Source organism: Salvia hispanica, chromosome 4, assembly GCF_029641045.1.
Source record: "Salvia hispanica isolate PSC_SH4W2 chromosome 4, Shi_PSC_v1, whole genome shotgun sequence".
In the NCBI taxonomy this organism is placed as follows: Eukaryota; Viridiplantae; Streptophyta; class Magnoliopsida; order Lamiales; family Lamiaceae; genus Salvia; species Salvia hispanica.
This window is the reverse complement of record NC_142695.1, coordinates 28,130,058-28,202,146: the sequence shown is the minus strand read 5'-3', so window position 1 is coordinate 28,202,146 and position 72,089 is coordinate 28,130,058.

Sequence of the window (72,089 nt, the reverse complement as noted above, 5' to 3'; positions counted from 1 at the left end):
TTTACTAAACTCTCGTATCAAACTTTCTTCTTCCGTCAGGGAAGCTAGTTGCGAATGGTCTTTTCGGCTCAAAGCATCTGCCACCACATTTGCTTTGCCGGGGTGGTAACTGATACAACAATCGTAGTCCTTCACTAGTTCGAGTCATCTTCGTTGTCTCATCTTTAAGTCCTTCTGCTCGAAAAAGTATTTCAAGCTCTTGTGGTCCCGAAATTTGGTACCTTCATGGAAAGAGTTCCGGGTACAGTTCCATCATCTTATCCTCGAGCTCCCACGTGGTTTCCTCGTATTCGTGGTTTCTCCAAAGTACTTTCACGATAGCAATAGATTTGTTCCTCGAGATTTGAACTTTACGGTCCAAGATCATCTGAGGTCGCTCCTCGTAACTCAAATCTGGATTCAAAGCAACTTCCTCATAGTGAATCACGTGTTTTGGGTCGAACACGTACTTCCGCAACTGCGACACATGAAAGACGTTGTGTTCGTTCCCAAGGTTTGGCGGTAGCGCTAATCGATAGGCTACGGGTCCAACTTCTTCAAGAATTTCATAAGGACCGATAAAACGTGGTTTCAACTTTCCTTTAACACCAAAACGCGTTATCCCTTTCGACGGGGATACCTTGAGAAAAACCTTGTCGCCGGTTTGAAATTGCAAGTCGGTCCGTCGGACATCAGCGTAAGACTCTTGTCTGTCTTGGGCTTCTTTCATTCTCACACGGATTTGTCGAACAATTTCAATCATCTACTCGACTGCGTCGGGTCCAAGTACCCTTCGTTCGCCAACTTCATCCCAGTAGAGCGGTGATCTACACCTTCTTCCATATAAGGCTTCATACGGCGCCATGTTAATCGTTGCTTTGAAACTGTTGTTGTAAGCAAATTCAATTAGCGGTAGTGCTGTCTCCCAACTTCCGCCTCGGTCGAGCACTACGGCTCTTAGCATATCCTCGAGAGTTTGTATCTTCCTCTCGGATTGCCCATCGGACTGCGGGTGAAACGCCGTGCTAAAGTTCAATCGTGTTCCAAGCTCGCGCTGTAGACTAATCCAAAATTTTGAAGTGAACTTCGGGTCACGATCAGACGTAATCGTCACTGGGACTCCATGCAATCGCACGATTTCTTTCATGTAGATACGCGCTAGTCTGTCCGATCCATGAGTTATCGGAATCGGTAGGAAATGCGCACATTCGGTGAGTCGGTCTACAATCACCCAAATGGCGGTGTTTCCTTTGAGAGTCTTTGGCAAGGCCGTCACGAAATCCATGGTGATGTGATCCCACTTCCACTCTGGTACTTCCAACGGTTGTAATTTTCTGTACGGTCGTTGATGTAAGGCCTTCACCTGTTGGCAGGCTAAGCAATGCTCCGCAAATGCCACGATATCCCTCTTCATGCCATTCCACCAAAATGACTTCTTCAAGTCTTGGTACATCTTCGTGCTTCCAGGGTGAGCAGTGTATGGAGTCTCATAAGCTTCACTCATGATCTCGTTCTTGAGTTCCTCGTTGTCAGGCACGCATAGTCTTCCTTCAAACATGAGGGCATTATCGGACTCCTCACTAAAATTTCCCGATTTGCCCGTTCTCACTTCCACTCGAATCTCTTCGAGTTTCGCATCCATTCGTTGCACTGCAACGATTCTTGTTTTCAAATCTGGTTCCACCACTAAGGTGGCGATTCGTCCTTCCACCGTTTCAGGTGCCCTTATCACTTCTAATCGCAATTTACTAAACTCTCGTATCAAACTTTCTTCTTCCGTCAGGGAAGCTAGTTGCGAATGGTCTTTTCGGCTCAAAGCATCTGCCACCACATTTGCTTTGCCGGGGTGGTAACTGATACCACAATCGTAGTCCTTCACTAGTTCGAGTCATCTTTGTTGTCTCATCTTTAAGTCCTTCTGCACGAAAAAGTATTTCAAGCTCTTGTGGTCCAGAAATTTGGTACCTTCATGGAAAGAGTTCCGGGTACAGTTCCATCATCTTATCCTCGAGCTCCCACGTGGTTTCCTCGTATTCGTGGTTTCTCCAAAGTACTTTCACGCTAGCAATAGATTTGTTCCTCGAGATTTGAACTTTATGGTCCAAGATCATCTGAGGTCGCTCCTCGTAACTCAAATCTGGATTTAAAGCAACTTCCTCATAGTGAATCACGTGTTTTGGGTCGAACACGTACTTCCGCAACTGCGACACATGAAAGACGTTGTGTTCGTTCCCAAGGTTTGGCGGTAGCGCTAATCGATAGGCTACGGGTCCAACTTCTTCAAGAATTTCATAAGGACCGATAAAACGTGGTTTCAACTTTCCTTTAACACCAAAACGCGTTATCCCTTTCGACGGGGATACCTTGAGAAAAACCTTGTCGCCGGTTTGAAATTGCAAGTCGGTCCGTCGGACATCAGCGTAAGACTCTTGTCTGTCTTGGGCTTCTTTCATTCTCACACGGATTTGTCGAACAATTTCAATCATCTACTCGACTGCGTCGAGTCCAAGTACCCTTCGTTCGCCAACTTCATCCCAGTAGAGCTGTGATCTACACCTTCTTCCATATAAGGCTTCATACGGCGCCATGTTAATCGTTGCTTGGAAACTGTTGTTGTAAGCAAATTCAATTAGCGGTAGTGCGGTCTCCCAACTTCCGCCTCGGTCGAGCACTACGGCTCTTAGCATATCCTCGAGAGTTTGTATCGTCCTCTCGGATTGCCCATCGGACTGCGGGTGAAACGCCGTGCTAAAGTTCAATCGTGTTCCAAGCTCGCGCTGTAGACTAATCCAAAATTTTGAAGTGAACTTCGGGTCACGATCAGACGTAATCGTCACTGGGACTCCATGCAATCGCACGATTTCTTTCATGTAGATACGCGCTAGTCTGTCTGATCCATGAGTTATCGGAATCGGTAGGAAATGCGCACATTTAGTGAGTCGGTCTACAATCACCCAAATGGCGGTGTTTCCTTTGAGAGTCTTTGGCAAGGCCGTCACGAAATCCATGGTGATGTGATCCCACTTCCACTCTGGTACTTCCAACGGTTGAAATTTTCTGTACGGTCGTTGATGTAAGGCCTACACCTGTTGGCAGGCTAAACAATGCTCCGCAAATGCCACGATATCCCTCTTCATGCCATTCCACCAAAATGACTTCTTCAAGTCTTGATCTTCGTGCTTCCAGGGTGAGCAGTGTATGGAGTCTCATGAGCTTCACTCATGATCTCATTCTTGAGTTCCTCGTTGTCAGGCACGCATAGTCTTCCTTCAAACATGAGGGCATTATCGGACTCCTCACTAAAATTTCCCGATTTGCCCGTTCTCACTTCCACTCGAATCTCTTCGAGTTTCGCATCCATTCGTTGCGCTGCAACTATTCTTGTTTTCAAATCTGGTTCCACCACTAAGGTGGCGATTCGTCCTTCCACCGTTTCAGGTGCCCTTATCACTTCTAATCGCAATTTACTAAACTCTCGTATCAAACTTTCTTCTTCCGTCAGGGAAGCTAGTTGCGAATGGTCTTTTCGGCTCAAAGCATCTGCCACCACATTTGCTTTGCCGGGGTGGTAACTGATACAACAATCGTAGTCCTTCACTAGTTCGAGTCATCTTCGTTGTCTCATCTTTAAGTCCTTCTGCTCGAAAAAGTATTTCAAGCTCTTGTGGTCCCGAAATTTGGTACCTTCATGGAAAGAGTTCCGGGTACAGTTCCATCATCTTATCCTCGAGCTCCCACGTGGTTTCCTCGTATTCGTGGTTTCTCCAAAGTACTTTCACGCTAGCAATAGATTTGTTCCTCGAGATTTGAACTTTACGGTCCAAGATCATCTGAGGTCGCTCCTCGTAACTCAAATCTGGATTCAAAGCAACTTCCTCATAGTGAATCACGTGTTTTGGGTCGAACACGTACTTCCGCAACTGCGACACATGAAAGACGTTGTGTTCGTTCCCAAGGTTTGGCGGTAGCGCTAATCGATAGGCTACGGGTCCAACTTCTTCAAGAATTTCATAAGGACCGATAAAACGTGGTTTCAACTTTCCTTTAACACCAAAACGCGTTATCCCTTTCGACGGGGATACCTTGAGAAAAACCTTGTCGCCGGTTTGAAATTGCAAGTCGGTCCGTCGGACATCAGCGTAAGACTCTTGTCTGTCTTGGGCTTCTTTCATTCTCACACGGATTTGTCGAACAATTTCAATCATCTACTCGACTGCGTCGGGTCCAAGTACCCTTCGTTCGCCAACTTCATCCCAGTAGAGCGGTGATCTACACCTTCTTCCATATAAGGCTTCATACGGCGCCATGTTAATCGTTGCTTTGAAACTGTTGTTGTAAGCAAATTCAATTAGCGGTAGTGCTGTCTCCCAACTTCCGCCTCGGTCGAGCACTACGGCTCTTAGCATATCCTCGAGAGTTTGTATCTTCCTCTCGGATTGCCCATCGGACTGCGGGTGAAACGCCGTGCTAAAGTTCAATCGTGTTCCAAGCTCGCGCTGTAGACTAATCCAAAATTTTGAAGTGAACTTCGGGTCACGATCAGACGTAATCGTCACTGGGACTCCATGCAATCGCACGATTTCTTTCATGTAGATACGCGCTAGTCTGTCCGATCCATGAGTTATCGGAATCGGTAGGAAATGCGCACATTCGGTGAGTCGGTCTACAATCACCCAAATGGCGGTGTTTCCTTTGAGAGTCTTTGGCAAGGCCGTCACGAAATCCATGGTGATGTGATCCCACTTCCACTCTGGTACTTCCAACGGTTGTAATTTTCTGTACGGTCGTTGATGTAAGGCCTTCACCTGTTGGCAGGCTAAGCAATGCTCCGCAAATGCCACGATATCCCTCTTCATGCCATTCCACCAAAATGACTTCTTCAAGTCTTGGTACATCTTCGTGCTTCCAGGGTGAGCAGTGTATGGAGTCTCATAAGCTTCACTCATGATCTCGTTCTTGAGTTCCTCGTTGTCAGGCACGCATAGTCTTCCTTCAAACATGAGGGCATTATCGGACTCCTCACTAAAATTTCCCGATTTGCCCGTTCTCACTTCCACTCGAATCTCTTCGAGTTTCGCATCCATTCGTTGCACTGCAACGATTCTTGTTTTCAAATCTGGTTCCACCACTAAGGTGGCGATTCGTCCTTCCACCGTTTCAGGTGCCCTTATCACTTCTAATCGCAATTTACTAAACTCTCGTATCAAACTTTCTTCTTCCGTCAGGGAAGCTAGTTGCGAATGGTCTTTTCGGCTCAAAGCATCTGCCACCACATTTGCTTTGCCGGGGTGGTAACTGATACCACAATCGTAGTCCTTCACTAGTTCGAGTCATCTTTGTTGTCTCATCTTTAAGTCCTTCTGCACGAAAAAGTATTTCAAGCTCTTGTGGTCCAGAAATTTGGTACCTTCATGGAAAGAGTTCCGGGTACAGTTCCATCATCTTATCCTCGAGCTCCCACGTGGTTTCCTCGTATTCGTGGTTTCTCCAAAGTACTTTCACGCTAGCAATAGATTTGTTCCTCGAGATTTGAACTTTATGGTCCAAGATCATCTGAGGTCGCTCCTCGTAACTCAAATCTGGATTTAAAGCAACTTCCTCATAGTGAATCACGTGTTTTGGGTCGAACACGTACTTCCGCAACTGCGACACATGAAAGACGTTGTGTTCGTTCCCAAGGTTTGGCGGTAGCGCTAATCGATAGGCTACGGGTCCAACTTCTTCAAGAATTTCATAAGGACCGATAAAACGTGGTTTCAACTTTCCTTTAACACCAAAACGCGTTATCCCTTTCGACGGGGATACCTTGAGAAAAACCTTGTCGCCGGTTTGAAATTGCAAGTCGGTCCGTCGGACATCAGCGTAAGACTCTTGTCTGTCTTGGGCTTCTTTCATTCTCACACGGATTTGTCGAACAATTTCAATCATCTACTCGACTGCGTCGAGTCCAAGTACCCTTCGTTCGCCAACTTCATCCCAGTAGAGCTGTGATCTACACCTTCTTCCATATAAGGCTTCATACGGCGCCATGTTAATCGTTGCTTGGAAACTGTTGTTGTAAGCAAATTCAATTAGCGGTAGTGCGGTCTCCCAACTTCCGCCTCGGTCGAGCACTACGGCTCTTAGCATATCCTCGAGAGTTTGTATCGTCCTCTCGGATTGCCCATCGGACTGCGGGTGAAACGCCGTGCTAAAGTTCAATCGTGTTCCAAGCTCGCGCTGTAGACTAATCCAAAATTTTGAAGTGAACTTCGGGTCACGATCAGACGTAATCGTCACTGGGACTCCATGCAATCGCACGATTTCTTTCATGTAGATACGCGCTAGTCTGTCTGATCCATGAGTTATCGGAATCGGTAGGAAATGCGCACATTTAGTGAGTCGGTCTACAATCACCCAAATGGCGGTGTTTCCTTTGAGAGTCTTTGGCAAGGCCGTCACGAAATCCATGGTGATGTGATCCCACTTCCACTCTGGTACTTCCAACGGTTGAAATTTTCTGTACGGTCGTTGATGTAAGGCCTACACCTGTTGGCAGGCTAAACAATGCTCCGCAAATGCCACGATATCCCTCTTCATGCCATTCCACCAAAATGACTTCTTCAAGTCTTGATCTTCGTGCTTCCAGGGTGAGCAGTGTATGGAGTCTCATGAGCTTCACTCATGATCTCATTCTTGAGTTCCTCGTTGTCAGGCACGCATAGTCTTCCTTCAAACATGAGGGCATTATCGGACTCCTCACTAAAATTTCCCGATTTGCCCGTTCTCACTTCCACTCGAATCTCTTCGAGTTTCGCATCCATTCGTTGCGCTGCAACTATTCTTGTTTTCAAATCTGGTTCCACCACTAAGGTGGCGATTCGTCCTTCCACCGTTTCAGGTGCCCTTATCACTTCTAATCGCAATTTACTAAACTCTCGTATCAAACTTTCTTCTTCCGTCAGGGAAGCTAGTTGCGAATGGTCTTTTCGGCTCAAAGCATCTGCCACCACATTTGCTTTGCCGGGGTGGTAACTGATACAACAATCGTAGTCCTTCACTAGTTCGAGTCATCTTCGTTGTCTCATCTTTAAGTCCTTCTGCTCGAAAAAGTATTTCAAGCTCTTGTGGTCCCGAAATTTGGTACCTTCATGGAAAGAGTTCCGGGTACAGTTCCATCATCTTATCCTCGAGCTCCCACGTGGTTTCCTCGTATTCGTGGTTTCTCCAAAGTACTTTCACGCTAGCAATAGATTTGTTCCTCGAGATTTGAACTTTACGGTCCAAGATCATCTGAGGTCGCTCCTCGTAACTCAAATCTGGATTCAAAGCAACTTCCTCATAGTGAATCACGTGTTTTGGGTCGAACACGTACTTCCGCAACTGCGACACATGAAAGACGTTGTGTTCGTTCCCAAGGTTTGGCGGTAGCGCTAATCGATAGGCTACGGGTCCAACTTCTTCAAGAATTTCATAAGGACCGATAAAACGTGGTTTCAACTTTCCTTTAACACCAAAACGCGTTATCCCTTTCGACGGGGATACCTTGAGAAAAACCTTGTCGCCGGTTTGAAATTGCAAGTCGGTCCGTCGGACATCAGCGTAAGACTCTTGTCTGTCTTGGGCTTCTTTCATTCTCACACGGATTTGTCGAACAATTTCAATCATCTACTCGACTGCGTCGGGTCCAAGTACCCTTCGTTCGCCAACTTCATCCCAGTAGAGCGGTGATCTACACCTTCTTCCATATAAGGCTTCATACGGCGCCATGTTAATCGTTGCTTTGAAACTGTTGTTGTAAGCAAATTCAATTAGCGGTAGTGCTGTCTCCCAACTTCCGCCTCGGTCGAGCACTACGGCTCTTAGCATATCCTCGAGAGTTTGTATCTTCCTCTCGGATTGCCCATCGGACTGCGGGTGAAACGCCGTGCTAAAGTTCAATCGTGTTCCAAGCTCGCGCTGTAGACTAATCCAAAATTTTGAAGTGAACTTCGGGTCACGATCAGACGTAATCGTCACTGGGACTCCATGCAATCGCACGATTTCTTTCATGTAGATACGCGCTAGTCTGTCCGATCCATGAGTTATCGGAATCGGTAGGAAATGCGCACATTCGGTGAGTCGGTCTACAATCACCCAAATGGCGGTGTTTCCTTTGAGAGTCTTTGGCAAGGCCGTCACGAAATCCATGGTGATGTGATCCCACTTCCACTCTGGTACTTCCAACGGTTGTAATTTTCTGTACGGTCGTTGATGTAAGGCCTTCACCTGTTGGCAGGCTAAGCAATGCTCCGCAAATGCCACGATATCCCTCTTCATGCCATTCCACCAAAATGACTTCTTCAAGTCTTGGTACATCTTCGTGCTTCCAGGGTGAGCAGTGTATGGAGTCTCATAAGCTTCACTCATGATCTCGTTCTTGAGTTCCTCGTTGTCAGGCACGCATAGTCTTCCTTCAAACATGAGGGCATTATCGGACTCCTCACTAAAATTTCCCGATTTGCCCGTTCTCACTTCCACTCGAATCTCTTCGAGTTTCGCATCCATTCGTTGCACTGCAACGATTCTTGTTTTCAAATCTGGTTCCACCACTAAGGTGGCGATTCGTCCTTCCACCGTTTCAGGTGCCCTTATCACTTCTAATCGCAATTTACTAAACTCTCGTATCAAACTTTCTTCTTCCGTCAGGGAAGCTAGTTGCGAATGGTCTTTTCGGCTCAAAGCATCTGCCACCACATTTGCTTTGCCGGGGTGGTAACTGATACCACAATCGTAGTCCTTCACTAGTTCGAGTCATCTTTGTTGTCTCATCTTTAAGTCCTTCTGCACGAAAAAGTATTTCAAGCTCTTGTGGTCCAGAAATTTGGTACCTTCATGGAAAGAGTTCCGGGTACAGTTCCATCATCTTATCCTCGAGCTCCCATGTGGTTTCCTCGTATTCGTGGTTTCTCCAAAGTACTTTCACGCTAGCAATAGATTTGTTCCTCGAGATTTGAACTTTATGGTCCAAGATCATCTGAGGTCGCTCCTCGTAACTCAAATCTGGATTTAAAGCAACTTCCTCATAGTGAATCACGTGTTTTGGGTCGAACACGTACTTCCGCAACTGCGACACATGAAAGACGTTGTGTTCGTTCCCAAGGTTTGGCGGTAGCGCTAATCGATAGGCTACGGGTCCAACTTCTTCAAGAATTTCATAAGGACCGATAAAACGTGGTTTCAACTTTCCTTTAACACCAAAACGCGTTATCCCTTTCGACGGGGATACCTTGAGAAAAACCTTGTCGCCGGTTTGAAATTGCAAGTCGGTCCGTCGGACATCAGCGTAAGACTCTTGTCTGTCTTGGGCTTCTTTCATTCTCACACGGATTTGTCGAACAATTTCAATCATCTACTCGACTGCGTCGAGTCCAAGTACCCTTCGTTCGCCAATTTCATCCCAGTAGAGCTGTGATCTACACCTTCTTCCATATAAGGCTTCATACGGCGCCATGTTAATCGTTGCTTGGAAACTGTTGTTGTAAGCAAATTCAATTAGCGGTAGTGCGGTCTCCCAACTTCCGCCTCGGTCGAGCACTACGGCTCTTAGCATATCCTCGAGAGTTTGTATCGTCCTCTCGGATTGCCCATCGGACTGCGGGTGAAACGCCGTGCTAAAGTTCAATCGTGTTCCAAGCTCGCGCTGTAGACTAATCCAAAATTTTGAAGTGAACTTCGGGTCACGATCAGACGTAATCGTCACTGGGACTCCATGCAATAGCACGATTTCTTTCATGTAGATACGCGCTAGTCTGTCTGATCCATGAGTTATCGGAATCGGTAGGAAATGCGCACATTTAGTGAGTCGGTCTACAATCACCCAAATGGCGGTGTTTCCTTTGAGAGTCTTTGGCAAGGCCGTCACGAAATCCATGGTGATGTGATCCCACTTCCACTCTGGTACTTCCAACGGTTGTAATTTTCTGTACGGTCGTTGATGTAAGGCCTACACCTGTTGGCAGGCTAAACAATGCTCCGCAAATGCCACGATATCCCTCTTCATGCCATTCCACCAAAATGACTTCTTCAAGTCTTGGTACATCTTCGTGCTTCCAGGGTGAGCAGTGTATGGAGTCTCATGAGCTTCACTCATGATCTCATTCTTGAGTTCCTCGTTGTCAGGCACGCATAGTCTTCCTTCAAACATGAGGGCATTATCGGACTCCTCACTAAAATTTCCCGATTTGCCCGTTCTCACTTCCACTCGAATCTCTTCGAGTTTCGCATCCATTCGTTGCGCTGCAACTATTCTTGTTTTCAAATCTGGTTCCACCACTAAGGTGGCGATTCGTCCTTCCACCGTTTCAGGTGCCCTTATCACTTCTAATCGCAATTTACTAAACTCTCGTATCAAACTTTCTTCTTCCGTCAGGGAAGCTAGTTGCGAATGGTCTTTTCGGCTCAAAGCATCTGCCACCACATTTGCTTTGCCGGGGTGGTAACTGATACCACAATCGTAGTCCTTCACTAGTTCGAGTCATCTTCGTTGTCTCATCTTTAAGTCCTTCTGCTCGAAAAAGTATTTCAAGCTCTTGTGGTCCTGAAATTTGGTACCTTCATGGAAAGAGTTCCGGGTACAGTTCCATCATCTTATCCTCGAGCTCCCACGTGGTTTCCTCGTATTCGTGGTTTCTCCAAAGTACTTTCACGCTAGCGATAGATTTGTTCCTCGAGATTTGAACTTTACGGTCCAAGATCATCTGAGGTCGGTCCTCGTAACTCAAATCTGGATTCAAAGCAACTTCCTCATAGTGAATCGCGTGTTTCGGGTCGAACACGTACTTCCGCAACTGCGACACATGAAAGACGTTGTGTTCGTTCCCAAGGTTTGGCGGTAGCGCTAATCGATAGGCTACGGGTCCAACTTCTTCAAGAATTTCATAAGGACCGATAAAACGTGGTTTCAACTTTCCTTTAACACCAAAACGCGTTATCCCTTTCGACGGGGATACCTTGAGAAAAACCTTGTCGCCGGTTTGAAATTGCAAGTCGGTCCGTCGGACATCAGCGTAAGACTCTTGTCTGTCTTGGGCTTCTTTCATTCTCACACGGATTTGTCGAACAATTTCAATCATCTACTCGACTGCGTCGAGTCCAAGTACCCTTCGTTCGCCAATTTCATCCCAGTAGAGCTGTGATCTACACCTTCTTCCATATAAGGCTTCATACGGCGCCATGTTAATCGTTGCTTGGAAACTGTTGTTGTAAGCAAATTCAATTAGCGGTAGTGCGGTCTCCCAACTTCCGCCTCGGTCGAGCACTACGGCTCTTAGCATATCCTCGAGAGTTTGTATCGTCCTCTCGGATTGCCCATCGGACTGCGGGTGAAACGCCGTGCTAAAGTTCAATCGTGTTCCAAGCTCGCGCTGTAGACTAATCCAAAATTTTGAAGTGAACTTCGGGTCACGATCAGACGTAATCGTCACTGGGACTCCATGCAATAGCACGATTTCTTTCATGTAGATACGCGCTAGTCTGTCTGATCCATGAGTTATCGGAATCGGTAGGAAATGCGCACATTTAGTGAGTCGGTCTACAATCACCCAAATGGCGGTGTTTCCTTTGAGAGTCTTTGGCAAGGCCGTCACGAAATCCATGGTGATGTGATCCCACTTCCACTCTGGTACTTCCAACGGTTGTAATTTTCTGTACGGTCGTTGATGTAAGGCCTACACCTGTTGGCAGGCTAAACAATGCTCCGCAAATGCCACGATATCCCTCTTCATGCCATTCCACCAAAATGACTTCTTCAAGTCTTGGTACATCTTCGTGCTTCCAGGGTGAGCAGTGTATGGAGTCTCATGAGCTTCACTCATGATCTCATTCTTGAGTTCCTCGTTGTCAGGCACGCATAGTCTTCCTTCAAACATGAGGGCATTATCGGACTCCTCACTAAAATTTCCCGATTTGCCCGTTCTCACTTCCACTCGAATCTCTTCGAGTTTCGCATCCATTCGTTGCGCTGCAACTATTCTTGTTTTCAAATCTGGTTCCACCACTAAGGTGGCGATTCGTCCTTCCACCGTTTCAGGTGCCCTTATCACTTCTAATCGCAATTTACTAAACTCTCGTATCAAACTTTCTTCTTCCGTCAGGGAAGCTAGTTGCGAATGGTCTTTTCGGCTCAAAGCATCTGCCACCACATTTGCTTTGCCGGGGTGGTAACTGATACCACAATCGTAGTCCTTCACTAGTTCGAGTCATCTTCGTTGTCTCATCTTTAAGTCCTTCTGCTCGAAAAAGTATTTCAAGCTCTTGTGGTCCTGAAATTTGGTACCTTCATGGAAAGAGTTCCGGGTACAGTTCCATCATCTTATCCTCGAGCTCCCACGTGGTTTCCTCGTATTCGTGGTTTCTCCAAAGTACTTTCACGCTAGCGATAGATTTGTTCCTCGAGATTTGAACTTTACGGTCCAAGATCATCTGAGGTCGGTCCTCGTAACTCAAATCTGGATTCAAAGCAACTTCCTCATAGTGAATCGCGTGTTTCGGGTCGAACACGTACTTCCGCAACTGCGACACATGAAAGACGTTGTGTTCGTTCCCAAGGTTTGGCGGTAGCGCTAATCGATAGGCTACGGGTCCAACTTCTTCAAGAATTTCATAAGGACCGGTAAAATGTGGTTTCAACTTTCCTTTAACACCAAAACGCGTTATCCCTTTCGACGGGGATACCTTGAGAAAAACCTTGTCGCCGGTTTGAAATTGCAAGTCGGTCCGTCGGACATCAAAGTAAGACTTTTGTCTGTCTTGGGCTTCTTTCATTCTCACACGGATTTGTCGAACAATTTCAATCATCTACTCGACTGCGTCGGGTCCAAGTACCCTTCGTTCGCCAACTTCATCCCAGTAGAGCGGTGATCTACACCTTCTTCCATATAAGGCTTCATACGGCGCCATGTTAATCGTTGCTTGGAAACTGTTGTTGTAACCAAATTCAATTAGCGGTAGTGCGGTCTCCCAACTTCCGCCTCGGTCGAGCACTACGGCTCTTAGCATATCCTCGAGAGTTTGTATCGTCCTCTCGGATTGCCCATCGGACTGCGGGTGAAACGCCGTGCTAAAGTTCAATCGTGTTCCAAGCTCGCGCTGTAGACTAATCCAAAATTTTGAAGTGAACTTCGGGTCACGATCAGACGTAATCGTCACTGGGACTCCATGCAATCGCACGATTTCTTTCATGTAGATACGCGCTAGTCTGTCCGATCCATGAGTTATCGGAATCGGTAGGAATGCGCACATTTGGTGAGTCGGTCTACAATCACCCAAATGGCGGTGTTTCCTTTGAGAGTCTTTGGCAAGGCCGTCACGAAATCCATGGTGATGTGATCCCACTTCCACTCTGGTACTTCCAACGGTTGTAATTTTCTGTACGGTCGTTGATGTAAGGCCTTCACCTGTTGGCAGGCTAAGCAATGCTCCGCAAATGCCACGATATCCCTGTTCATGCCATTCCACCAAAATGACTTCTTAAAGTCTTGGTACATCTTCGTGCTTCCAGGGTGAGCAGTGTATGGAGTCTCATGAGCTTCACTCATGATCTCGTTCTTGAGTTCCTCGTTGTCAGGCACGCATAGTCTTCCTTCAAACATGAGGGCATTATCGGACTCCTCACTAAAATTTCCCGATTTGCCCGTTCTCACTTCCACTCGAATCTCTTCGAGTTTCGCATCCATTCGTTGCGCTGCAACGATTCTTGTTTTCAAATCTGGTTCCACCACTAAGGTGGCGATTCGTCCTTCCACCGTTTCAGGTGCCCTTATCACTTCTAATCGCAATTTACTAAACTCTCCTATCAAACTTTCTTCTTCCGTCAGGGAAGCTAGTTGCGAATGGTCTTTTCGGCTCAAAGCATCTGCCACCACATTTGCTTTGCCGGGGTGGTAACTGATACCACAATCGTAGTCCTTCACTAGTTCGAGTCATCTTCGTTGTCTCATCTTTAAGTCCTTCTGCTCGAAAAAGTATTTCAAGCTCTTGTGGTCCCGAAATTTGGTACCTTCATGGAAAGAGTTCCGGGTACAGTTCCATCATCTTATCCTCGAGCTCCCACGTGGTTTCCTCGTATTCGTGGTTTCTCCAAAGTACTTTCACGCTAGCAATAGATTTGTTCCTCAAGATTTGAACTTTACGGTCCAAGATCATCTGAGGTCGGTCCTCGTAACTCAAATCTGGATTCAAAGCAACTTCCTCATAGTGAATCGCGTGTTTCGGGTCGAACACGTACTTCCGCAACTGCGACACATGAAAGACGTTGTGTTCGTTCCCAAGGTTTGGCGGTAGCGCTAATCGATAGGCTACGGGTCCAACTTCTTCAAGAATTTCATAAGGACCGGTAAAATGTGGTTTCAACTTTCCTTTAACACCAAAACGCGTTATCCCTTTCGACGGGGATACCTTGAGAAAAACCTTGTCGCCGGTTTGAAATTGCAAGTCGGTCCGTCGGACATCAGCGTAAGACTTTTGTCTGTCTTGGGCTTCTTTCATTCTCACACGGATTTGTCGAACAATTTCAATCATCTACTCGACTGCGTCGGGTCCAAGTACCCTTCGTTCGCCAACTTCATCCCAGTAGAGCGGTGATCTACACCTTCTTCCATATAAGGCTTCATACGGCGCCATGTTAATCGTTGCTTGGAAACTGTTGTTGTAACCAAATTCAATTAGCGGTAGTGCGGTCTCCCAACTTCCGCCTCGGTCGAGCACTACGGCTCTTAGCATATCCTCGAGAGTTTGTATCGTCCTCTCGGATTGCCCATCGGACTGCGGGTGAAACGCCGTGCTAAAGTTCAATCGTGTTCCAAGCTCGCGCTGTAGACTAATCCAAAATTTTGAAGTGAACTTCGGGTCACGATCAGACGTAATCGTCACTGGGACTCCATGCAATCGCACGATTTCTTTCATGTAGATACGCGCTAGTCTGTCCGATCCATGAGTTATCAGAATCGGTAGGAATGCGCACATTTGGTGAGTCGGTCTACAATCACCCAAATGGCGGTGTTTCCTTTGAGAGTCTTTGGCAAGGCCGTCACGAAATCCATGGTGATGTGATCCCACTTCCACTCTGGTACTTCCAACGGTTGTAATTTTCTGTACGGTCGTTGATGTAAGGCCTTCACCTGTTGGCAGGCTAAGCAATGCTCCGCAAATGCCACGATATCCCTGTTCATGCCATTCCACCAAAATGACTTCTTAAAGTCTTGGTACATCTTCGTGCTTCCAGGGTGAGCAGTGTATGGAGTCTCATAAGCTTCACTCATGATCTCGTTCTTGAGTTCCTCGTTGTCAGGCACGCATAGTCTTCCTTCAAACATGAGGGCATTATCGGACTCCTCACTAAAATTTCCCGATTTGCCCGTTCTCACTTCCACTCGAATCTCTTCGAGTTTCGCATCCATTCGTTGCGCTGCAACGATTCTTGTTTTCAAATCTGGTTCCACCACTAAGGTGGCGATTCGTCCTTCCACCGTTTCAGGTGCCCTTATCACTTCTAATCGCAATTTACTAAACTCTCCTATCAAACTTTCTTCTTCCGTCAGGGAAGCTAGTTGCGAATGGTCTTTTCGGCTCAAAGCATCTGCCACCACATTTGCTTTGCCGGGGTGGTAACTGATACCACAATCGTAGTCCTTCACTAGTTCGAGTCATCTTCGTTGTCTCATCTTTAAGTCCTTCTGCTCGAAAAAGTATTTCAAGCTCTTGTGGTCCCGAAATTTGGTACCTTCATGGAAAGAGTTCCGGGTACAGTTCCATCATCTTATCCTCGAGCTCCCACGTGGTTTCCTCGTATTCGTGGTTTCTCCAAAGTACTTTCACGCTAGCAATAGATTTGTTCCTCAAGATTTGAACTTTACGGTCCAAGATCATCTGAGGTCGGTCCTCGTAACTCAAATCTGGATTCAAAGCAACTTCCTCATAGTGAATCGCGTGTTTCGGGTCGAACACGTACTTCCGCAACTGCGACACATGAAAGACGTTGTGTTCGTTCCCAAGGTTTGGCAGTAGCGCTAATCGATAGGCTACGGGTCCAACTTCTTCAAGAATTTCATAAGGACCGGTAAAATGTGGTTTCAACTTTCCTTTAACACCAAAACGCGTTATCCCTTTCGACGGGGATACCTTGAGAAAAACCTTGTCGCCGGTTTGAAATTGCAAGTCGGTCCGTCGGACATCAGCGTAAGACTTTTGTCTGTCTTGGGCTTCTTTCATTCTCACACGGATTTGTCGAACAATTTCAATCATCTACTCGACTGCGTCGGGTCCAAGTACCCTTCGTTCGCCAACTTCATCCCAGTAGAGCGGTGATCTACACCTTCTTCCATATAAGGCTTCATACGGCGCCATGTTAATCGTTGCTTGGAAACTGTTGTTGTAACCAAATTCAATTAGCGGTAGTGCGGTCTCCCAACTTCCGCCTCGGTCGAGCACTACGGCTCTTAGCATATCCTCGAGAGTTTGTATCGTCCTCTCGGATTGCCCATCGGACTGCGGGTGAAACGCCGTGCTAAAGTTCAATCGTGTTCCAAGCTCGCGCTGTAGACTAATCCAAAATTTTGAAGTGAACTTCGGGTCACGATCAGACGTAATCGTCACTGGGACTCCATGCAATCGCACGATTTCTTTCATGTAGATACGCGCTAGTCTGTCCGATCCATGAGTTATCAGAATCGGTAGGAATGCGCACATTTGGTGAGTCGGTCTACAATCACCCAAATGGCGGTGTTTCCTTTGAGAGTCTTTGGCAAGGCCGTCACGAAATCCATGGTGATGTGATCCCACTTCCACTCTGGTACTTCCAACGGTTGTAATTTTCTGTACGGTCGTTGATGTAAGGCCTTCACCTGTTGGCAGGCTAAGCAATGCTCCGCAAATGCCACGATATCCCTGTTCATGCCATTCCACCAAAATGACTTCTTAAAGTCTTGGTACATCTTCGTGCTTCCAGGGTGAGCAGTGTATGGAGTCTCATAAGCTTCACTCATGATCTCGTTCTTGAGTTCCTCGTTGTCAGGCACGCATAGTCTTCCTTCAAACATGAGGGCATTATCGGACTCCTCACTAAAATTTCCCGATTTGCCCGTTCTCACTTCCACTCGAATCTCTTCGAGTTTCGCATCCATTCGTTGCGCTGCAACGATTCTTGTTTTCAAATCTGGTTCCACCACTAAGGTGGCGATTCGTCCTTCCACCGTTTCAGGTGCCCTTATCACTTCTAATCGCAATTTACTAAACTCTCCTATCAAACTTTCTTCTTCCGTCAGGGAAGCTAGTTGCGAATGGTCTTTTCGGCTCAAAGCATCTGCCACCACATTTGCTTTGCCGGGGTGGTAACTGATACCACAATCGTAGTCCTTCACTAGTTCGAGTCATCTTCGTTGTCTCATCTTTAAGTCCTTCTGCTCGAAAAAGTATTTCAAGCTCTTGTGGTCCCGAAATTTGGTACCTTCATGGAAAGAGTTCCGGGTACAGTTCCATCATCTTATCCTCGAGCTCCCACGTGGTTTCCTCGTATTCGTGGTTTCTCCAAAGTACTTTCACGCTAGCAATAGATTTGTTCCTCAAGATTTGAACTTTACGGTCCAAGATCATCTGAGGTCGGTCCTCGTAACTCAAATCTGGATTCAAAGCAACTTCCTCATAGTGAATCGCGTGTTTCGGGTCGAACACGTACTTCCGCAACTGCGACACATGAAAGACGTGTTCGTTCCCAAGGTTTGGCGGTAGCGCTAATCGATAGGCTACGGGTCCAACTTCTTCAAGAATTTCATAAGGACCGGTAAAATGTGGTTTCAACTTTCCTTTAACACCAAAACGCGTTATCCCTTTCGACGGGGATACCTTGAGAAAAACCTTGTCGCCGGTTTGAAATTGCAAGTCGGTCCGTCGGACATCAGCGTAAGACTTTTGTCTGTCTTGGGCTTCTTTCATTCTCACACGGATTTGTCGAACAATTTCAATCATCTACTCGACTGCGTCGGGTCCAAGTACCCTTCGTTCGCCAACTTCATCCCAGTAGAGCGGTGATCTACACCTTCTTCCATATAAGGCTTCATACGGCGCCATGTTAATCGTTGCTTGGAAACTGTTGTTGTAACCAAATTCAATTAGCGGTAGTGCGGTCTCCCAACTTCCGCCTCGGTCGAGCACTACGGCTCTTAGCATATCCTCGAGAGTTTGTATCGTCCTCTCGGATTGCCCATCGGACTGCGGGTGAAACGCCGTGCTAAAGTTCAATCGTGTTCCAAGCTCGCGCTGTAGACTAATCCAAAATTTTGAAGTGAACTTCGGGTCACGATCAGACGTAATCGTCACTGGGACTCCATGCAATCGCACGATTTCTTTCATGTAGATACGCGCTAGTCTGTCCGATCCATGAGTTATCGGAATCGGTAGGAATGCGCACATTTGGTGAGTCGGTCTACAATCACCCAAATGGCGGTGTTTCCTTTGAGAGTCTTTGGCAAGGCCGTCACGAAATCCATGGTGATGTGATCCCACTTCCACTCTGGTACTTCCAACGGTTGTAATTTTCTGTACGGTCGTTGATGTAAGGCCTTCACCTGTTGGCAGGCTAAGCAATGCTCCGCAAATGCCACGATATCCCTGTTCATGCCATTCCACCAAAATGACTTCTTAAAGTCTTGGTACATCTTCGTGCTTCCAGGGTGAGCAGTGTATGGAGTCTCATGAGCTTCACTCATGATCTCGTTCTTGAGTTCCTCGTTGTCAGGCACGCATAGTCTTCCTTCAAACATGAGGGCATTATCGGACTCCTCACTAAAATTTCCCGATTTGCCCGTTCTCACTTCCACTCGAATCTCTTCGAGTTTCGCATCCATTCGTTGCGCTGCAACGATTCTTGTTTTCAAATCTGGTTCCACCACTAAGGTGGCGATTCGTCCTTCCACCGTTTCAGGTGCCCTTATCACTTCTAATCGCAATTTACTAAACTCTCCTATCAAACTTTCTTCTTCCGTCAGGGAAGCTAGTTGCGAATGGTCTTTTCGGCTCAAAGCATCTGCCACCACATTTGCTTTGCCGGGGTGGTAACTGATACCACAATCGTAGTCCTTCACTAGTTCGAGTCATCTTCGTTGTCTCATCTTTAAGTCCTTCTGCTCGAAAAAGTATTTCAAGCTCTTGTGGTCCCGAAATTTGGTACCTTCATGGAAAGAGTTCCGGGTACAGTTCCATCATCTTATCCTCGAGCTCCCACGTGGTTTCCTCGTATTCGTGGTTTCTCCAAAGTACTTTCACGCTAGCAATAGATTTGTTCCTCAAGATTTGAACTTTACGGTCCAAGATCATCTGAGGTCGGTCCTCGTAACTCAAATCTGGATTCAAAGCAACTTCCTCATAGTGAATCGCGTGTTTCGGGTCGAACACGTACTTCCGCAACTGCGACACATGAAAGACGTGTTCGTTCCCAAGGTTTGGCGGTAGCGCTAATCGATAGGCTACGGGTCCAACTTCTTCAAGAATTTCATAAGGACCGGTAAAATGTGGTTTCAACTTTCCTTTAACACCAAAACGCGTTATCCCTTTCGACGGGGATACCTTGAGAAAAACCTTGTCGCCGGTTTGAAATTGCAAGTCGGTCCGTCGGACATCAGCGTAAGACTTTTGTCTGTCTTGGGCTTCTTTCATTCTCACACGGATTTGTCGAACAATTTCAATCATCTACTCGACTGCGTCGGGTCCAAGTACCCTTCGTTCGCCAACTTCATCCCAGTAGAGCGGTGATCTACACCTTCTTCCATATAAGGCTTCATACGGCGCCATGTTAATCGTTGCTTGGAAACTGTTGTTGTAACCAAATTCAATTAGCGGTAGTGCGGTCTCCCAACTTCCGCCTCGGTCGAGCACTACGGCTCTTAGCATATCCTCGAGAGTTTGTATCGTCCTCTCGGATTGCCCATCGGACTGCGGGTGAAACGCCGTGCTAAAGTTCAATCGTGTTCCAAGCTCGCGCTGTAGACTAATCCAAAATTTTGAAGTGAACTTCGGGTCACGATCAGACGTAATCGTCACTGGGACTCCATGCAATCGCACGATTTCTTTCATGTAGATACGCGCTAGTCTGTCCGATCCATGAGTTATCAGAATCGGTAGGAATGCGCACATTTGGTGAGTCGGTCTACAATCACCCAAATGGCGGTGTTTCCTTTGAGAGTCTTTGGCAAGGCCGTCACGAAATCCATGGTGATGTGATCCCACTTCCACTCTGGTACTTCCAACGGTTGTAATTTTCTGTACGGTCGTTGATGTAAGGCCTTCACCTGTTGGCAGGCTAAGCAATGCTCCGCAAATGCCACGATATCCCTGTTCATGCCATTCCACCAAAATGACTTCTTAAAGTCTTGGTACATCTTCGTGCTTCCAGGGTGAGCAGTGTATGGAGTCTCATAAGCTTCACTCATGATCTCGTTCTTGAGTTCCTCGTTGTCAGGCACGCATAGTCTTCCTTCAAACATGAGGGCATTATCGGACTCCTCACTAAAATTTCCCGATTTGCCCGTTCTCACTTCCACTCGAATCTCTTCGAGTTTCGCATCCATTCGTTGCGCTGCAACGATTCTTGTTTTCAAATCTGGTTCCACCACTAAGGTGGCGATTCGTCCTTCCACCGTTTCAGGTGCCCTTATCACTTCTAATCGCAATTTACTAAACTCTCCTATCAAACTTTCTTCTTCCGTCAGGGAAGCTAGTTGCGAATGGTCTTTTCGGCTCAAAGCATCTGCCACCACATTTGCTTTGCCGGGGTGGTAACTGATACCACAATCGTAGTCCTTCACTAGTTCGAGTCATCTTCGTTGTCTCATCTTTAAGTCCTTCTGCTCGAAAAAGTATTTCAAGCTCTTGTGGTCCCGAAATTTGGTACCTTCATGGAAAGAGTTCCGGGTACAGTTCCATCATCTTATCCTCGAGCTCCCACGTGGTTTCCTCGTATTCGTGGTTTCTCCAAAGTACTTTCACGCTAGCAATAGATTTGTTCCTCAAGATTTGAACTTTACGGTCCAAGATCATCTGAGGTCGGTCCTCGTAACTCAAATCTGGATTCAAAGCAACTTCCTCATAGTGAATCGCGTGTTTCGGGTCGAACACGTACTTCCGCAACTGCGACACATGAAAGACGTGTTCGTTCCCAAGGTTTGGCGGTAGCGCTAATCGATAGGCTACGGGTCCAACTTCTTCAAGAATTTCATAAGGACCGGTAAAATGTGGTTTCAACTTTCCTTTAACACCAAAACGCGTTATCCCTTTCGACGGGGATACCTTGAGAAAAACCTTGTCGCCGGTTTGAAATTGCAAGTCGGTCCGTCGGACATCAGCGTAAGACTTTTGTCTGTCTTGGGCTTCTTTCATTCTCACACGGATTTGTCGAACAATTTCAATCATCTACTCGACTGCGTCGGGTCCAAGTACCCTTCGTTCGCCAACTTCATCCCAGTAGAGCGGTGATCTACACCTTCTTCCATATAAGGCTTCATACGGCGCCATGTTAATCGTTGCTTGGAAACTGTTGTTGTAACCAAATTCAATTAGCGGTAGTGCGGTCTCCCAACTTCCGCCTCGGTCGAGCACTACGGCTCTTAGCATATCCTCGAGAGTTTGTATCGTCCTCTCGGATTGCCCATCGGACTGCGGGTGAAACGCCGTGCTAAAGTTCAATCGTGTTCCAAGCTCGCGCTGTAGACTAATCCAAAATTTTGAAGTGAACTTCGGGTCACGATCAGACGTAATCGTCACTGGGACTCCATGCAATCGCACGATTTCTTTCATGTAGATACGCGCTAGTCTGTCCGATCCATGAGTTATCAGAATCGGTAGGAATGCGCACATTTGGTGAGTCGGTCTACAATCACCCAAATGGCGGTGTTTCCTTTGAGAGTCTTTGGCAAGGCCGTCACGAAATCCATGGTGATGTGATCCCACTTCCACTCTGGTACTTCCAACGGTTGTAATTTTCTGTACGGTCGTTGATGTAAGGCCTTCACCTGTTGGCAGGCTAAGCAATGCTCCGCAAATGCCACGATATCCCTGTTCATGCCATTCCACCAAAATGACTTCTTAAAGTCTTGGTACATCTTCGTGCTTCCAGGGTGAGCAGTGTATGGAGTCTCATAAGCTTCACTCATGATCTCGTTCTTGAGTTCCTCGTTGTCAGGCACGCATAGTCTTCCTTCAAACATGAGGGCATTATCGGACTCCTCACTAAAATTTCCCGATTTGCCCGTTCTCACTTCCACTCGAATCTCTTCGAGTTTCGCATCCATTCGTTGCGCTGCAACGATTCTTGTTTTCAAATCTGGTTCCACCACTAAGGTGGCGATTCGTCCTTCCACCGTTTCAGGTGCCCTTATCACTTCTAATCGCAATTTACTAAACTCTCCTATCAAACTTTCTTCTTCCGTCAGGGAAGCTAGTTGCGAATGGTCTTTTCGGCTCAAAGCATCTGCCACCACATTTGCTTTGCCGGGGTGGTAACTGATACCACAATCGTAGTCCTTCACTAGTTCGAGTCATCTTCGTTGTCTCATCTTTAAGTCCTTCTGCTCGAAAAAGTATTTCAAGCTCTTGTGGTCCCGAAATTTGGTACCTTCATGGAAAGAGTTCCGGGTACAGTTCCATCATCTTATCCTCGAGCTCCCACGTGGTTTCCTCGTATTCGTGGTTTCTCCAAAGTACTTTCACGCTAGCAATAGATTTGTTCCTCAAGATTTGAACTTTACGGTCCAAGATCATCTGAGGTCGGTCCTCGTAACTCAAATCTGGATTCAAAGCAACTTCCTCATAGTGAATCGCGTGTTTCGGGTCGAACACGTACTTCCGCAACTGCGACACATGAAAGACGTGTTCGTTCCCAAGGTTTGGCGGTAGCGCTAATCGATAGGCTACGGGTCCAACTTCTTCAAGAATTTCATAAGGACCGGTAAAATGTGGTTTCAACTTTCCTTTAACACCAAAACGCGTTATCCCTTTCGACGGGGATACCTTGAGAAAAACCTTGTCGCCGGTTTGAAATTGCAAGTCGGTCCGTCGGACATCAGCGTAAGACTTTTGTCTGTCTTGGGCTTCTTTCATTCTCACACGGATTTGTCGAACAATTTCAATCATCTACTCGACTGCGTCGGGTCCAAGTACCCTTCGTTCGCCAACTTCATCCCAGTAGAGCGGTGATCTACACCTTCTTCCATATAAGGCTTCATACGGCGCCATGTTAATCGTTGCTTGGAAACTGTTGTTGTAACCAAATTCAATTAGCGGTAGTGCGGTCTCCCAACTTCCGCCTCGGTCGAGCACTACGGCTCTTAGCATATCCTCGAGAGTTTGTATCGTCCTCTCGGATTGCCCATCGGACTGCGGGTGAAACGCCGTGCTAAAGTTCAATCGTGTTCCAAGCTCGCGCTGTAGACTAATCCAAAATTTTGAAGTGAACTTCGGGTCACGATCAGACGTAATCGTCACTGGGACTCCATGCAATCGCACGATTTCTTTCATGTAGATACGCGCTAGTCTGTCCGATCCATGAGTTATCGGAATCGGTAGGAATGCGCACATTTGGTGAGTCGGTCTACAATCACCCAAATGGCGGTGTTTCCTTTGAGAGTCTTTGGCAAGGCCGTCACGAAATCCATGGTGATGTGATCCCACTTCCACTCTGGTACTTCCAACGGTTGTAATTTTCTGTACGGTCGTTGATGTAAGGCCTTCACCTGTTGGCAGGCTAAGCAATGCTCCGCAAATGCCACGATATCCCTGTTCATGCCATTCCACCAAAATGACTTCTTAAAGTCTTGGTACATCTTCGTGCTTCCAGGGTGAGCAGTGTATGGAGTCTCATGAGCTTCACTCATGATCTCGTTCTTGAGTTCCTCGTTGTCAGGCACGCATAGTCTTCCTTCAAACATGAGGGCATTATCGGACTCCTCACTAAAATTTCCCGATTTGCCCGTTCTCACTTCCACTCGAATCTCTTCGAGTTTCGCATCCATTCGTTGCGCTGCAACGATTCTTGTTTTCAAATCTGGTTCCACCACTAAGGTGGCGATTCGTCCTTCCACCGTTTCAGGTGCCCTTATCACTTCTAATCGCAATTTACTAAACTCTCCTATCAAACTTTCTTCTTCCGTCAGGGAAGCTAGTTGCGAATGGTCTTTTCGGCTCAAAGCATCTGCCACCACATTTGCTTTGCCGGGGTGGTAACTGATACCACAATCGTAGTCCTTCACTAGTTCGAGTCATCTTCGTTGTCTCATCTTTAAGTCCTTCTGCTCGAAAAAGTATTTCAAGCTCTTGTGGTCCCGAAATTTGGTACCTTCATGGAAAGAGTTCCGGGTACAGTTCCATCATCTTATCCTCGAGCTCCCACGTGGTTTCCTCGTATTCGTGGTTTCTCCAAAGTACTTTCACGCTAGCAATAGATTTGTTCCTCAAGATTTGAACTTTACGGTCCAAGATCATCTGAGGTCGGTCCTCGTAACTCAAATCTGGATTCAAAGCAACTTCCTCATAGTGAATCGCGTGTTTCGGGTCGAACACGTACTTCCGCAACTGCGACACATGAAAGACGTGTTCGTTCCCAAGGTTTGGCGGTAGCGCTAATCGATAGGCTACGGGTCCAACTTCTTCAAGAATTTCATAAGGACCGGTAAAATGTGGTTTCAACTTTCCTTTAACACCAAAACGCGTTATCCCTTTCGACGGGGATACCTTGAGAAAAACCTTGTCGCCGGTTTGAAATTGCAAGTCGGTCCGTCGGACATCAGCGTAAGACTTTTGTCTGTCTTGGGCTTCTTTCATTCTCACACGGATTTGTCGAACAATTTCAATCATCTACTCGACTGCGTCGGGTCCAAGTACCCTTCGTTCGCCAACTTCATCCCAGTAGAGCGGTGATCTACACCTTCTTCCATATAAGGCTTCATACGGCGCCATGTTAATCGTTGCTTGGAAACTGTTGTTGTAACCAAATTCAATTAGCGGTAGTGCGGTCTCCCAACTTCCGCCTCGGTCGAGCACTACGGCTCTTAGCATATCCTCGAGAGTTTGTATCGTCCTCTCGGATTGCCCATCGGACTGCGGGTGAAACGCCGTGCTAAAGTTCAATCGTGTTCCAAGCTCGCGCTGTAGACTAATCCAAAATTTTGAAGTGAACTTCGGGTCACGATCAGACGTAATCGTCACTGGGACTCCATGCAATCGCACGATTTCTTTCATGTAGATACGCGCTAGTCTGTCCGATCCATGAGTTATCGGAATCGGTAGGAATGCGCACATTTGGTGAGTCGGTCTACAATCACCCAAATGGCGGTGTTTCCTTTGAGAGTCTTTGGCAAGGCCGTCACGAAATCCATGGTGATGTGATCCCACTTCCACTCTGGTACTTCCAACGGTTGTAATTTTCTGTACGGTCGTTGATGTAAGGCCTTCACCTGTTGGCAGGCTAAGCAATGCTCCGCAAATGCCACGATATCCCTGTTCATGCCATTCCACCAAAATGACTTCTTAAAGTCTTGGTACATCTTCGTGCTTCCAGGGTGAGCAGTGTATGGAGTCTCATGAGCTTCACTCATGATCTCGTTCTTGAGTTCCTCGTTGTCAGGCACGCATAGTCTTCCTTCAAACATGAGGGCATTATCGGACTCCTCACTAAAATTTCCCGATTTGCCCGTTCTCACTTCCACTCGAATCTCTTCGAGTTTCGCATCCATTCGTTGCGCTGCAACGATTCTTGTTTTCAAATCTGGTTCCACCACTAAGGTGGCGATTCGTCCTTCCACCGTTTCAGGTGCCCTTATCACTTCTAATCGCAATTTACTAAACTCTCGTATCAAACTTTCTTCTTCCGTCAGGGAAGCTAGTTGCGAATGGTCTTTTTGGCTCAAAGCATCTGCCACCACATTTGCTTTGCCGGGGTGGTAACTGATACCACAATCGTAGTCCTTCACTAGTTCGAGTCATCTTCTTTGTCTCATCTTTAAGTCCTTCTGCTCGAAAAAGTATTTCAAGCTCTTGTGGTCCCGAAATTTGGTACCTTCATGGAAAGAGTTCCGGGTACAGTTCCATCATCTTATCCTCGAGCTCCCACGTGGTTTCCTCGTATTCGTGGTTTCTCCAAAGTACTTTCACGCTAGCAATAGATTTGTTCCTCAAGATTTGAACTTTACGGTCCAAGATCATCTGAGGTCGGTCCTCGTAACTCAAATCTGGATTCAAAGCAACTTCCTCATAGTGAATCGCGTGTTTCGGGTCGAACACGTACTTCCGCAACTGCGACACATGAAAGACGTGTTCGTTCCCAAGGTTTGGCGGTAGCGCTAATCGATAGGCTACGGGTCCAACTTCTTCAAGAATTTCATAAGGACCGGTAAAATGTGGTTTCAACTTTCCTTTAACACCAAAACGCGTTATCCCTTTCGACGGGGATACCTTGAGAAAAACCTTGTCGCCGGTTTGAAATTGCAAGTCGGTCCGTCGGACATCAGCGTAAGACTTTTGTCTGTCTTGGGCTTCTTTCATTCTCACACGGATTTGTCGAACAATTTCAATCATCTACTCGACTGCGTCGGGTCCAAGTACCCTTCGTTCGCCAACTTCATCCCAGTAGAGCGGTGATCTACACCTTCTTCCATATAAGGCTTCATACGGCGCCATGTTAATCGTTGCTTGGAAACTGTTGTTGTAACCAAATTCAATTAGCGGTAGTGCGGTCTCCCAACTTCCGCCTCGGTCGAGCACTACGGCTCTTAGCATATCCTCGAGAGTTTGTATCGTCCTCTCGGATTGCCCATCGGACTGCGGGTGAAACGCCGTGCTAAAGTTCAATCGTGTTCCAAGCTCGCGCTGTAGACTAATCCAAAATTTTGAAGTGAACTTCGGGTCACGATCAGACGTAATCGTCACTGGGACTCCATGCAATCGCACGATTTCTTTCATGTAGATACGCGCTAGTCTGTCCGATCCATGAGTTATCGGAATCGGTAGGAATGCGCACATTTGGTGAGTCGGTCTACAATCACCCAAATGGCGGTGTTTCCTTTGAGAGTCTTTGGCAAGGCCGTCACGAAATCCATGGTGATGTGATCCCACTTCCACTCTGGTACTTCCAACGGTTGTAATTTTCTGTACGGTCGTTGATGTAAGGCCTTCACCTGTTGGCAGGCTAAGCAATGCTCCGCAAATGCCACGATATCCCTGTTCATGCCATTCCACCAAAATGACTTCTTAAAGTCTTGGTACATCTTCGTGCTTCCAGGGTGAGCAGTGTATGGAGTCTCATGAGCTTCACTCATGATCTCGTTCTTGAGTTCCTCGTTGTCAGGCACGCATAGTCTTCCTTCAAACATGAGGGCATTATCGGACTCCTCACTAAAATTTCCCGATTTGCCCGTTCTCACTTCCACTCGAATCTCTTCGAGTTTCGCATCCATTCGTTGCGCTGCAACGATTCTTGTTTTCAAATCTGGTTCCACCACTAAGGTGGCGATTCGTCCTTCCACCGTTTCAGGTGCCCTTATCACTTCTAATCGCAATTTACTAAACTCTCCTATCAAACTTTCTTCTTCCGTCAGGGAAGCTAGTTGCGAATGGTCTTTTCGGCTCAAAGCATCTGCCACCACATTTGCTTTGCCGGGGTGGTAACTGATACCACAATCGTAGTCCTTCACTAGTTCGAGTCATCTTCGTTGTCTCATCTTTAAGTCCTTCTGCTCGAAAAAGTATTTCAAGCTCTTGTGGTCCCGAAATTTGGTACCTTCATGGAAAGAGTTCCGGGTACAGTTCCATCATCTTATCCTCGAGCTCCCACGTGGTTTCCTCGTATTCGTGGTTTCTCCAAAGTACTTTCACGCTAGCAATAGATTTGTTCCTCAAGATTTGAACTTTACGGTCCAAGATCATCTGAGGTCGGTCCTCGTAACTCAAATCTGGATTCAAAGCAACTTCCTCATAGTGAATCGCGTGTTTCGGGTCGAACACGTACTTCCGCAACTGCGACACATGAAAGACGTGTTCGTTCCCAAGGTTTGGCGGTAGCGCTAATCGATAGGCTACGGGTCCAACTTCTTCAAGAATTTCATAAGGACCGGTAAAATGTGGTTTCAACTTTCCTTTAACACCAAAACGCGTTATCCCTTTCGACGGGGATACCTTGAGAAAAACCTTGTCGCCGGTTTGAAATTGCAAGTCGGTCCGTCGGACATCAGCGTAAGACTTTTGTCTGTCTTGGGCTTCTTTCATTCTCACACGGATTTGTCGAACAATTTCAATCATCTACTCGACTGCGTCGGGTCCAAGTACCCTTCGTTCGCCAACTTCATCCCAGTAGAGCGGTGATCTACACCTTCTTCCATATAAGGCTTCATACGGCGCCATGTTAATCGTTGCTTGGAAACTGTTGTTGTAACCAAATTCAATTAGCGGTAGTGCGGTCTCCCAACTTCCGCCTCGGTCGAGCACTACGGCTCTTAGCATATCCTCGAGAGTTTGTATCGTCCTCTCGGATTGCCCATCGGACTGCGGGTGAAACGCCGTGCTAAAGTTCAATCGTGTTCCAAGCTCGCGCTGTAGACTAATCCAAAATTTTGAAGTGAACTTCGGGTCACGATCAGACGTAATCGTCACTGGGACTCCATGCAATCGCACGATTTCTTTCATGTAGATACGCGCTAGTCTGTCCGATCCATGAGTTATCGGAATCGGTAGGAATGCGCACATTTGGTGAGTCGGTCTACAATCACCCAAATGGCGGTGTTTCCTTTGAGAGTCTTTGGCAAGGCCGTCACGAAATCCATGGTGATGTGATCCCACTTCCACTCTGGTACTTCCAACGGTTGTAATTTTCTGTACGGTCGTTGATGTAAGGCCTTCACCTGTTGGCAGGCTAAGCAATGCTCCGCAAATGCCACGATATCCCTGTTCATGCCATTCCACCAAAATGACTTCTTAAAGTCTTGGTACATCTTCGTGCTTCCAGGGTGAGCAGTGTATGGAGTCTCATGAGCTTCACTCATGATCTCGTTCTTGAGTTCCTCGTTGTCAGGCACGCATAGTCTTCCTTCAAACATGAGGGCATTATCGGACTCCTCACTAAAATTTCCCGATTTGCCCGTTCTCACTTCCACTCGAATCTCTTCGAGTTTCGCATCCATTCGTTGCGCTGCAACGATTCTTGTTTTCAAATCTGGTTCCACCACTAAGGTGGCGATTCGTCCTTCCACCGTTTCAGGTGCCCTTATCACTTCTAATCGCAATTTACTAAACTCTCGTATCAAACTTTCTTCTTCCGTCAGGGAAGCTAGTTGCGAATGGTCTTTTTGGCTCAAAGCATCTGCCACCACATTTGCTTTGCCGGGGTGGTAACTGATACCACAATCGTAGTCCTTCACTAGTTCGAGTCATCTTCTTTGTCTCATCTTTAAGTCCTTCTGCTCGAAAAAGTATTTCAAGCTCTTGTGGTCCCGAAATTTGGTACCTTCATGGAAAGAGTTCCGGGTACAGTTCCATCATCTTATCCTCGAGCTCCCACGTGGTTTCCTCGTATTCGTGGTTTCTCCAAAGTACTTTCACGCTAGCAATAGATTTGTTCCTCAAGATTTGAACTTTACGGTCCAAGATCATCTGAGGTCGGTCCTCGTAACTCAAATCTGGATTCAAAGCAACTTCCTCATAGTGAATCGCGTGTTTCGGGTCGAACACGTACTTCCGCAACTGCGACACATGAAAGACGTGTTCGTTCCCAAGGTTTGGCGGTAGCGCTAATCGATAGGCTACGGGTCCAACTTCTTCAAGAATTTCATAAGGACCGGTAAAATGTGGTTTCAACTTTCCTTTAACACCAAAACGCGTTATCCCTTTCGACGGGGATACCTTGAGAAAAACCTTGTCGCCGGTTTGAAATTGCAAGTCGGTCCGTCGGACATCAGCGTAAGACTTTTGTCTGTCTTGGGCTTCTTTCATTCTCACACGGATTTGTCGAACAATTTCAATCATCTACTCGACTGCGTCGGGTCCAAGTACCCTTCGTTCGCCAACTTCATCCCAGTAGAGCGGTGATCTACACCTTCTTCCATATAAGGCTTCATACGGCGCCATGTTAATCGTTGCTTGGAAACTGTTGTTGTAACCAAATTCAATTAGCGGTAGTGCGGTCTCCCAACTTCCGCCTCGGTCGAGCACTACGGCTCTTAGCATATCCTCGAGAGTTTGTATCGTCCTCTCGGATTGCCCATCGGACTGCGGGTGAAACGCCGTGCTAAAGTTCAATCGTGTTCCAAGCTCGCGCTGTAGACTAATCCAAAATTTTGAAGTGAACTTCGGGTCACGATCAGACGTAATCGTCACTGGGACTCCATGCAATCGCACGATTTCTTTCATGTAGATACGCGCTAGTCTGTCCGATCCATGAGTTATCGGAATCGGTAGGAATGCGCACATTTGGTGAGTCGGTCTACAATCACCCAAATGGCGGTGTTTCCTTTGAGAGTCTTTGGCAAGGCCGTCACGAAATCCATGGTGATGTGATCCCACTTCCACTCTGGTACTTCCAACGGTTGTAATTTTCTGTACGGTCGTTGATGTAAGGCCTTCACCTGTTGGCAGGCTAAGCAATGCTCCGCAAATGCCACGATATCCCTGTTCATGCCATTCCACCAAAATGACTTCTTAAAGTCTTGGTACATCTTCGTGCTTCCAGGGTGAGCAGTGTATGGAGTCTCATGAGCTTCACTCATGATCTCGTTCTTGAGTTCCTCGTTGTCAGGCACGCATAGTCTTCCTTCAAACATGAGGGCATTATCGGACTCCTCACTAAAATTTCCCGATTTGCCCGTTCTCACTTCCACTCGAATCTCTTCGAGTTTCGCATCCATTCGTTGCGCTGCAACGATTCTTGTTTTCAAATCTGGTTCCACCACTAAGGTGGCGATTCGTCCTTCCACCGTTTCAGGTGCCCTTATCACTTCTAATCGCAATTTACTAAACTCTCGTATCAAACTTTCTTCTTCCGTCAGGGAAGCTAGTTGCGAATGGTCTTTTTGGCTCAAAGCATCTGCCACCACATTTGCTTTGCCGGGGTGGTAACTGATACCACAATCGTAGTCCTTCACTAGTTCGAGTCATCTTCTTTGTCTCATCTTTAAGTCCTTCTGCTCGAAAAAGTATTTCAAGCTCTTGTGGTCCCGAAATTTGGTACCTTCATGGAAAGAGTTCCGGGTACAGTTCCATCATCTTATCCTCGAGCTCCCACGTGGTTTCCTCGTATTCGTGGTTTCTCCAAAGTACTTTCACGCTAGCAATAGATTTGTTCCTCAAGATTTGAACTTTACGGTCCAAGATCATCTGAGGTCGGTCCTCGTAACTCAAATCTGGATTCAAAGCAACTTCCTCATAGTGAATCGCGTGTTTCGGGTCGAACACGTACTTCCGCAACTGCGACACATGAAAGACGTTGTGTTCGTTCCCAAGGTTTGGCGGTAGCGCTAATCGATAGGCTACGGGTCCAACTTCTTCAAGAATTTCATAAGGACCGGTAAAATGTGGTTTCAACTTTCCTTTAACACCAAAACGCGTTATCCCTTTCGACGGGGATACCTTGAGAAAAACCTTGTCGCCGGTTTGAAATTGCAAGTCGGTCCGTCGGACATCAGCGTAAGACTTTTGTCTGTCTTGGGCTTCTTTCATTCTCACACGGATTTGTCGAACAATTTCAATCATCTACTCGACTGCGTCGGGTCCAAGTACCCTTCGTTCGCCAACTTCATCCCAGTAGAGCGGTGATCTACACCTTCTTCCATATAAGGCTTCATACGGCGCCATCTTAATCGTTGCTTGGAAACTGTTGTTGTAACCAAATTCAATTAGCGGTAGTGCGGTCTCCCAACTTCCGCCTCGGTCGAGCACTACGGCTCTTAGCATATCCTCGAGAGTTTGTATCGTCCTCTCGGATTGCCCATCGGACTGCGGGTGAAACGCCGTGCTAAAGTTCAATCGTGTTCCAAGCTCGCGCTGTAGACTAATCCAAAATTTTGAAGTGAACTTCGGGTCACGATCAGACGTAATCGTCACTGGGACTCCATGCAATCGCACGATTTCTTTCATGTAGATACGCGCTAGTCTGTCCGATCCATGAGTTATCGGAATCGGTAGGAATGCGCACATTTGGTGAGTCGGTCTACAATCACCCAAATGGCGGTGTTTCCTTTGAGAGTCTTTGGCAAGGCCGTCACGAAATCCATGGTGATGTGATCCCACTTCCACTCTGGTACTTCCAACGGTTGTAATTTTCTGTACGGTCGTTGATGTAAGGCCTTCACCTGTTGGCAGGCTAAGCAATGCTCCGCAAATGCCACGATATCCCTGTTCATGCCATTCCACCAAAATGACTTCTTAAAGTCTTGGTACATCTTCGTGCTTCCAGGGTGAGCAGTGTATGGAGTCTCATGAGCTTCACTCATGATCTCGTTCTTGAGTTCCTCGTTGTCAGGCACGCATAGTCTTCCTTCAAACATGAGGGCATTATCGGACTCCTCACTAAAATTTCCCGATTTGCCCGTTCTCACTTCCACTCGAATCTCTTCGAGTTTCGCATCCATTCGTTGCGCTGCAACGATTCTTGTTTTCAAATCTGGTTCCACCACTAAGGTGGCGATTCGTCCTTCCACCGTTTCAGGTGCCCTTATCACTTCTAATCGCAATTTACTAAACTCTCGTATCAAACTTTCTTCTTCCGTCAGGGAAGCTAGTTGCGAATGGTCTTTTTGGCTCAAAGCATCTGCCACCACATTTGCTTTGCCGGGGTGGTAACTGATACCACAATCGTAGTCCTTCACTAGTTCGAGTCATCTTCTTTGTCTCATCTTTAAGTCCTTCTGCTCGAAAAAGTATTTCAAGCTCTTGTGGTCCCGAAATTTGGTACCTTCATGGAAAGAGTTCCGGGTACAGTTCCATCATCTTATCCTCGAGCTCCCACGTGGTTTCCTCGTATTCGTGGTTTCTCCAAAGTACTTTCACGCTAGCAATAGATTTGTTCCTCAAGATTTGAACTTTACGGTCCAAGATCATCTGAGGTCGGTCCTCGTAACTCAAATCTGGATTCAAAGCAACTTCCTCATAGTGAATCGCGTGTTTCGGGTCGAACACGTACTTCCGCAACTGCGACACATGAAAGACGTTGTGTTCGTTCCCAAGGTTTGGCGGTAGCGCTAATCGATAGGCTACGGGTCCAACTTCTTCAAGAATTTCATAAGGACCGGTAAAATGTGGTTTCAACTTTCCTTTAACACCAAAACGCGTTATCCCTTTCGACGGGGATACCTTGAGAAAAACCTTGTCGCCGGTTTGAAATTGCAAGTCGGTCCGTCGGACATCAGCGTAAGACTTTTGTCTGTCTTGGGCTTCTTTCATTCTCACACGGATTTGTCGAACAATTTCAATCATCTACTCGACTGCGTCGGGTCCAAGTACCCTTCGTTCGCCAACTTCATCCCAGTAGAGCGGTGATCTACACCTTCTTCCATATAAGGCTTCATACGGCGCCATCTTAATCGTTGCTTGGAAACTGTTGTTGTAACCAAATTCAATTAGCGGTAGTGCGGTCTCCCAACTTCCGCCTCGGTCGAGCACTACGGCTCTTAGCATATCCTCGAGAGTTTGTATCGTCCTCTCGGATTGCCCATCGGACTGCGGGTGAAACGCCGTGCTAAAGTTCAATCGTGTTCCAAGCTCGCGCTGTAGACTAATCCAAAATTTTGAAGTGAACTTCGGGTCACGATCAGACGTAATCGTCACTGGGACTCCATGCAATCGCACGATTTCTTTCATGTAGATACGCGCTAGTCTGTCCGATCCATGAGTTATCGGAATCGGTAGGAATGCGCACATTTGGTGAGTCGGTCTACAATCACCCAAATGGCGGTGTTTCCTTTGAGAGTCTTTGGCAAGGCCGTCACGAAATCCATGGTGATGTGATCCCACTTCCACTCTGGTACTTCCAACGGTTGTAATTTTCTGTACGGTCGTTGATGTAAGGCCTTCACCTGTTGGCAGGCTAAGCAATGCTCCGCAAATGCCACGATATCCCTGTTCATGCCATTCCACCAAAATGACTTCTTAAAGTCTTGGTACATCTTCGTGCTTCCAGGGTGAGCAGTGTATGGAGTCTCATGAGCTTCACTCATGATCTCGTTCTTGAGTTCCTCGTTGTCAGGCACGCATAGTCTTCCTTCAAACATGAGGGCATTATCGGACTCCTCACTAAAATTTCCCGATTTGCCCGTTCTCACTTCCACTCGAATCTCTTCGAGTTTCGCATCCATTCGTTGCGCTGCAACGATTCTTGTTTTCAAATCTGGTTCCACCACTAAGGTGGCGATTCGTCCTTCCACCGTTTCAGGTGCCCTTATCACTTCTAATCGCAATTTACTAAACTCTCCTATCAAACTTTCTTCTTCCGTCAGGGAAGCTAGTTGCGAATGGTCTTTTCGGCTCAAAGCATCTGCCACCACATTTGCTTTGCCGGGGTGGTAACTGATACCACAATCGTAGTCCTTCACTAGTTCGAGTCATCTTCGTTGTCTCATCTTTAAGTCCTTCTGCTCGAAAAAGTATTTCAAGCTCTTGTGGTCCCGAAATTTGGTACCTTCATGGAAAGAGTTCCGGGTACAGTTCCATCATCTTATCCTCGAGCTCCCACGTGGTTTCCTCGTATTCGTGGTTTCTCCAAAGTACTTTCACGCTAGCAATAGATTTGTTCCTCAAGATTTGAACTTTACGGTCCAAGATCATCTGAGGTCGGTCCTCGTAACTCAAATCTGGATTCAAAGCAACTTCCTCATAGTGAATCGCGTGTTTCGGGTCGAACACGTACTTCCGCAACTGCGACACATGAAAGACGTTGTGTTCGTTCCCAAGGTTTGGCGGTAGCGCTAATCGATGGCTACGGGTCCAACTTCTTCAAGAATTTCATAAGGACCGGTAAAATGTGGTTTCAACTTTCCTTTAACACCAAAACGCGTTATCCCTTTCGACGGGGATACCTTGAGAAAAACCTTGTCGCCGGTTTGAAATTGCAAGTCGGTCCGTCGGACATCAGCGTAAGACTTTTGTCTGTCTTGGGCTTCTTTCATTCTCACACGGATTTGTCGAACAATTTCAATCATCTACTCGACTGCGTCGGGTCCAAGTACCCTTCGTTCGCCAACTTCATCCCAGTAGAGCGGTGATCTACACCTTCTTCCATATAAGGCTTCATACGGCTCCATGTTAATCGTTGCTTGGAAACTGTTGTTGTAAGCAAATTCAATTAGCGGTAGTGCGGTCTCCCAACTTCCGCCTCGGTCGAGCACTACGGCTCTTAGCATATCCTCGAGAGTTTGTATCGTCCTCTCGGATTGCCCATCGGACTGCGGGTGAAACGCCGTGCTAAAGTTCAATCGTGTTCCAAGCTCGCGCTGTAGACTAATCCAAAATTTTGAAGTGAACTTCGGGTCACGATCAGACGTAATCGTCACTGGGACTCCATGCAATCGCACGATTTCTTTCATGTAGATACGCGCTAGTCTGTCCGATCCATGAGTTATCGGAATCGGTAGGAAATGCGCACATTTGGTGAGTCGGTCTACAATCACCCAAATGGCGGTGTTTCCTTTGAGAGTCTTTGGCAAGGCCGTCACGAAATCCATGGTGATGTGATCCCACTTCCACTCTGGTACTTCCAACGGTTGTAATTTTCTGTACGGTCGTTGATGTAAGGCCTTCACCTGTTGGCAGGCTAAGCAATGCTCCGCAAATGCCACGATATCCCTCTTCATGCCATTCCACCAAAATGACTTCTTCAAGTCTTGGTACATCTTCGTGCTTCCAGGGTGAGCAGTGTATGGAGTCTCATGAGCTTCACTCATGATCTCGTTCTTGAGTTCCTCGTTGTCAGGCACGCATAGTCTTCCTTCAAACATGAGGGCATTATCGGACTCCTCACTAAAATTTCCCGATTTGCCCGTTCTCACTTCCACTCGAATCTCTTCGAGTTTCGCATCCATTCGTTGCGCTGCAACGATTCTTGTTTTCAAATCTGGTTCCACCACTAAGGTGGCGATTCGTCCTTCCACCGTTTCAGGTGCCCTTATCACTTCTAATCGCAATTTACTAAACTCTCGTATCAAACTTTCTTCTTCCGTCAGGGAAGCTAGTTGCGAATGGTCTTTTCGGCTCAAAGCATCTGCCACCACATTTGCTTTGCCGGGGTGGTAACTGATACCACAATCGTAGTCCTTCACTAGTTCGAGTCATCTTCGTTGTCTCATCTTTAAGTCCTTCTGCTCGAAAAAGTATTTCAAGCTCTTGTGGTCCCGAAATTTGGTACCTTCATGGAAAGAGTTCCGGGTACAGTTCCATCATCTTATCCTCGAGCTCCCACGTGGTTTCCTCGTATTCGTGGTTTCTCCAAAGTACTTTCACGCTAGCAATAGATTTGTTCCTCAAGATTTGAACTTTACGGTCCAAGATCATCTGAGGTCGGTCCTCGTAACTCAAATCTGGATTCAAAGCAACTTCCTCATAGTGAATCGCGTGTTTCGGGTCGAACACGTACTTCCGCAACTGCGACACATGAAAGACGTTGTGTTCGTTCCCAAGGTTTGGCGGTAGCGCTAATCGATAGGCTACGGGTCCAACTTCTTCAAGAATTTCATAAGGACCGGTAAAATGTGGTTTCAACTTTCCTTTAACACCAAAACGCGTTATCCCTTTCGACGGGGATACCTTGAGAAAAACCTTGTCGCCGGTTTGAAATTGCAAGTCGGTCCGTCGGACATCAGCGTAAGACTTTTGTCTGTCTTGGGCTTCTTTCATTCTCACACGGATTTGTCGAACAATTTCAATCATCTACTCGACTGCGTCGGGTCCAAGTACCCTTCGTTCGCCAACTTCATCCCAGTAGAGCGGTGATCTACACCTTCTTCCATATAAGGCTTCATACGGCGCCATGTTAATCGTTGCTTGGAAACTGTTGTTGTAACCAAATTCAATTAGCGGTAGTGCGGTCTCCCAACTTCCGCCTCGGTCGAGCACTACGGCTCTTAGCATATCCTCGAGAGTTTGTATCGTCCTCTCGGATTGCCCATCGGACTGCGGGTGAAACGCCGTGCTAAAGTTCAATCGTGTTCCAAGCTCGCGCTGTAGACTAATCCAAAATTTTGAAGTGAACTTCGGGTCACGATCAGACGTAGTCGTCACTGGGACTCCATGCAATCGCACGATTTCTTTCATGTAGATACGCGCTAGTCTGTCCGATCCATGAGTTATCGGAATCGGTAGGAAATGCGCACATTTGGTGAGTCGGTCTACAATCACCCAAATGGCGGTGTTTCCTTTGAGAGTCTTTGGCAAGGCCGTCACGAAATCCATGGTGATGTGATCCCACTTCCACTCTGGTACTTCCAACGGTTGTAATTTTCTGTACGGTCGTTGATGTAAGGCCTTCACCTGTTGGCAGGCTAAGCAATGCTCCGCAAATGCCACAATATCCCTCTTCATGCCATTCCACCAAAATGACTTCTTCAAGTCTTGGTACATCTTCGTGCTTCCAGGGTGAGCAGTGTATGGAGTCTCATGAGCTTCACTCATGATCTCGTTCTTGAGTTCCTCGTTGTCAGGCACGCATAGTCTTCCTTCAAACATCAGGGCATTATCGGACTCCTCACTAAAATTTCCCGATTTGCCCGTCCTCACTTCCACTCGAATCTCTTCGAGTTTCGCATCCATTCGTTGCGCTGCAACGATTCTTGTTTTCAAATCTGGTTCCACCACTAAGGTGGCGATTCGTCCTTCCACCGTTTCAGGTGCCCTTATCACTTCTAATCGCAATTTACTAAACTCTCGTATCAAACTTTCTTCTTCCGTCAGGGAAGCTAGTTGCGAATGGTCTTTTCGGCTCAAAGCATCTGCCACCACATTTGCTTCGCCGGGGTGGTAACTGATACCACAATCGTAGTCCTTCACTAGTTCGAGTCATCTTCGTTGTCTCATCTTTAAGTCCTTCTGCTCGAAAAAGTATTTCAAGCTCTTGTGGTCCCGAAATTTGGTACCTTCATGGAAAGAGTTCCGGGTACAGTTCCATCATCTTATCCTCGAGCTCCCACGTGGTTTCCTCGTATTCGTGGTTTCTCCAAAGTACTTTCACGCTAGCAATAGATTTGTTCCTCAAGATTTGAACTTTACGGTCCAAGATCATCTGAGGTCGGTCCTCGTAACTCAAATCTGGATTCAAAGCAACTTCCTCATAGTGAATCGCGTGTTTCGGGTCGAACACGTACTTCCGCAACTGCGACACATGAAAGACGTTGTGTTCGTTCCCAAGGTTTGGCGGTAGCGCTAATCGATGGCTACGGGTCCAACTTCTTCAAGAATTTCATAAGGACCGGTAAAATGTGGTTTCAACTTTCCTTTAACACCAAAACGCGTTATCCCTTTCGACGGGGATACCTTGAGAAAAACCTTGTCGCCGGTTTGAAATTGCAAGTCGGTCCGTCGGACATCAGCGTAAGACTTTTGTCTGTCTTGGGCTTCTTTCATTGTCACACGGATTTGTCGAACAATTTCAATCATCTACTCGACTGCGTCGGGTCCAAGTACCCTTCGTTCGCCAACTTCATCCCAGTAGAGCGGTGATCTACACCTTCTTCCATATAAGGCTTCATACGGCGCCATGTTAATCGTTGCTTGGAAACTGTTGTTGTAAGCAAATTCAATTAGCGGTAGTGCGGTGTCCCAACTTCCGCCTCGGTCGAGCACTACGGCTCTTAGCATATCCTCGAGAGTTTGTATCGTCCTCTCGGATTGCCCATCGGACTGCGGGTGAAACGCCGTGCTAAAGTTCAATCGTGTTCCAAGCTCGCGCTGTAGACTAATCCAAAATTTTGAAGTGAACTTCGGGTCACGATCAGACGTAATCGTCACTGGGACTCCATGCAATCGCACGATTTCTTTCATGTAGATACGCGCTAGTCTGTCCGATCCATGAGTTATCGGAATCGGTAGGAAATGCGCACATTTGGTGAGTCGGTCTACAATCACCCAAATGGCGGTGTTTCCTTTGAGAGTCTTTGGCAAGGCCGTCACGAAATCCAGGGTGATGTGATCCCACTTCCACTCTGGTACTTCCAACGGTTGTAATTTTCTGTACGGTCGTTGATGTAAGGCCTTCACCTGTTGGCAGGCTAAGCAATGCTCCGCAAATGCCACGATATCCCTCTTCATGCCATTCCACCAAAATGACTTCTTCAAGTCTTGGTACATCTTCGTGCTTCCAGGGTGAGCAGTGTATGGAGTCTCATGAGCTTCACTCATGATCTCGTTCTTGAGTTCCTCGTTGTCAGGCACGCATAGTCTTCCTTCAAACATCAGGGCATTATCGGACTCCTCACTAAAATTTCCCGATTTGCCCGTTCTCACTTCCACTCGAATCTCTTCGAGTTTCGCATCCATTCGTTGCGCTGCAACGATTCTTGTTTTCAAATCTGGTTCCACCACTAAGGTGGCGATTCGTCCTTCCACCGTTTCAGGTGCCCTTATCACTTCTAATCGCAATTTACTAAACTCTCGTATCAAACTTTCTTCTTCCGTCAGGGAAGCTAGTTGCGAATGGTCTTTTCGGCTCAAAGCATCTGCCACCACATTTGCTTTGCCGGGGTGGTAACTGATACCACAATCGTAGTCCTTCACTAGTTCGAGTCATCTTCGTTGTCTCATCTTTAAGTCCTTCTGCTCGAAAAAGTATTTCAAGCTCTTGTGGTCCCGAAATTTGGTACCTTCATGGAAAGAGTTCCGGGTACAGTTCCATCATCTTATCCTCGAGCTCCCACGTGGTTTCCTCGTATTCGTGGTTTCTCCAAAGTACTTTCACGCTAGCAATAGATTTGTTCCTCAAGATTTGAACTTTACGGTCCAAGATCATCTGAGGTCGGTCCTCGTAACTCAAATCTGGATTCAAAGCAACTTCCTCATAGTGAATCGCGTGTTTCGGGTCGAACACGTACTTCCGCAACTGCGACACATGAAAGACGTTGTGTTCGTTCCCAAGGTTTGGCGGTAGCGCTAATCGATAGGCTACGGGTCCAACTTCTTCAAGAATTTCATAAGGACCGGTAAAATGTGGTTTCAACTTTCCTTTAACACCAAAACGCATTATCCCTTTCGACGGGGATACCTTGAGAAAAACCTTGTCGCCGGTTTGAAATTGCAAGTCGGTCCGTCGGACATCAGCGTAAGACTTTTGTCTGTCTTGGGCTTCTTTCATTCTCACACGGATTTGTCGAACAATTTCAATCATCTACTCGACTGCGTCGGGTCCAAGTACCCTTCGTTCGCCAACTTCATCCCAGTAGAGCGGTGATCTACACCTTCTTCCATATAAGGCTTCATACGGCGCCATGTTAATCGTTGCTTGGAAACTGTTGTTGTAAGCAAATTCAATTAGCGGTAGTGCGGTCTCCCAACTTCCGCCTCGGTCGAGCACTACGGCTCTTAGCATATCCTCGAGAGTTTGTATCGTCCTCTCGGATTGCCCATCGGACTGCGGGTGAAACGCCGTGCTAAAGTTCAATCGTGTTCCAAGCTCGCGCTGTAGACTAATCCAAAATTTTGAAGTGAACTTCGGGTCACGATCAGACGTAGTCGTCACTGGGACTCCATGCAATCGCACGATTTCTTTCATGTAGATACGCGCTAGTCTGTCCGATCCATGAGTTATCGGAATCGGTAGGAAATGCGCACATTTGGTGAGTCGGTCTACAATCACCCAAATGGCGGTGTTTCCTTTGAGAGTCTTTGGCAAGGCCGTCACGAAATCCATGGTGATGTGATCCCACTTCCACTCTGGTACTTCCAACGGTTGTAATTTTCTGTACGGTCGTTGATGTAAGGCCTTCACCTGTTGGCAGGCTAAGCAATGCTCCGCAAATGCCACAATATCCCTCTTCATGCCATTCCACCAAAATGACTTCTTCAAGTCTTGGTACATCTTCGTGCTTCCAGGGTGAGCAGTGTATGGAGTCTCATGAGCTTCACTCATGATCTCGTTCTTGAGTTCCTCGTTGTCAGGCACGCATAGTCTTCCTTCAAACATCAGGGCATTATCGGACTCCTCACTAAAATTTCCCGATTTGCCCGTCCTCACTTCCACTCGAATCTCTTCGAGTTTCGCATCCATTCGTTGCGCTGCAACGATTCTTCTTTTCAAATCTGGTTCCACCACTAAGGTGGCGATTCGTCCTTCCACCGTTTCAGGTGCCCTTATCACTTCTAATCGCAATTTACTAAACTCTCGTATCAAACTTTCTTCTTCCGTCAGGGAAGCTAGTTGCGAATGGTCTTTTCGGCTCAAAGCATCTGCCACCACATTTGCTTCGCCGGGGTGGTAACTGATACCACAATCGTAGTCCTTCACTAGTTCGAGTCATCTTCGTTGTCTCATCTTTAAGTCCTTCTGCTCGAAAAAGTATTTCAAGCTCTTGTGGTCCCGAAATTTGGTACCTTCATGGAAAGAGTTCCGGGTACAGTTCCATCATCTTATCCTCGAGCTCCCACGTGGTTTCCTCGTATTCGTGGTTTCTCCAAAGTACTTTCACGCTAGCAATAGATTTGTTCCTCAAGATTTGAACTTTACGGTCCAAGATCATCTGAGGTCGGTCCTCGTAACTCAAATCTGGATTCAAAGCAACTTCCTCATAGTGAATCGCGTGTTTCGGGTCGAACACGTACTTCCGCAACTGCGACACATGAAAGACGTTGTGTTCGTTCCCAAGGTTTGGCGGTAGCGCTAATCGATGGCTACGGGTCCAACTTCTTCAAGAATTTCATAAGGACCGGTAAAATGTGGTTTCAACTTTCCTTTAACACCAAAACGCGTTATCCCTTTCGACGGGGATACCTTGAGAAAAACCTTGTCGCCGGTTTGAAATTGCAAGTCGGTCCGTCGGACATCAGCGTAAGACTTTTGTCTGTCTTGGGCTTCTTTCATTCTCACACGGATTTGTCGAACAATTTCAATCATCTACTCGACTGCGTCGGGTCCAAGTACCCTTCGTTCGCCAACTTCATCCCAGTAGAGCGGTGATCTACACCTTCTTCCATATAAGGCTTCATACGGCGCCATGTTAATCGTTGCTTGGAAACTGTTGTTGTAAGCAAATTCAATTAGCGGTAGTGCGGTCTCCCAACTTCCGCCTCGGTCGAGCACTACGGCTCTTAGCATATCCTCGAGAGTTTGTATCGTCCTCTCGGATTGCCCATCGGACTGCGGGTGAAACGCCGTGCTAAAGTTCAATCGTGTTCCAAGCTCGCGCTGTAGACTAATCCAAAATTTTGAAGTGAACTTCGGGTCACGATCAGACGTAATCGTCACTGGGACTCCATGCAATCGCACGATTTCTTTCATGTAGATACGCGCTAGTCTGTCCGATCCATGAGTTATCGGAATCGGTAGGAAATGCGCACATTTGGTGAGTCGGTCTACAATCACCCAAATGGCGGTGTTTCCTTTGAGAGTCTTTGGCAAGGCCGTCACGAAATCCATGGTGATGTGATCCCACTTCCACTCTGGTACTTCCAACGGTTGTAATTTTCTGTACGGTCGTTGATGCAAGGCCTTCACCTGTTGGCAGGCTAAGCAATGCTCCGCAAATGCCACGATATCCCTCTTCATGCCATTCCACCAAAATGACTTCTTCAAGTCTTGGTACATCTTCGTGCTTCCAGGGTGAGCAGTGTATGGAGTCTCATGAGCTTCACTCATGATCTCGTTCTTGAGTTCCTCGTTGTCAGGCACGCATAGTCTTCCTTCAAACATGAGGGCATTATCGGACTCATCACTAAAATTTCCCGATTTGCCCATTCTCACTTCCACTCGAATCTCTTCGAGTTTCGCATCCATTCGTTGCGCTGCAACGATTCTTGTTTTCAAATCTGGTTCCACCACTAAGGTGGCGATTCGTCCTTCCACCGTTTCAGGTGCCCTTATCACTTCTAATCGCAATTTACTAAACTCTCGTATCAAACTTTCTTCTTCCGTCAGGGAAGCTAGTTGCGAATGGTCTTTTCGGCTCAAAGCATCTGCCACCACATTTGCTTCGCCGGGGTGGTAACTGATACCACAATCGTAGTCCTTCACTAGTTCGAGTCATCTTCGTTGTCTCATCTTTAAGTCCTTCTGCTCGAAAAAGTATTTCAAGCTCTTGTGGTCCCGAAATTTGGTACCTTCATGGAAAGAGTTCCGGGTACAGTTCCATCATCTTATCCTCAAGCTCCCACGTGGTTTCCTCGTATTCGTGGTTTCTCCAAAGTACTTTCACGCTAGCAATAGATTTGTTCCTCAAGATTTGAACTTTACGGTCCAAGATCATCTGAGGTCGGTCCTCGTAACTCAAATCTGGATTCAAAGCAACTTCCTCATAGTGAATCGCGTGTTTCGGGTCGAACACGTACTTCCGCAACTGCGACACATGAAAGACGTTGTGTTCGTTCCCAAGGTTTGGCGGTAGCGCTAATCGATGGCTACGGGTCCAACTTCTTCAAGAATTTCATAAGGACCGGTAAAATGTGGTTTCAACTTTCCTTTAACACCAAAACGCGTTATCCCTTTCGACGGGGATACCTTGAGAAAAACCTTGTCGCCGGTTTGAAATTGCAAGTCGGTCCGTCGGACATCAGCGTAAGACTTTTGTCTGTCTTGGGCTTCTTTCATTCTCACACGGATTTGTCGAACAATTTCAATCATCTACTCGACTGCGTCGGGTCCAAGTACCCTTCGTTCGCCAACTTCATCCCAGTAGAGCGGTGATCTACACCTTCTTCCATATAAGGCTTCATACGGCGCCATGTTAATCGTTGCTTGGAAACTGTTGTTGTAAGCAAATTCAATTAGCGGTAGTGCGGTCTCCCAACTTCCGCCTCGGTCGAGCACTACGGCTCTTAGCATATCCTCGAGAGTTTGTATCGTCCTCTCGGATTGCCCATCGGACTGCGGGTGAAACGCCGTGCTAAAGTTCAATCGTGTTCCAAGCTCGCGCTGTAGACTAATCCAAAATTTTGAAGTGAACTTCGGGTCACGATCAGACGTAATCGTCACTGGGACTCCATGCAATCGCACGATTTCTTTCATGTAGATACGCGCTAGTCTGTCCGATCCATGAGTTATCGGAATCGGTAGGAAATGCGCACATTTGGTGAGTCGGTCTACAATCACCCAAATGGCGGTGTTTCCTTTGAGAGTCTTTGGCAAGGCCGTCACGAAATCCATGGTGATGTGATCCCACTTCCACTCTGGTACTTCCAACGGTTGTAATTTTCTGTACGGTCGTTGATGCAAGGCCTTCACCTGTTGGCAGGCTAAGCAATGCTCCGCAAATGCCACGATATCCCTCTTCATGCCATTCCACCAAAATGACTTCTTCAAGTCTTGGTACATCTTCGTGCTTCCAGGGTGAGCAGTGTATGGAGTCTCATGAGCTTCACTCATGATCTCGTTCTTGAGTTCCTCGTTGTCAGGCACGCATAGTCTTCCTTCAAACATGAGGGCATTATCGGACTCATCACTAAAATTTCCCGATTTGCCCATTCTCACTTCCACTCGAATCTCTTCGAGTTTCGCATCCATTCGTTGCGCTGCAACGATTCTTGTTTTCAAATCTGGTTCGACCACTAAGGTGGCGATTCGTCCTTCCACCGTTTCAGGTGCCCTTATCACTTCTAATCGCAATTTACTAAACTCTCGTATCAAACTTTCTTCTTCCGTCAGGGAAGCTAGTTGCGAATGGTCTTTTCGGCTCAAAGCATCTGCCACCACATTTGCTTCGCCGGGGTGGTAACTGATACCACAATCGTAGTCCTTCACTAGTTCGAGTCATCTTCGTTGTCTCATCTTTAAGTCCTTCTGCTCGAAAAAGTATTTCAAGCTCTTGTGGTCCCGAAATTTGGTACCTTCATGGAAAGAGTTCCGGGTACAGTTCCATCATCTTATCCTCGAGCTCCCACGTGGTTTCCTCGTATTCGTGGTTTCTCCAAAGTACTTTCACGCTAGCAATAGATTTGTTCCTCAAGATTTGAACTTTACGGTCCAAGATCATCTGAGGTCGGTCCTCGTAACTCAAATCTGGATTCAAAGCAACTTCCTCATAGTGAATCGCGTGTTTCGGGTCGAACACGTACTTCCGCAACTGCGATACATGAAAGACGTTGTGTTCGTTCCCAAGGTTTGGCGGTAGCGCTAATCGATGGCTACGGGTCCAACTTCTTCAAGAATTTCATAAGGACCGGTAAAATGTGGTTTCAACTTTCCTTTAACACCAAAACGCGTTATCCCTTTCGACGGGGATACCTTGAGAAAAACCTTGTCGCCGGTTTGAAATTGCAAGTCGGTCCGTCGGACATCAGCGTAAGACTTTTGTCTGTCTTGGGCTTCTTTCATTCTCACACGGATTTGTCGAACAATTTCAATCATCTACTCGACTGCGTCGGGTCCAAGTACCCTTCGTTCGCCAACTTCATCCCAGTAGAGCGGTGATCTACACCTTCTTCCATATAAGGCTTCATACGGCGCCATGTTAATCGTTGCTTGGAAACTGTTGTTGTAAGCAAATTCAATTAGCGGTAGTGCGGTCTCCCAACTTCCGCCTCGGTCGAGCACTACGGCTCTTAGCATATCCTCGAGAGTTTGTATCGTCCTCTCGGATTGCCCATCGGACTGCGGGTGAAACGCCGTGCTAAAGTTCAATCGTGTTCCAAGCTCGCGCTGTAGACTAATCCAAAATTTTGAAGTGAACTTCGGGTCACGATCAGACGTAATCGTCACTGGGACTCCATGCAATCGCACGATTTCTTTCATGTAGATACGCGCTAGTCTGTCCGATCCATGAGTTATCGGAATCGGTAGGAAATGCGCACATTTGGTGAGTCGGTCTACAATCACCCAAATGGCGGTGTTTCCTTTGAGAGTCTTTGGCAAGGCCGTCACGAAATCCATGGTGATGTGATCCCACTTCCACTCTGGTACTTCCAACGGTTGTAATTTTCTGTACGGTCGTTGATGCAAGGCCTTCACCTGTTGGCAGGCTAAGCAATGCTCCGCAAATGCCACGATATCCCTCTTCATGCCATTCCACCAAAATGACTTCTTCAAGTCTTGGTACATCTTCGTGCTTCCAGGGTGAGCAGTGTATGGAGTCTCATGAGCTTCACTCATGATCTCGTTCTTGAGTTCCTCGTTGTCAGGCACGCATAGTCTTCCTTCAAACATGAGGGCATTATCGGACTCATCACTAAAATTTCCCGATTTGCCCATTCTCACTTCCACTCGAATCTCTTCGAGTTTCGCATCCATTCGTTGCGCTGCAACGATTCTTGTTTTCAAATCTGGTTCCACCACTAAGGTGGCGATTCGTCCTTCCACCGTTTCAGGTGCCCTTATCACTTCTAATCGCAATTTACTAAACTCTCGTATCAAACTTTCTTCTTCCGTCAGGGAAGCTAGTTGCGAATGGTCTTTTCGGCTCAAAGCATCTGCCACCACATTTGCTTCGCCGGGGTGGTAACTGATACCACAATCGTAGTCCTTCACTAGTTCGAGTCATCTTCGTTGTCTCATCTTTAAGTCCTTCTGCTCGAAAAAGTATTTCAAGCTCTTGTGGTCCCGAAATTTGGTACCTTCATGGAAAGAGTTCCGGGTACAGTTCCATCATCTTATCCTCGAGCTCCCACGTGGTTTCCTCGTATTCGTGGTTTCTCCAAAGTACTTTCACGCTAGCAATAGATTTGTTCCTCAAGATTTGAACTTTACGGTCCAAGATCATCTGAGGTCGGTCCTCGTAACTCAAATCTGGATTCAAAGCAACTTCCTCATAGTGAATCGCGTGTTTCGGGTCGAACACGTACTTCCGCAACTGCGACACATGAAAGACGTTGTGTTCGTTCCCAAGGTTTGGCGGTAGCGCTAATCGATGGCTACGGGTCCAACTTCTTCAAGAATTTCATAAGGACCGGTAAAATGTGGTTTCAACTTTCCTTTAACACCAAAACGCGTTATCCCTTTCGACGGGGATACCTTGAGAAAAACCTTGTCGCCGGTTTGAAATTGCAAGTCGGTCCGTCGGACATCAGCGTAAGACTTTTGTCTGTCTTGGGCTTCTTTCATTCTCACACGGATTTGTCGAACAATTTCAATCATCTACTCGACTGCGTCGGGTCCAAGTACCCTTCGTTCGCCAACTTCATCCCAGTAGAGCGGTGATCTACACCTTCTTCCATATAAGGCTTCATACGGCGCCATGTTAATCGTTGCTTGGAAACTGTTGTTGTAAGCAAATTCAATTAGCGGTAGTGCGGTCTCCCAACTTCCGCCTCGGTCGAGCACTACGGCTCTTAGCATATCCTCGAGAGTTTGTATCGTCCTCTCGGATTGCCCATCGGACTGCGGGTGAAACGCCGTGCTAAAGTTCAATCGTGTTCCAAGCTCGCGCTGTAGACTAATCCAAAATTTTGAAGTGAACTTCGGGTCACGATCAGACGTAGTCGTCACTGGGACTCCATGCAATCGCACGATTTCTTTCATGTAGATACGCGCTAGTCTGTCCGATCCATGAGTTATCGGAATCGGTAGGAAATGCGCACATTTGGTGAGTCGGTCTACAATCACCCAAATGGCGGTGTTTCCTTTGAGAGTCTTTGGCAAGGCCGTCACGAAATCCATGGTGATGTGATCCCACTTCCACTCTGGTACTTCCAACGGTTGTAATTTTCTGTACGGTCGTTGATGTAAGGCCTTCACCTGTTGGCAGGCTAAGCAATGCTCCGCAAATGCCACGATATCCCTCTTCATGCCATTCCACCAAAATGACTTCTTCAAGTCTTGGTACATCTTCGTGCTTCCAGGGTGAGCAGTGTATGGAGTCTCATGAGCTTCACTCATGATCTCGTTCTTGAGTTCCTCGTTGTCAGGCACGCATAGTCTTCCTTCAAACATCAGGGCATTATCGGACTCCTCACTAAAATTTCCCGATTTGCCCGTTCTCACTTCCACTCGAATCTCTTCGAGTTTCGCATCCATTCGTTGCGCTGCAACGATTCTTGTTTTCAAATCTGGTTCCACCACTAAGGTGGCGATTCGTCCTTCCACCGTTTCAGGTGCCCTTATCACTTCTAATCGCAATTTACTAAACTCTCGTATCAAACTTTCTTCTTCCGTCAGGGAAGCTAGTTGCGAATGGTCTTTTCGGCTCAAAGCATCTGCCACCACATTTGCTTTGCCGGGGTGGTAACTGATACCACAATCGTAGTCCTTCACTAGTTCGAGTCATCTTCGTTGTCTCATCTTTAAGTCCTTCTGCTCGAAAAAGTATTTCAAGCTCTTGTGGTCCCGAAATTTGGTACCTTCATGGAAAGAGTTCCGGGTACAGTTCCATCATCTTATCCTCGAGCTCCCACGTGGTTTCCTCGTATTCGTGGTTTCTCCAAAGTACTTTCACGCTAGCAATAGATTTGTTCCTCAAGATTTGAACTTTACGGTCCAAGATCATCTGAGGTCGGTCCTCGTAACTCAAATCTGGATTCAAAGCAACTTCCTCATAGTGAATTGCGTGTTTCGGGTCGAACACGTACTTCCGCAACTGCGACACATGAAAGACGTTGTGTTCGTTCCCAAGGTTTGGCGGTAGCGCTAATCGATAGGCTACGGGTCCAACTTCTTCAAGAATTTCATAAGGACCGGTAAAATGTGGTTTCAACTTTCCTTTAACACCAAAACGCGTTATCCCTTTCGACGGGGATACCTTGAGAAAAACCTTGTCGCCGGTTTGAAATTGCAAGTCGGTCCGTCGGACATCAGCGTAAGACTTTCGTCTGTCTTGGGCTTCTTTCATTCTCACACGGAGTTGTCGAACAATTTCAATCATCTACTCGACTGCGTCGGGTCCAAGTACCCTTCGTTCGCCAACTTCATCCCAGTAGAGCGGTGATCTACACCTTCTTCCATATAAGGCTTCATACGGCGCCATGTTAATCGTTGCTTGGAAACTGTTGTTGTAAGCAAATTCAATTAGCGGTAGTGCGGTCTCCCAACTTCCGCCTCGGTCGAGCACTACGGCTCTTAGCATATCCTCGAGAGTTTGTATCGTCCTCTCGGATTGCCCATCGGACTGCGGGTGAAACGCCGTGCTAAAGTTCAATCGTGTTCCAAGCTCGCGCTGTAGACTAATCCAAAATTTTGAAGTGAACTTCGGGTCACGATCAGACGTAATCGTCACTGGGACTCCATGCAATCGCACGATTTCTTTCATGTAGATACGCGCTAGTCTGTCCGATCCATGAGTTATCGGAATCGGTAGGAAATGCGCACATTTGGTGAGTCGGTCTACAATCACCCAAATGGCGGTGTTTCCTTTGAGAGTCTTTGGCAAGGCCGTCACGAAATCCATGGTGATGTGATCCCACTTCCACTCTGGTACTTCCAACGGTTGTAATTTTCTGTACGGTCGTTGATGTAAGGCCTTCACCTGTTGGCAGGCTAAGCAATGCTCCGCAAATGCCACGATATCCCTCTTCATGCCATTCCACCAAAATGACTTCTTCAAGTCTTGGTACATCTTCGTGCTTCCAGGGTGAGCAGTGTATGGAGTCTCATGAGCTTCACTCATGATCTCGTTCTTGAGCTCCTCGTTGTCAGGCACGCATAGTCTTCCTTCAAACATCAGGGCATTATCGGACTCCTCACTAGAATTTCCCGATTTGCCCGTTCTCACTTCCACTCGAATCTCTTCGAGTTTCGCATCCATTCGTTGCGCTGCAACGATTCTTGTTTTAAAATCTGGTTCCACCACTAAGGTGGCGATTCGTCCATCCACCGTTTCAGGTGCCCTTATCACTTCTAATCGCGATTTACTAAACTCTCGTATCAAACTTTCTTCTTCCGTCAGGGAAGCTAGTAGCGAATGGTCTTTTCGGCTCAAAGCATCTGCCACCATATTTGCTTTGCCGGGGTGGTAACTGATACCACAATCGTAGTCCTTCACTAGTTCGAGTCATCTTCGTTGTCTCATCTTTAAGTCCTTCTGCTCGAAAAAGTATTTCAAGCTCTTGTGGTCCCGAAATTTGGTACCTTCACGGAAAGAGTTCCGGGTACAGTTCCATCATCTTATCCTCGAGCTCCCACGTGGTTTCCTCGTATTCGTGGTTTCTCCAAAGTACTTTCACGCTAGCAATAGATTTGTTCCTCAAGATTTGAACTTTACGGTCCAAGATCATCTGAGGTCGCTCCTCGTAACTCAAATCTGGATTCAAAGCGAATTCCTCATAGTGAATCGCGTGTTTCGGGTCGAACACGTACTTCCGCAACTGCGACACATGAAAGACGTTGTGTTCGTTCCCAAGGTTTGGCGGTAGCGCTAATCGATAGGCTACGGGTCCAACTTCTTCAAGAATTTCATAAGGACCGGTAAAACGTGGTTTCAACTTTCCTTTAACACCAAAACGCGTTATCCCTTTCGACGGGGATACCTTGAGAAAAACCTTGTCGCCGGTTTGAAATTGCAAGTCGGTCCGTCGGACATCAGCGTAAGACTTTTGTCTGTCTTGGGCTTCTTTCATTCTCACACGGATTTGTCGAACAATTTCAATCATCTACTCGACTGCGTCGGGTCCAAGTACCCTTCGTTCGCCAACTTCATCCCAGTAGAGCGGTGATCTACACCTTCTTCCATATAAGGCTTCATACGGCGCCATGTTAATCGTTGCTTGGAAACTGTTGTTGTAAGCAAATTCAATTAGCGGTAGTGCGGTCTCCCAACTTCCGCCTCGGTCGAGCACTACGGCTCTTAGCATATCCTCGAGAGTTTGTATCGTCCTCTCGGATTGCCCATCGGACTGCGGGTGAAACGCCGTGCTAAAGTTCAATCGTGTTCCAAGCTCGCGCTGTAGACTAATCCAAAATTTTGAAGTGAACTTCGGGTCACGATCAGACGTAATCGTCACTGGGACTCCATGCAATCGCACGATTTCTTTCATGTAGATACGCGCTAGTCTGTCCGATCCATGAGTTATCGGAATCGGTAGGAAATACGCACATTTGGTGAGTCGGTCTACAATCACCCAAATGGCGGTGTTTCCTTTGAGAGTCTTTGGCAAGGCCGTCACGAAATCCATGGCGATGTGATCCCACTTCCACTGTGGTACTTCCAACGGTTGTAATTTTCTGTACGGTCGTTGATGTAAGGCCTTCACCTGTTGGCAGGCTAAGCAATGCTCCACAAATGCCACGATATCCCTCTTCATGCCATTCCACCAAAATGACTTCTTCAAGTCTTGGTACATCTTCGTGCTTCCAGGGTGAGCAGTGTATGGAGTCTCATGAGCTTCACTCATGATCTCGTTCTTGAGTTCCTCGTTGTCAGGCACGCATAGTCTTCCTTCAAACATGAGGGCATTATCGGACTCCTCACTAAAATTTCCCGATTTGCCCGTTCTCACTTCCACTCGAATCTCTTCGAGTTTCGCATCCATTCGTTGCGCTGCAACGATTCTTGTTTTCAAATCTGGTTCCACCACTAAGGTGGCGATTCGTCCTTCCACCGTTTCAGGTGCCCTTATCACTTCTAATCGCAATTTACTAAACTCTCGTATCAAACTTTCTTCTTCCGTCAGGGAAGCTAGTTGCGAATGGTCTTTTCGGCTCAAAGCATCTGCCACCATATTTGCTTTGCCGGGGTGGTAACTGATACCACAATCGTAGTCCTTCACTAGTTCGAGTCATCTTCGTTGTCTCATCTTTAAGTCCTTCTGCTCGAAAAAGTATTTCAAGCTCTTGTGGTCCCGAAATTTGGTACCTTCACGGAAAGAGTTCCGGGTACAGTTCCATCATCTTATCCTCGAGCTCCCACGTGGTTTCCTCGTATTCGTGGTTTCTCCAAAGTACTTTCACGCTAGCAATAGATTTGTTCCTCAAGATTTGAACTTTACGGTCCAAGATCATCTGAGGTCGCTCCTCGTAACTCAAATCTGGATTCAAAGCGAATTCCTCATAGTGAATCGCGTGTTTCGGGTCGAACACGTACTTCCGCAACTGCGACACATGAAAGACGTTGTGTTCGTTCCCAAGGTTTGGCGGTAGCGCTAATCGATAGGCTACGGGTCCAACTTCTTCAAGAATTTCATAAGGACCGGTAAAACGTGGTTTCAACTTTCCTTTAACACCAAAACGCGTTATCCCTTTCGACGGGGATACCTTGAGAAAAACCTTGTCGCCGGTTTGAAATTGCAAGTCGGTCCGTCGGACATCAGCGTAAGACTTTTGTCTGTCTTGGGCTTCTTTCATTCTCACACGGATTTGTCGAACAATTTCAATCATCTACTCGACTGCGTCGGGTCCAAGTACCCTTCGTTCGCCAACTTCATCCCAGTAGAGCGGTGATCTACACCTTCTTCCATATAAGGCTTCATACGGCGCCATGTTAATCGTTGCTTGGAAACTGTTGTTGTAAGCAAATTCAATTAGCGGTAGTGCGGTCTCCCAACTTCCGCCTCGGTCGAGCACTACGGCTCTTAGCATATCCTCGAGAGTTTGTATCGTCCTCTCGGATTGCCCATCGGACTGCGGGTGAAACGCCGTGCTAAAGTTCAATCGTGTTCCAAGCTCGCGCTGTAGACTAATCCAAAATTTTGAAGTGAACTTCGGGTCACGATCAGACGTAATCGTCACTGGGACTCCATGCAATCGCACGATTTCTTTCATGTAGATACGCGCTAGTCTGTCCGATCCATGAGTTATCGGAATCGGTAGGAAATACGCACATTTGGTGAGTCGGTCTACAATCACCCAAATGGCGGTGTTTCCTTTGAGAGTCTTTGGCAAGGCCGTCACGAAATCCATGGCGATGTGATCCCACTTCCACTGTGGTACTTCCAACGGTTGTAATTTTCTGTACGGTCGTTGATGTAAGGCCTTCACCTGTTGGCAGGCTAAGCAATGCTCCACAAATGCCACGATATCCCTCTTCATGCCATTCCACCAAAATGACTTCTTCAAGTCTTGGTACATCTTCGTGCTTCCAGGGTGAGCAGTGTATGGAGTCTCATGAGCTTCACTCATGATCTCGTTCTTGAGTTCCTCGTTGTCAGGCACGCATAGTCTTCCTTCAAACATGAGGGCATTATCGGACTCCTCACTAAAATTTCCCGATTTGCCCGTTCTCACTTCCACTCGAATCTCTTCGAGTTTCGCATCCATTCGTTGCGCTGCAACGATTCTTGTTTTCAAATCTGGTTCCACCACTAAGGTGGCGATTCGTCCTTCCACCGTTTCAGGTGCCCTTATCACTTCTAATCGCAATTTACTAAACTCTCGTATCAAACTTTCTTCTTCCGTCAGGGAAGCTAGTTGCGAATGGTCTTTTCGGCTCAAAGCATCTGCCACCATATTTGCTTTGCCGGGGTGGTAACTGATACCACAATCGTAGTCCTTCACTAGTTCGAGTCATCTTCGTTGTCTCATCTTTAAGTCCTTCTGCTCGAAAAAGTATTTCAAGCTCTTGTGGTCCCGAAATTTGGTACCTTCACGGAAAGAGTTCCGGGTACAGTTCCATCATCTTATCCTCGAGCTCCCACGTGGTTTCCTCGTATTCGTGGTTTCTCCAAAGTACTTTCACGCTAGCAATAGATTTGTTCCTCAAGATTTGAACTTTACGGTCCAAGATCATCTGAGGTCGCTCCTCGTAACTCAAATCTGGATTCAAAGCGAATTCCTCATAGTGAATCGCGTGTTTCGGGTCGAACACGTACTTCCGCAACTGCGACACATGAAAGACGTTGTGTTCGTTCCCAAGGTTTGGCGGTAGCGCTAATCGATAGGCTACGGGTCCAACTTCTTCAAGAATTTCATAAGGACCGGTAAAACGTGGTTTCAACTTTCCTTTAACACCAAAACGCGTTATCCCTTTCGACGGGGATACCTTGAGAAAAACCTTGTCGCCGGTTTGAAATTGCAAGTCGGTCCGTCGGACATCAGCGTAAGACTTTTGTCTGTCTTGGGCTTCTTTCATTCTCACACGGATTTGTCGAACAATTTCAATCATCTACTCGACTGCGTCGGGTCCAAGTACCCTTCGTTCGCCAACTTCATCCCAGTAGAGCGGTGATCTACACCTTCTTCCATATAAGGCTTCATACGGCGCCATGTTAATCGTTGCTTGGAAACTGTTGTTGTAAGCAAATTCAATTAGCGGTAGTGCGGTCTCCCAACTTCCGCCTCGGTCGAGCACTACGGCTCTTAGCATATCCTCGAGAGTTTGTATCGTCCTCTCGGATTGCCCATCGGACTGCGGGTGAAACGCCGTGCTAAAGTTCAATCGTGTTCCAAGCTCGCGCTGTAGACTAATCCAAAATTTTGAAGTGAACTTCGGGTCACGATCAGACGTAATCGTCACTGGGACTCCATGCAATCGCACGATTTCTTTCATGTAGATACGCGCTAGTCTGTCCGATCCATGAGTTATCGGAATCGGTAGGAAATACGCACATTTGGTGAGTCGGTCTACAATCACCCAAATGGCGGTGTTTCCTTTGAGAGTCTTTGGCAAGGCCGTCACGAAATCCATGGCGATGTGATCCCACTTCCACTGTGGTACTTCCAACGGTTGTAATTTTCTGTACGGTCGTTGATGTAAGGCCTTCACCTGTTGGCAGGCTAAGCAATGCTCCACAAATGCCACGATATCCCTCTTCATGCCATTCCACCAAAATGACTTCTTCAAGTCTTGGTACATCTTCGTGCTTCCAGGGTGAGCAGTGTATGGAGTCTCATGAGCTTCACTCATGATCTCGTTCTTGAGTTCCTCGTTGTCAGGCACGCATAGTCTTCCTTCAAACATGAGGGCATTATCGGACTCCTCACTAAAATTTCCCGATTTGCCCGTTCTCACTTCCACTCGAATCTCTTCGAGTTTCGCATCCATTCGTTGCGCTGCAACGATTCTTGTTTTCAAATCTGGTTCCACCACTAAGGTGGCGATTCGTCCTTCCACCGTTTCAGGTGCCCTTATCACTTCTAATCGCAATTTACTAAACTCTCGTATCAAACTTTCTTCTTCCGTCAGGGAAGCTAGTTGCGAATGGTCTTTTCGGCTCAAAGCATCTGCCACCATATTTGCTTTGCCGGGGTGGTAACTGATACCACAATCGTAGTCCTTCACTAGTTCGAGTCATCTTCGTTGTCTCATCTTTAAGTCCTTCTGCTCGAAAAAGTATTTCAAGCTCTTGTGGTCCCGAAATTTGGTACCTTCACGGAAAGAGTTCCGGGTACAGTTCCATCATCTTATCCTCGAGCTCCCACGTGGTTTCCTCGTATTCGTGGTTTCTCCAAAGTACTTTCACGCTAGCAATAGATTTGTTCCTCAAGATTTGAACTTTACGGTCCAAGATCATCTGAGGTCGCTCCTCGTAACTCAAATCTGGATTCAAAGCGAATTCCTCATAGTGAATCGCGTGTTTCGGGTCGAACACGTACTTCCGCAACTGCGACACATGAAAGACGTTGTGTTCGTTCCCAAGGTTTGGCGGTAGCGCTAATCGATAGGCTACGGGTCCAACTTCTTCAAGAATTTCATAAGGACCGGTAAAACGTGGTTTCAACTTTCCTTTAACACCAAAACGCGTTATCCCTTTCGACGGGGATACCTTGAGAAAAACCTTGTCGCCGGTTTGAAATTGCAAGTCGGTCCGTCGGACATCAGCGTAAGACTTTTGTCTGTCTTGGGCTTCTTTCATTCTCACACGGATTTGTCGAACAATTTCAATCATCTACTCGACTGCGTCGGGTCCAAGTACCCTTCGTTCGCCAACTTCATCCCAGTAGAGCGGTGATCTACACCTTCTTCCATATAAGGCTTCATACGGCGCCATGTTAATCGTTGCTTGGAAACTGTTGTTGTAAGCAAATTCAATTAGCGGTAGTGCGGTCTCCCAACTTCCGCCTCGGTCGAGCACTACGGCTCTTAGCATATCCTCGAGAGTTTGTATCGTCCTCTCGGATTGCCCATCGGACTGCGGGTGAAACGCCGTGCTAAAGTTCAATCGTGTTCCAAGCTCGCGCTGTAGACTAATCCAAAATTTTGAAGTGAACTTCGGGTCACGATCAGACGTAATCGTCACTGGGACTCCATGCAATCGCACGATTTCTTTCATGTAGATACGCGCTAGTCTGTCCGATCCATGAGTTATCGGAATCGGTAGGAAATACGCACATTTGGTGAGTCGGTCTACAATCACCCAAATGGCGGTGTTTCCTTTGAGAGTCTTTGGCAAGGCCGTCACGAAATCCATGGCGATGTGATCCCACTTCCACTGTGGTACTTCCAACGGTTGTAATTTTCTGTACGGTCGTTGATGTAAGGCCTTCACCTGTTGGCAGGCTAAGCAATGCTCCACAAATGCCACGATATCCCTCTTCATGCCATTCCACCAAAATGACTTCTTCAAGTCTTGGTACATCTTCGTGCTTCCAGGGTGAGCAGTGTATGGAGTCTCATGAGCTTCACTCATGATCTCGTTCTTGAGTTCCTCGTTGTCAGGCTCGCATAGTCTTCCTTCAAACATGAGGGCATTATCGGACTCCTCACTAAAATTTCACGATTTGCCCGTTCTCACTTCCACTCGAATCTCTTCGAGTTTCGCATCCATTCGTTGCGCTGCAACGATTCTTGTTTTCAAATCTGGTTCCACCACTAAGGTGGCGATTCGTCCTTCCACCGTTTCAGGTGCCCTTATCACTTCTAATCGCAATTTACTAAACTCTCGTATCAAACTTTCTTCTTCCGTCAGGGAAGCTAGTTGCGAATGGTCTTTTCGGCTCAAAGCATCTGCCACCACATTTGCTTTGCCGGGGTGGTAACTGATACCACAATCGTAGTCCTTCACTAGTTCGAGTCATCTTCGTTGTCTCATCTTTAAGTCCTTCTGCTCGAAAAAGTATTTCAAGCTCTTGTGGTCCCGAAATTTGGTACCTTCACGGAAAGAGTTCCGGGTACAGTTCCATCATCTTATCCTCGAGCTCCCACGTGGTTTCCTCGTATTCGTGGTTTCTCCAAAGTACTTTCACGCTAGCAATAGATTTGTTCCTCAAGATTTGAACTTTACGGTCCAAGATCATCTGAGGTCGCTCCTCGTAACTCAAATCTGGATTCAAAGCGAATTCCTCATTGTGAATCGCGTGTTTCGGGTCGAACACGTACTTCCGCAACTGCGACACATGAAAGACGTTGTGTTCGTTCCCAAGGTTTGGCGGTAGCGCTAATCGATAGGCTACGGGTCCAACTTCTTCAAGAATTTCATAAGGACCGGTAAAACGTGGCTTCAACTTTCCTTTAACACCAAAACGCGTTATCCCTTTCGACGGGGATACCTTGAGAAAAACCTTGTCGCCGGTTTGAAATTGCAAGTCGGTCCGTCGGACATCAGCGTAAGACTTTTGTCTGTCTTGGGCTTCTTTCATTCTCACACGGATTTGTCGAACAATTTCAATCATCTACTCGACTGCGTCGGGTCCAAGTACCCTTCGTTCGCCAACTTCATCCCAGTAGAGCGGTGATCTACACCTTCTTCCATATAAGGCTTCATACGGCGCCATGTTAATCGTTGCTTGGAAACTGTTGTTGTAAGCAAATTCAATTAGCGGTAGTGCGGTCTCCCAACTTCCGCCTCGGTCGAGCACTACGGCTCTTAGCATATCCTCGAGAGTTTGTATCGTCCTCTCGGATTGCCCATCGGACTGCGGGTGAAACGCCGTGCTAAAGTTCAATCGTGTTCCAAGCTCGCGCTGTAGACTAATCCAAAATTTTGAAGTGAACTTCGGGTCACGATCAGACGTAATCGTCACTGGGACTCCATGCAATCGCACGATTTCTTTCATGTAGATACGCGCTAGTCTGTCCGATCCATGAGTTATCGGAATCGGTAGGAAATGCGCACATTTGGTGAGTCGGTCTACAATCACCCAAATGGCGGTGTTTCCTTTGAGAGTCTTTGGCAAGGCCGTCACGAAATCCATGGTGATGTGATCCCACTTCCACTCTGGTACTTCCAACGGTTGTAATTTTCTGTACGGTCGTTGATGTAAGGCCTTCACCTGTTGGCAGGCTAAGCAATGCTCCACAAATGCCACGATATCCCTCTTCATGCCATTCCACCAAAATGACTTCTTCAAGTCTTGGTACATCTTCGTGCTTCCAGGGTGAGCAGTGTATGGAGTCTCATGAGCTTCACTCATGATCTCGTTCTTGAGTTCCTCGTTGTCAGGCTCGCATAGTCTTCCTTCAAACATGAGGGCATTATCGGACTCCTCACTAAAATTTCCCGATTTGCCCGTTCTCACTTCCACTCGAATCTCTCCGAGTTTCGCATCCATTCGATGCGCTGCAACGATTCTTATTTTCAAATCTGGTTCCACCACTAAGGTGGCGATTCGTCCTTCCACCGTTTCAGGTGCCCTTATCACTTCTAATCGCAATTTACTAAACTCTCGTATCAAACTTTCTTCTTCCGTCAGGGAAGCTAGTTGCGAATGGTCTTTTCGGCTCAAAGCATCTGCCACCACATTTGCTTTGCCGGGGTGGTAACTGATACCACAATCGTAGTCCTTCACTAGTTCGAGTCATCTTCGTTGTCTCATCTTTAAGTCCTTCTGCTCGAAAAAGTATTTCAAGCTCTTGTGGTCCCGAAATTTGGTACCTTCACGGAAAGAGTTCCGGGTACAGTTCCATCATCTTATCCTCGAGCTCCCACGTGGTTTCCTCGTATTCGTGGTTTCTCCAAAGTACTTTCATGCTAGCAATAGATTTGTTCCTCAAGATTTGAACTTTACGGTCCAAGATCATCTGAGGTCGCTCCTCGTAACTCAAATCTGGATTCAAAGCGAGTTCCTCATAGTGAATCGCGTGTTTCGGGTCGAACACGTACTTCCGCAACTGCGACACATGAAAGACGTTGTGTTCGTTCCCAAGGTTTGGCGGTAGCGCTAATCGATAGGCTACGGGTCCAACTTCTTCAAGAATTTCATAAGGACCGGTAAAACGTGGCTTCAACTTTCCTTTAACACCAAAACGCGTTATCCCTTTCGACGGGGATACCTTGAGAAAAACCTTGTCGCCGGTTTGAAATTGCAAGTCGGTCCGTCGGACATCAGCGTAAGACTTTTGTCTGTCTTGGGCTTCTTTCATTCTCACACGGATTTGTCGAACAATTTCAATCATCTACTCGACTGCGTCGGGTCCAAGTACCCTTCGTTCGCCAACTTCATCCCAGTAGAGCGGTGATCTACACCTTCTTCCATATAAGGCTTCATACGGCGCCATGTTAATCGTTGCTTGGAAACTGTTGTTGTAAGCAAATTCAATTAGCGGTAGTGCGGTCTCCCAACTTCCGCCTCGGTCGAGCACTACGGCTCTTAGCATATCCTCGAGAGTTTGTATCGTCCTCTCGGATTGCCCATCGGACTGCGGGTGAAACGCCGTGCTAAAGTTCAATCGTGTTCCAAGCTCGCGCTGTAGACTAATCCAAAATTTTGAAGTGAACTTCGGGTCACGATCAGTCATAATCGTCACTGGGACTCCATGCAATCGCACGATTTCTTTCATGTAGATACGCGCTAGTCTGTCCGATCCATGAGTTATCGGAATCGGTAGGAAATGCGCACATTTGGTGAGTCGGTCTACAATCACCCAAATGGCGGTGTTTCCTTTGAGAGTCTTTGGCAAGGCCGTCACGAAATCCATGGTGATGTGATCCCACTTCCACTCTGGTACTTCCAACGGTTGTAATTTTCTGTACGGTCGTTGATGTAAGGCCTTCACCTGTTGGCAGGCTAAGCAATGCTCCACAAATGCCACGATATCCCTCTTCATGCCATTCCACCAAAATGACTTCTTCAAGTCTTGGTACATCTTCGTGCTTCCAGGGTGAGCAGTGTATGGAGTCTCATGAGCTTCACTCATGATCTCGTTCTTGAGTTCCTCGTTGTCAGGCTCGCATAGTCTTCCTTCAAACATGAGGGCATTATCGGACTCCTCACTAAAATTTCCCGATTTGCCCGTTCTCACTTCCACTCGAATCTCTCCGAGTTTCGCATCCATTCGATGCGCTGCAACGATTCTTATTTTCAAATCTGGTTCCACCAATAAGGTGGCGATTCGTCCTTCCACCGTTTCAGGTGCCCTTATCACTTCTAATCGCAATTTACTAAACTCTCGTATCAAACTTTCTTCTTCCGTCAGGGAAGCTAGTTGCGAATGGTATTTTCGGCTCAAAGCATCTGCCACCACATTTGCTTTGCCGGGGTGGTAACTGATACCACAATCGTAGTCCTTCACTAGTTCGAGTCATCTTCGTTGTCTCATCTTTAAGTCCTTCTGCTCGAAAAAGTATTTCAAGCTCTTGTGGTCCCGAAATTTGGTACCTTCACGGAAAGAGTTCCGGGTACAGTTCCATCATCTTATCCTCGAGCTCCCACGTGGTTTCCTCGTATTCGTGGTTTCTCCAAAGTACTTTCACGCTAGCAATAGATTTGTTCCTCAAGATTTGAACTTTACGGTCCAAGATCATCTGAGGTCGCTCCTCGTAACTCAAATCTGGATTCAAAGCGAGTTCCTCATTGTGAATCGCGTGTTTCGGGTCGAACACGTACTTCCGCAACTGCGACACATGAAAGACGTTGTGTTCGTTCCCAAGGTTTGGCGGTAGCGCTAATCGATAGGCTACGGGTCCAACTTCTTCAAGAATTTCATAAGGACCGGTAAAACGTGGTTTCAACTTTCCTTTAACACCAAAACGCGTTATCCCTTTCGACGGGGATACCTTGAGAAAAACCTTGTCGCCGGTTTGAAATTGCAAGTCGGTCCGTCGGACATCAGCGTAAGACTTTTGTCTGTCTTGGGCTTCTTTCATTCTCACACGGATTTGTCGAAAAATTTCAATCATCTACTCGACTGCGTCGGGTCCAAGTACCCTTCGTTCGCCAACTTCATCCCAGTAGAGTGGTGATCTACACCTTCTTCCATATAAGGCTTCATACGGCGCCATGTTAATCGTTGCTTGGAAACTGTTGTTGTAAGCAAATTCAATTAGCGGTAGTGCGGTCTCCCAACTTCCGCCTCGGTCGAGCACTACGGCTCTTAGCATATCCTCGAGAGTTTGTATCGTCCTCTCGGATTGCCCATCGGACTGCGGGTGAAACGCTGTGCTAAAGTTCAATCGTGTTCCAAGCTCGCGCTGTAGACTAATCCAAAATTTTGAAGTGAACTTCGGGTCACGATCAGACGTAATCGTCACCGGGACTCCATGCAATCGCACGATTTCTTTCATGTAGATACGCGCTAGTCTGTCCGATCCATGAGTTATCGGAATCGGTAGGAAATGTGCACATTTGGTGAGTCGGTCTACAAACACCCAAATGGCGGTGTTTCCTTTGAGAGTCTTTGGCAAGGCCGTCACGAAATCCATGGTGATGTGATCCCACTTCCACTCGGTACTTCCAACGGTTGTAATTTTCTGTACGGTCGTTGATGTAAGGCCTTCACCTGTTGGCAGGCTAAGCAATGCTCCACAAATGCCACGATATCCCTCTTCATGCCATTCCACCAAAATGACTTCTTCAAGTCTTGGTACATCTTCGTGCTTCCAGGGTGAGCAGTGTATGGAGTTTCATGAGCTTCACTCATGATCTCGTTCTTGAGTTCCTCGTTGTCAGGCACGCATAGTCTTCCTTCAAACATGAGGGCATTATCGGACTCCTCACTAAAATTTCCCGATTTGCCCGTTCTCACTTCCACTCGAATCTCTTCGAGTTTCGCATCCATTCGTTGCGCTGCAACGATTCTTGTTTACAAATCTGGTTCCACCAATAAGGTGGCGATTCGTCCTTCCACCGTTTCAGGGGCCCTTATCACTTCTAATCGCAATTTACTAAATTCTCGTATCAAACTTTCTTCTTCCGTCAGGGAAGCTAGTTGCGAATGGTCTTTTCGGCTCAAAGCATCTGCCACCACATTTGCTTTGCCGGGGTGGTAACTGATACCACAATCGTAGTCCTTCCCTAGTTCGAGTCATCTACGTTGTCTCATCTTTAAGTCCTTCAGCTCGAAAAAGTATTTCAAGCTCTTGTGGTCCCGAAATTTGGTACCTTCATGGAAAGAGTTTCGGGTACAGTTCCATCATCTTATCCTCGAGCTCCCACGTGGTTTCCTCGTATTCGTGGTTTCTCCAAAGTACTTTCATGCTAGCAATAGATTTGTTCCTCAAGATTTGAACTTTACGGTCCAAGATCATCTAAGGTCGCTCCTCGTAACTCAAATCTGGATTCAAAGCAACTTCCTCATAGTGAATCGCGTGTTTCGGGTCGAACACGTACTTCCGCAACTGCGACACATGAAAGACGTTGTGTTCGTTCCCAAGGTTTGGCGGTAGCGCTAATCGATAGGCTACGGGTCCAACTTCTTCAAGAATTTCATAAGGACCGGTAAAACGTGGTTTCAACTTTCCTTTAACACCAAAACGCGTTATCCCTTTCGACGGGGATACCTTGAGAAAAACCTTGTCGCCGGTTTGAAATTGCAAGTCGGTCCGTCGGACATCAGCGTAAGACTTTTGTCTGTCTTGGGCTTCTTTCATTCTCACACGGATTTGTCGAACAATTTCAATCATCTACTCGACTGCGTCGGGTCCAAGTACCCTTCGTTCGCCAACTTCATCCCAGTAGAGCGGTGATCTACACCTTCTTCCATATAAGGCTTCATACGGCGCCATGTTAATCGTTGCTTGGAAACTGTTGTTGTAAGCAAATTCAATTAGCGGTAGTGCGGTCTCCCAACTTCCGCCTCGGTCGAGCACTACGGCTCTTAGCATATCCTCGAGAGTTTGTATCGTCCTCTCGGATTGCCCATCGGACTGCGGGTGAAACGCCGTGCTAAAGTTCAATCGTGTTCCAAGCTCGCGCTGTAGACTAATCCAAAATTTTGAAGTGAACTTCGGGTCACGATCAGTCATAATCGTCACTGGGACTCCATGCAATCGCACGATTTCTTTCATGTAGATACGCGCTAGTCTGTCCGATCCATGAGTTATCGGAATCGGTAGGAAATGCGCACATTTGGTGAGTCGGTCTACAATCACCCAAATGGCGGTGTTTCCTTTGAGAGTCTTTGGCAAGGCCGTCACGAAATCCATGGTGATGTGATCCCACTTCCACTCTGGTACTTCCAACGGTTGTAATTTTCTGTACGGTCGTTGATGTAAGGCCTTCACCTGTTGGCAGGCTAAGCAATGCTCCACAAATGCCACGATATCCCTCTTCATGCCATTCCACCAAAATGACTTCTTCAAGTCTTGGTACATCTTCGTGCTTCCAGGGTGAGCAGTGTATGGAGTCTCATGAGCTTCACTCATGATCTCGTTCTTGAGTTCCTCGTTGTCAGGCTCGCATAGTCTTCCTTCAAACATGAGGGCATTATCGGACTCCTCACTAAAATTTCCCGATTTGCCCGTTCTCACTTCCACTCGAATCTCTCCGAGTTTCGCATCCATTCGATGCGCTGCAACGATTCTTATTTTCAAATCTGGTTCCACCACTAAGGTGGCGATTCGTCCTTCCACCGTTTCAGGTGCCCTTATCACTTCTAATCGCAATTTACTAAACTCTCGTATCAAACTTTCTTCTTCCGTCAGGGAAGCTAGTTGCGAATGGTCTTTTCGGCTCAAAGCATCTGCCACCACATTTGCTTTGCCGGGGTGGTAACTGATACCACAATCGTAGTCCTTCACTAGTTCGAGTCATCTTCGTTGTCTCATCTTTAAGTCCTTCTGCTCGAAAAAGTATTTCAAGCTCTTGTGGTCCCGAAATTTGGTACCTTCACGGAAAGAGTTCCGGGTACAGTTCCATCATCTTATCCTCGAGCTCCCACGTGGTTTCCTCGTATTCGTGGTTTCTCCAAAGTACTTTCACGCTAGCAATAGATTTGTTCCTCAAGATTTGAACTTTACGGTCCAAGATCATCTGAGGTCGCTCCTCGTAACTCAAATCTGGATTCAAAGCGAGTTCCTCATAGTGAATCGCGTGTTTCGGGTCGAACACGTACTTCCGCAACTGCGACACATGAAAGACGTTGTGTTCGTTCCCAAGGTTTGGCGGTAGCGCTAATCGATAGGCTACGGGTCCAACTTCTTCAAGAATTTCATAAGGACCGGTAAAACGTGGTTTCAACTTTCCTTTAACACCAAAACGCGTTATCCCTTTCGACGGGGATACCTTGAGAAAAACCATGTCGCCGGTTTGAAATTGCAAGTCGGTCCGTCGGACATCAGCGTAAGACTTTTGTCTGTCTTGGGCTTCTTTCATTCTCACACGGATTTGTCGAACAATTTCAATCATCTACTCGACTGCGTCGGGTCCAAGTACCCTTCGTTCGCCAACTTCATCCCAGTAGAGCGGTGATCTACACCTTCTTCCATATAAGGCTTCATACGGCGCCATGTTAATCGTTGCTTGGAAACTGTTGTTGTAAGCAAATTCAATTAGCGGTAGTGCGGTCTCCCAACTTCCGCCTCGGTCGAGCACTACGGCTCTTAGCATATCCTCGAGAGTTTGTATCGTCCTCTCGGATTGCCCATCGGACTGCGGGTGAAACGCCGTGCTAAAGTTCAATCGTGTTCCAAGCTCGCGCTGTAGACTAATCCAAAATTTTGAAGTGAACTTCGGGTCACGATCAGACGTAATCGTCACTGGGACTCCATGCAATCGCACGATTTCTTTCATGTAGATACGCGCTAGTCTGTCCGATCCATGAGTTATCGGAATCGGTAGGAAATGCGCACATTTGGTGAGTCGGTCTACAATCACCCAAATGGCGGTGTTTCCTTTGAGAGTCTTTGGCAAGGCCGTCACGAAATCCATGGTGATGTGATCCCACTTCCACTCTGGTACTTCCAACGGTTGTAATTTTCTGTACGGTCGTTGATGTAAGGCCTTCACCTGTTGGTATGCTAAGCAATGCTCCACAAATGCCACGATATCCCTCTTCATGCCATTCCACCAAAATGACTTCTTCAAGTCTTGGTACATCTTCGTGCTTCCAGGGTGAGCAGTGTATGGAGTCTCATGAGCTTCACTCATGATCTCGTTCTTGAGTTCCTCGTTGTCAGGCACGCATAGTCTTCCTTCAAACATGAGGGCATTATCGGACTCCTCACTAAAATTTCCCGATTTGCCCGTTCTCACTTCCACTCGAATCTCTTCGAGTTTCGCATCCATTCGATGCGCTGCAACGATTCTTATTTTCAAATCTGGTTCCACCACTAAGGTGGCGATTCGTCCTTCCACCGTTTCAGGTGCCCTTATCACTTCTAATCGCAATTTACTAAACTCTCGTATCAAACTTTCTTCTTCCGTCAGGGAAGCTAGTTGCGAATGGTCTTTTCGGCTCAAAGCATCTGCCACCACATTTGCTTTGCCGGGGTGGTAACTGATACCACAATCGTAGTCCTTCACTAGTTCGAGTCATCTTCGTTGTCTCATCTTTAAGTCCTTCTGCTCGAAAAAGTATTTCAAGCTCTTGTGGTCCCGAAATTTGGTACCTTCACGGAAAGAGTTCCGGGTACAGTTCCATCATCTTATCCTCGAGCTCCCACGTGGTTTCCTCGTATTCGTGGTTTCTCCAAAGTACTTTCACGCTAGCAATAGATTTGTTCCTCAAGATTTGAACTTTACGGTCCAAGATCATCTGAGGTCGCTCCTCGTAACTCAAATCTGGATTCAAAGCGAGTTCCTCATAGTGAATCGCGTGTTTCGGGTCGAACACGTACTTCCGCAACTGCGACACATGAAAGACGTTGTGTTCGTTCCCAAGGTTTGGCGGTAGCGCTAATCGATAGGCTACGGGTCCAACTTCTTCAAGAATTTCATAAGGACCGGTAAAACGTGGTTTCAACTTTCCTTTAACACCAAAACGCGTTATCCCTTTCGACGGGGATACCTTGAGAAAAACCTTGTCGCCGGTTTGAAATTGCAAGTCGGTCCGTCGGACATCAGCGTAAGACTTTTGTCTGTCTTGGGCTTCTTTCATTCTCACACGGATTTGTCGAAAAATTTCAATCATCTACTCGACTGCGTCGGGTCCAAGTACCCTTCGTTCGCCAACTTCATCCCAGTAGAGTGGTGATCTACACCTTCTTCCATATAAGGCTTCATACGGCGCCATGTTAATCGTTGCTTGGAAACTGTTGTTGTAAGCAAATTCAATTAGCGGTAGTGCGGTCTCCCAACTTCCGCCTCGGTCGAGCACTACGGCTCTTAGCATATCCTCGAGAGTTTGTATCGTCCTCTCGGATTGCCCATCGGACTGCGGGTGAAACGCCGTGCTAAAGTTCAATCGTGTTCCAAGCTCGCGCTGTAGACTAATCCAAAATTTTGAAGTGAACTTCGGGTCACGATCAGACGTAATCATCACTGGGACTCCATGCAATCGCACGATTTCTTTCATGTAGATACGCGCTAGTCTGTCCGATCCATGAGTTATCGGAATCGGTAGGAAATGCGCACATTTGGTGAGTCGGTCTACAATCACCCAAATGGCGGTGTTTCCTTTGAGAGTCTTTGGCAAGGCCGTCACGAAATCCATGGTGATGTGATCCCACTTCCACTCTGGTACTTCCAACGGTTGTAATTTTCTGTACGGTCGTTGATGTAAGGCCTTCACCTGTTGGTATGCTAAGCAATGCTCCACAAATGCCACGATATCCCTCTTCATGCCATTCCACCAAAATGACTTCTTCAAGTCTTGGTACATCTTCGTGCTTCCAGGGTGAGCAGTGTATGGAGTCTCATGAGCTTCACTCATGATCTCGTTCTTGAGTTCCTCGTTGTCAGGCACGCATAGTCTTCCTTCAAACATGAGGGCATTATCGGACTCCTCACTAAAATTTCCCGATTTGCCCGTTCTCACTTCCACTCGAATCTCTTCGAGTTTCGCATCCATTCGTTGCGCTGCAACGATTCTTGTTTACAAATCTGGTTCCACCAATAAGGTGGCGATTCGTCCTTCCACCGTTTCAGGTGCCCTTATCACTTCTAATCGCAATTTACTAAACTCTCGTATCAAACTTTCTTCTTCCGTCAGGGAAGCTAGTTGCGAATGGTCTTTTCGGCTCAAAGCATCTGCCACCACATTTGCTTTGCCGGGGTGGTAACTGATACCACAATCGTAGTCCTTCACTAGTTCGAGTCATCTTCGTTGTCTCATCTTTAAGTCCTTCTGCTCGAAAAAGTATTTCAAGCTCTTGTGGTCCCGAAATTTGGTACCTTCACGGAAAGAGTTCCGGGTACAGTTCCATCATCTTATCCTCGAGCTCCCACGTGGTTTCCTCGTATTCGTGGTTTCTCCAAAGTACTTTCACGCTAGCAATAGATTTGTTCCTCAAGATTTGAACTTTACGGTCCAAGATCATCTGAGGTCGCTCCTCGTAACTCAAATCTGGATTCAAAGCGAGTTCCTCATAGTGAATCGCGTGTTTCGGGTCGAACACGTACTTCCGCAACTGCGACACATGAAAGACGTTGTGTTCGTTCCCAAGGTTTGGCGGTAGCGCTAATCGATAGGCTACGGGTCCAACTTCTTCAAGAATTTCATAAGGACCGGTAAAACGTGGTTTCAACTTTCCTTTAACACCAAAACGCGTTATCCCTTTCGACGGGGATACCTTGAGAAAAACCTTGTCGCCGGTTTGAAATTGCAAGTCGGTCCGTCGGACATCAGCGTAAGACTTTTGTCTGTCTTGGGCTTCTTTCATTCTCACACGGATTTGTCGAAAAATTTCAATCATCTACTCGACTGCGTCGGGTCCAAGTACCCTTCGTTCGCCAACTTCATCCCAGTAGAGTGGTGATCTACACCTTCTTCCATATAAGGCTTCATACGGCGCCATGTTAATCGTTGCTTGGAAACTGTTGTTGTAAGCAAATTCAATTAGCGGTAGTGCGGTCTCCCAACTTCCGCCTCGGTCGAGCACTACGGCTCTTAGCATATCCTCGAGAGTTTGTATCGTCCTCTCGGATTGCCCATCGGACTGCGGGTGAAACGCTGTGCTAAAGTTCAATCGTGTTCCAAGCTCGCGCTGTAGACTAATCCAAAATTTTGAAGTGAACTTCGGGTCACGATCAGACGTAATCGTCACCGGGACTCCATGCAATCGCACGATTTCTTTCATGTAGATACGCGCTAGTCTGTCCGATCCATGAGTTATCGGAATCGGTAGGAAATGTGCACATTTGGTGAGTCGGTCTACAAACACCCAAATGGCGGTGTTTCCTTTGAGAGTCTTTGGCAAGGCCGTCACGAAATCCATGGTGATGTGATCCCACTTCCACTCGGTACTTCCAACGGTTGTAATTTTCTGTACGGTCGTTGATGTAAGGCCTTCACCTGTTGGCAGGCTAAGCAATGCTCCACAAATGCCACGATATCCCTCTTCATGCCATTCCACCAAAATGACTTCTTCAAGTCTTGGTACATCTTCGTGCTTCCAGGGTGAGCAGTGTATGGAGTTTCATGAGCTTCACTCATGATCTCGTTCTTGAGTTCCTCGTTGTCAGGCACGCATAGTCTTCCTTCAAACATGAGGGCATTATCGGACTCCTCACTAAAATTTCCCGATTTGCCCGTTCTCACTTCCACTCGAATCTCTTCGAGTTTCGCATCCATTCGTTGCGCTGCAACGATTCTTGTTTACAAATCTGGTTCCACCAATAAGGTGGCGATTCGTCCTTCCACCGTTTCAGGTGCCCTTATCACTTCTAATCGCAATTTACTAAACTCTCGTATCAAACTTTCTTCTTCCGTCAGGGAAGCTAGTTGCGAATGGTCTTTTCGGCTCAAAGCATCTGCCACCACATTTGCTTTGCCGGGGTGGTAACTGATACCACAATCGTAGTCCTTCACTAGTTCGAGTCATCTTCGTTGTCTCATCTTTAAGTCCTTCTGCTCGAAAAAGTATTTCAAGCTCTTGTGGTCCCGAAATTTGGTACCTTCACGGAAAGAGTTCCGGGTACAGTTCCATCATCTTATCCTCGAGCTCCCACGTGGTTTCCTCGTATTCGTGGTTTCTCCAAAGTACTTTCACGCTAGCAATAGATTTGTTCCTCAAGATTTGAACTTTACGGTCCAAGATCATCTGAGGTCGCTCCTCGTAACTCAAATCTGGATTCAAAGCGAGTTCCTCATAGTGAATCGCGTGTTTCGGGTCGAACACGTACTTCCGCAACTGCGACACATGAAAGACGTTGTGTTCGTTCCCAAGGTTTGGCGGTAGCACTAATCGATAGGCTACGGGTCCAACTTCTTCAAGAATTTCATAAGGACCGGTAAAACGTGGTTTCAACTTTCCTTTAACACCAAAACGCGTTATCCCTTTCGACGGGGATACCTTGAGAAAAACCATGTCGCCGGTTTGAAATTGCAAGTCGGTCCGTCGGACATCAGCGTAAGACTTTTGTCTGTCTTGGGCTTCTTTCATTCTCACACGGATTTGTCGAACAATTTCAATCATCTACTCGACTGCGTCGGGTCCAAGTACCCTTCGTTCGCTAACTTCATCCCAGTAGAGCGGTGATCTACACCTTCTTCCATATAAGGCTTCATACGGCGCCATGTTAATCGTTGCTTGGAAACTGTTGTTGTAAGCAAATTCAATTAGCGGTAGTGCGGTCTCCCAACTTCCGCCTCGGTCGAGCACTACGGCTCTTAGCATATCCTCGAGAGTTTGTATCGTCCTCTCGGATTGCCCATCGGACTGCGGGTGAAACGCCGTGCTAAAGTTCAATCGTGTTCCAAGCTCGCGCTGTAGACTAATCCAAAATTTTGAAGTGAACTTCGGGTCACGATCAGACGTAATCGTCACTGGGACTCCATGCAATCGCACGATTTCTTTCATGTAGATACGCGCTAGTCTGTCCGATCCATGAGTTATCGGAATCGGTAGGAAATGCGCACATTTGGTGAGTCGGTCTACAATCACCCAAATGGCGGTGTTTCCTTTGAGAGTCTTTGGCAAGGCCGTCACGAAATCCATGGTGATGTGATCCCACTTCCACTCTGGTACTTCCAACGGTTGTAATTTTCTGTACGGTCGTTGATGTAAGGCCTTCACCTGTTGGCAGGTTAAGCAATGCTCCACAAATGCCACGATATCCCTCTTCATGCCATTCCACCAAAATGACTTCTTCAAGTCTTGGTACATCTTCGTGCTTCCAGGGTGAGCAGTGTATGGAGTCTCATGAGCTTCACTCATGATCTCGTTCTTGAGTTCCTCGTTGTCAGGCACGCATAGTCTTCCTTCAAACATGAGGGCATTATCGGACTCCTCACTAAAATTTCCCGATTTGCCCGTTCTCACTTCCACTCGAATCTCTTCGAGTTTCGCATCCATTCGTTGCGCTGCAACGATTCTTGTTTTCAAATCTGGTTCCACCACTAAGGTGGCGATTCGTCCTTCCACCGTTTCAGGTGCCCTTATCACTTCTAATCGCAATTTACTAAACTCTCGTATCAAACTTTCTTCTTCCGTCAGGGAAGCTAGTTGCGAATGGTCTTTTCGGCTCAAAGCATCTGCCACCACATTTGCTTTGCCGGGGTGGTAACTGATACCACAATCGTAGTCCTTCACTAGTTCGAGTCATCTTCGTTGTCTCATCTTTAAGTCCTTCTGCTCGAAAAAGTATTTCAAGCTCTTGTGGTCCCGAAATTTGGTACCTTCACGGAAAGAGTTCCGGGTACAGTTCCATCATCTTATCCTCGAGCTCCCACGTGGTTTCCTCGTATTCGTGGTTTCTCCAAAGTACTTTCACGCTAGCAATAGATTTGTTCCTCAAGATTTGAACTTTACGGTCCAAGATCATCTGAGGTCGCTCCTCGTAACTCAAATCTGGATTCAAAGCGAGTTCCTCATAGTGAATCGCGTGTTTCGGGTCGAACACGTACTTCCGCAACTGCGACACATGAAAGACGTTGTGTTCGTTCCCAAGGTTTGGCGGTAGCGCTAATCGATAGGCTACGGGTCCAACTTCTTCAAGAATTTCATAAGGACCGGTAAAACGTGGTTTCAACTTTCCTTTAACACCAAAACGCGTTATCCCTTTCGACGGGGATACCTTGAGAAAAACCATGTCGCCGGTTTGAAATTGCAAGTCGGTCCGTCGGACATCAGCGTAAGACTTTTGTCTGTCTTGGGCTTCTTTCATTCTCACACGGATTTGTCGAACAATTTCAATCATCTACTCGACTGCGTCGGGTCCAAGTACCCTTCGTTCGCCAACTTCATCCCAGTAGAGCGGTGATCTACACCTTCTTCCATATAAGGCTTCATACGGCGCCATGTTAATCGTTGCTTGGAAACTGTTGTTGTAAGCAAATTCAATTAGCGGTAGTGCGGTCTCCCAACTTCCGCCTCGGTCGAGCACTACGGCTCTTAGCATATCCTCGAGAGTTTGTATCGTCCTCTCGGATTGCCCATCGGACTGCGGGTGAAACGCCGTGCTAAAGTTCAATCGTGTTCCAAGCTCGCGCTGTAGACTAATCCAAAATTTTGAAGTGAACTTCGGGTCACGATCAGACGTAATCGTCACTGGGACTCCATGCAATCGCACGATTTCTTTCATGTAGATACGCGCTAGTCTGTCCGATCCATGAGTTATCGGAATCGGTAGGAAATGCGCACATTTGGTGAGTCGGTCTACAATCACCCAAATGGCGGTGTTTCCTTTGAGAGTCTTTGGCAAGGCCGTCACGAAATCCATGGTGATGTGATCCCACTTCCACTCTGGTACTTCCAACGGTTGTAATTTTCTGTACGGTCGTTGATGTAAGGCCTTCACCTGTTGGCAGGTTAAGCAATGCTCCACAAATGCCACGATATCCCTCTTCATGCCATTCCACCAAAATGACTTCTTCAAGTCTTGGTACATCTTCGTGCTTCCAGGGTGAGCAGTGTATGGAGTCTCATGAGCTTCACTCATGATCTCGTTCTTGAGT